Source organism: Drosophila persimilis, unplaced genomic scaffold, assembly GCF_003286085.1.
Source record: "Drosophila persimilis strain 14011-0111.01,24,50 unplaced genomic scaffold, DperRS2 tig00000002-arrow-pilon, whole genome shotgun sequence".
Classification (NCBI taxonomy): Eukaryota; Metazoa; Arthropoda; class Insecta; order Diptera; family Drosophilidae; genus Drosophila; species Drosophila persimilis.
The window spans coordinates 1,408,665-1,480,753 of NW_020825289.1; the positions used below are offsets into that span (position 1 = coordinate 1,408,665).

At 41.7% G+C, this 72,089-nt stretch overlaps 1 protein-coding gene across 1 annotated transcript; it reads left to right on the plus strand.

Annotated features, from left to right (window-relative positions):
- Positions 1–12,099: 12,099 nt before the first annotated feature.
- On the plus strand, positions 12,100–40,902 carry LOC6603520 (UDP-N-acetylglucosamine--peptide N-acetylglucosaminyltransferase 110 kDa subunit). Its single transcript, XM_026985022.1, has 10 exons — positions 12,100–12,115; positions 12,263–12,443; positions 16,266–16,476; positions 31,227–31,410; positions 31,466–31,534; positions 31,606–31,802; positions 37,622–37,817; positions 37,904–39,632; positions 39,715–39,895; positions 40,348–40,902. The coding sequence occupies exons 2-10, from the start codon at positions 12,314–12,316 to the stop codon at positions 40,613–40,615; spliced, it is 3,165 nt and encodes a 1,054-aa protein (XP_026840823.1). The 5' UTR covers positions 12,100–12,115; positions 12,263–12,313; the 3' UTR covers positions 40,616–40,902.
- Positions 40,903–72,089: the final 31,187 nt, after the last annotated feature.

Consider the following 72,089-nt stretch of genomic DNA (forward strand, 5'->3'; position numbering starts at 1 on the left):
CAGGCCTTACTTCTCTTAGGCGGCGTTTTTCTTTGCAAACTCTCTGGGCTGGCTGGGTCCCGTACCCTCCTAGGGGTCTCCCGAGCGTCCGGGTCCATGCTCTGCTCCTGGAGCTGGCGCAACTGCTGGCGATCGGGCGAGCTTGCTGCCGTTCATGAAAGCCAGGTTTTCGTCCTCTTCCATTCCTTTGCTCGATGTTCCAGTTAATTCTGGGTCGATTTTAATTTGAAATTTCAAATTTCGTTTGGCGCGTAACTCTGCTCCGGCACTCCGGCAGCCCTGTTCCGTACGAGGCTGTCCGGCAACACCATCCGAGTTGCCACCCTACGCGATCACCTGGCTGGCAGCTCAGTGATCAGCTGCTGAGTGGGAGGCTCCCGGCAAAAACCGTAAACAGAAAAAGAAAGAAAAATTTGAGTGAGAAAATTTTTTTGCTTCAACTCCACCAACAATGTGTATAACGGAGGGCGCCAAACAAGAGTTCACCCCTCTCCCCCTCCTGCACGGAGCGCACTGGATATGCCCCTGCAACAGAACGGGTGGTCGGCGAGGATGGATTTCATACGCAGTACGTACCGGTGCTTCAGTGACCTGCTCTTAACAGCTTTCCTTTCAGATGCCAGGCGTGGCGCGGATTTTTTTGCCGGAAAACTTGGAGCTCGTAATAAACACAACCGTACTTGGAAAACACTCAAATGATGCGTCCGCTGCTGTTGCTTTTTTTTTATATTCATATACTTATTTATTTGCTCTATAATATATACTATACAATTTATATTTAACGGACAAGAGTATGTTGGGACTAGGGGCCCCGCGGACTGCGGTACTGCCGCAAAGCATTGCTTCGCAGTGGCGTGGACTCCTACTCCGTCTGCTCCTTCCGCCTTCTCTCCAAGGACCTAAGCGTTCGCATCACGCTAGAGGCGAACTCCGCGGCCGCTTCCCACACCTTCGGGTCTGCCAGCATCAGCGGCACCAGAGTCTCGGTGCGGACCCTAGACCCTGCTACTGTCTCCAATGTCTGACGCTCGAGGTCAAACCTGTGGCAGTCGAAGAGGACGTGGCGAGCGTCCTCCTCTATGCCAGTGCCACACTCGGGGCACCAGTCCTCTGTCTCGTGGCCGAAGCGCTTGAGGTAGCCGTGGAAGCAGCCATGTCCGCTCAGTGCCTGGGTAAGGTAGAAATCCACCTTGCCGTGCTTCCTTTCAACCCAGCATGCTATGCTTGGGATGAGGGTGTGGGTCCATCGGCCTTTGGGTGAGTGGTCCCATCGAGTCTGCCATCTGTCTATGCTGGACATTCTGGCGGCGTCCTTAATTTCTGCTTTGGAGCGTGCCTCGGCTGCACTGTCCGTCATGGCATCATGGATCTCCTTCCTCTCCCTTATCAGCTCCCTGAGCGGAACTTGCCCGGCAATGACTAACGCGGATTCGTCTGAGATGGTCCGGGCACGCGGTCCTAATGGCGCACAGTCTGTACGTTGCCTCCACTCCTCGCATGTAGCTACTCACCTTCGCGGCTTCTGCCCACACCGGAGCGGCGTAGAGCATCTGCGACGTCACGAAGCTCGTCAGCAGTTTCCTCGTTGCCTGCTTTGGCCCTCTGGTGTTTAGCAGCATCCTGGATAGCGCTCCCGCGGTCTCACGTATTGGTTCTGGGAGAGACCGCCTGCTGCTTCGATGGCTGCGCTCAGCCTCGCACCGATCACCCTTTCGAAGACTTTTCCCATGTTGTCCAGAAGGCAGATGGGCCTGTAGGAAGAGGCCACCCCTGGCGGCTTGCCCGGCTTGGTTAATAGTAGCAGCCGTTGCCTTTTCCACCTCTCGGGGAACGTCCCCTCCTGGAGGCATTTGTTGAAAAGGCCCGCAACTTCCCTCGGGAGTAGAAGAAGTGCCAGCTTCAACGCGCTGTTGGGGATCGCATCCGGACCCGGAGCCTTCCTAGGTATCAGGTTTCTGCCTGCCTGCAACACCTCGGCTTCCGTAACCTCGCAGATGTCGCTTGGGCTATGCTCGAACCGCAGGGAGCTAGGGATCTGCCGTCCTCGAGGAAACAGTACCCTGACTATACCCTCCAGTGCCTCTGGATCTGTTGGAGCTTTGCTGCTCGAGTTCAGCCTCTTCACCACCATCCTGTACGCGCCTCCCCAGGGGTCCTCTTCGGCGGCATCACACAGCTTAAGGAAGCATTCCCTCTTGCTGTTCCTTATGGCGGTATTCAGATCCTTCCTCGCCGCTTTGTAGGTCTCGCTGCATCGGGCCAAGCGCGGTGTGCCTCTGGCTCGCTGGAGCAGCCTTCTGGCCCGGTGGCAGGTTCTACGGAGAGCCGCAATCGCTTCGCTCCACCAGAAAACTGGATCCTTGTGCTTCCGGAACGTCCTTCTCGGTAGCATGCTCTGGTCGCAGGCGCCTTCAAGTGCGTCCGCCAATTTGGTCGCCATATCGTTGGCTCCGTCTGCATCGTTTGCAGAGTAGCTCTCAAGGGCGCTTGCGAAGACTTGGGCCCTCAGCGTGTCCTGGCGGTACGCCTTCCCATGCCGGAACGGGTTACCTCTCGATCGGGCAAGGGTGCCCAGGGTGCATAGTATGGCCTCGTGGTCGCTGGCAGTGTATACGTCGCTGATCCTCCATCGGGCGTGCCGGGCCAGCATGCTGCTGGCATAGGTGAGATCGATGATCGACCCTACACCTGCTCTGCTGAAGGTTTGTTGGGACCCTTCGTTCAGAAGGACGACGTCCAGAGAGGCAAAAGCCTCCAACACCGTGCGGCATCTGGACGCCTATTCCAGGGCCCAGGCGTTGAAGTCGCCTCCGACTACGACGTTGTTCCGTCCTCGCAGATCGCAGCTCAGCTCGTCCATAATGCGGCTGAAAGTCTCCAGTGAGAGGCTGGGTGCCAGGTAGCAGCTGTAGAACCATATGCCGCCTACATACCCTCGGACGAATCCGTCTGCCGACCTGGTGTCGCTCAATTGCGGCGCGTCGACGCCACAGAGCCACAGGGCCGCTTTGCCAGTAAGGTCCGTGGCCCAATCGCTGCTGCTGCCCACCTTATGTGGTTCGCTGAGGAGTGCCACCTCAGAGCCAAGCTCGCGCACCGTCTGCGTCAGGAGATCCTGTGCGGCCCTGCTGTGATTCAGGTTGAGTTGAATCAACTGCATGTGGTCCTGGTTTTGCCGACCACGCTTCGCGTGGCTGGGCAGTTTTTAGTGCCTGCCTGGTGCGTCCTCCTGCCTCCTTCTTTCCAGCTGCTGAGCAGATGAAGCACGCATGCTGTTGCTTGTATGTGTGTGTGTGTATGGATGTAAATGATAGGTACGGTGCCTTGAGTTAACGCAACCACTGGTACAAAACGGTAACCGTTTTAAATACAAGATGTTTGTATGTATATAGATATGCAAGAATATGCTACTTTAAAAGGAATGCGTACTTATGTATACGTAAAGAAATATGTGCCGGGGGTATGAAATCGTGTATTACGTTATGGACAATATAATTAGTTAAGAAAGGGGCGACGTAGTGACCCGTGTTAGTTTATATATGTATGTAATTATAAAAACAAAAAACTGTGCAGAATATGTATGTTCATATGTATGTACGTTTGTCAGCCGCGAAAGCTCAGCTGGTGTAGCGTGCAGGTGTGGGATAGCTGTCGTTTACCCATACTAGTATGAAGAGATTTCGTGTGCACCGCTACCTATGCTCTGACTAAGCTCGCCGGATTGTCGGGGTTCGTTCTACTCTCTCCTATCACATACTGACACACACTCGCATAATGTTTTAGGTGCACATTTAAAAATGAAAAAAAAAATAAAAAAAAAAGAAGAAACAAACATAAAACTAACAACAGAATCCAGGTTTAACCGGAGCCAGGAATTGGTTATGGGACTAACAAGTTGGTTGTGGAAAGTGTGGACATACTTATCAATTACTCTACTCAAATGATGAGAAACTCCGGTGTTAGTGAGTATCTCTATCTTCTCTACCCTCCCGACCTATGCTATACAGGTAACCTGACCGTATAGACCCTTGAATAACGTTAAACAGTTATCATCCCACCACTTCGATCATGCCTTTCTGAGGGCGGAGTCCTGAATTTAGAACATATTAGGGTTGTACTTCAAAATCAATATCATTATATATATATTTCAATAAATCCCTAATCATATAATTAAATTCTTGGGGGGGTTTTCTTAACTTATAATTAAATCCATTTTTGTTGTGTCTCGATAGCTTAATATATTAGTAAGGAATTGCGAAGAAATATTAAGAAAAATAAAGATTTAAAAATGACCATCATATATGGGTAACAGATTCTAAAGGGGTGAGAGGTACCAATACATTATGGTTACGGATTTATAAAGGTGATATCAATAGGAAATTACATGTAACACGCAGGTTACTTCCCAGCTCAGTGCATATATGTACTTGTTCTTATTTACAAACTCACAGCGCTTTTGGTAGGCTAGTACCGCTTATTCCATCCGTGATCGTTGAGCTCAATGATGACGTTGGTGCATAATTCTAAGGAAAAGAAAAGATATTTAGCACGAGTATATATGCACATGAGCGTACTAGAGTGTACTGCTTTGTAATCTCAAGGAAAATTAATGTTGCTCTCATACCCATTAGTTTCCAAAAACCATTATGTTGGCTGTGTTACATAACTAACTATAAAACTGTATACATCGTGTGACGAAAGAGAATGGTTTTAGCCTGGCACCTGAAATCTAGAGGAAAAAGGGGCGTGTGTTACATCCACGAGTAACTATGGTCCTCTATTGCCGTGATCGAGAGACATGTCAGCCAGGCTGAGTAGGACTGCGCCTCCGGAAGAATCCAACAATAATGCAATCAATTCGAGTTCATTATTGGGTGTCGCTGGCGCAGCTAAATCACTTGAAGATGGGGTAAATTAACTCCTTAGCTGGGCTTCAGGTTGCCGATCCGATTCGACGTCGGTCTGCGGACTACACTTTCATTGGGTGGCGTCAATGACGCCAAAAATAAGGGTCCGGAGGCGCCTCTTGGTTTTCGCCGTGCATCCACACGGTTGTTGAGGCTTTCGACGGACAACGTCAAGCTGCAGGTTTCGCTGCTCGGTGCCTCCCGCGGGTTTACTACTTGTCTTATCAATCCACCGGCAACACACCTCTCATAGACCACACCGTATATGCACTCCTATGCGACTGATGATCGCACGAGCGGTACCGTGGCTACGGGCCGCCGTCCTATAACACAAATTCATATATATATATTTTACCACGAACACTTTCCAAATTAATCACGGACATACCAGCTATGTTTTCTTTTCTTTACACTGCTTTCCTGGTTAATTACTCCTGATTCTGGGTCTTAATTGAAACTCGGTTCACGAGGTATGGCGTAGGTGCCAGAACTGTTCGTTGGCTAAATATATATATATATATATTTATTTATTCCCGAGTATAGCACAAACACGTCCGCTTTAATCAATCGATTCTTTGTCAATACTCCAGCCCAACTTCTGCAAGTTCAGCCAAGCGGTACCGAACCAAAAGCTCGAAGATCGGATGATATTTGGGGAATTTTAACTGCATAATCGGATGATCTTAGGAACTTTAACTGCATAATCGGATGATCTTGGGAACTTTAACTGCATAATCGGATGATCTTTCGCCCATTTGAGCGAACTTTTGGTCAAGCTTTTAATCTATGCTCTCCCTACGCTACGCTACTCTCTTGGGTCAAGGTAAACGTGACGTCTTTCGCTTAAATGCGTGCGCTGCGCGCCGACTCTCTTTAGAAAGCTTTTCGGAAAGCTTGCAGCTTACGATCCACTTTCGGAGTTACTATGGCTCTGCACTTTTAAGCATTACCAAAAGAAAACTATGCTTATCCGTGATGTTCTATACTCGTTCCCTAAATTCGGCCACTACACCACAGTTGAAGACGTAATTGTTCTTACAATGAGACTTAAACTGAAGAAGGCCATTTACTAAGGTTTAAGCTGAATATCTTTCAAGTGATAGACTCCTAAGTTTTTCTTATCTTCGCTAGCTAATTGGTAATACATTGTCCCCACTCGGCGAATAACCTTGGCTGATATAAACACAGGCGCCAGCTTAGCGCTGAACTTTTTTAAAGCGTTGCTCTGACAAAAATTCCGGGCATACACGACGTCTCCGACTTTAAGTTGACGGACCCGGCTACGTAAGTTGTATGTCCTCGCATTCTGCTCGTGTGATTCAGCTACCTTTTGTTGAGCGGCTTGTCGACATACTTGTACTACATCTGGATATTCGACTCTGGTGTCATCCGATAGGAGATTTAGTCGTCTAAGTAGTTCATAATCCTTTCCGTTAAGAATCATATTCTGCCCAAAAGCAAGAAAATATGGCGAATACCCGGTGCTTTTATGGATATTGGCTCTTAACGCTGCACTAATTTCAGGTAACTTGTTGTCCCAATTAGTATGATCTTTGCCGACGTACGCTCTTATAGCCGCTAACACGGATCGGTTTAACCGTTCACTGGCATTGGCTTGCGGTGAGTATATTGCAGTGCAGCGGTGAGTTACCCCGAATCTGGTAAGAAATGACTTGAAATTCCCAGAGACAAACTGCGAACCATTATCGGTAAGTATTGTCTCAGGGACCCCGAAAGTACTAAATAACATGTTTTCTAGGAAGTCACACACCTTACTTGAGGTAAACTTCTTGAGCGGACATAAGAAATGAAATTTGGTGTTGTGATCTACAATTATTAAGATACCAATATTCCCTTGCTTGGAACGCGGATACGGGCCCAACAAATCTAGATAAAGCTTTTGAAAAGGTCTTTCTGAAATCATTGGCTTACCCATTGGTGGTCTTAGCACGACATTAGCACTTTTGGTCTGGCGACAAACGTCGCATTGTGATACATAGGCTCGTATTTGTGTAACCATTTTTGGCCAAAACAAGTACCTTTTCACTTTTTCAACGGTTTTCCTAATACCACTGTGGGAAGCGTCTGGGGGGTCATGAGCCCTGGAAATTATATCGCTGGTAAGGCCTGATGGGATCCAAAGCTTCCAAGTTTGTTTATCTGCTATCGCGTCCCCTGAAGATGGTTCGGTTCTTTTATACACCAAATTATCGTCAATTTTCAAATCGGGTAACTTAAGTTGATTAAGCCTTATGTGTTCTATTAGATCCATGTATTCGTTCGATTTAAACTCTGTAGAAGTAAGGTCGACTATGGGTCCGTTGCCGTTCAGCTCTCTTACCTCGGGCTCATCTTGGCGTGACAACGCGTCGGCCACTACGTTTTCGGACCCTTTACGATGTGATATTTGAAAATTAAATCCCTGTAATTTTATAGCCCAGCGGGCCAAGCGACCTGACAAATCTTTTTGCCTCATAAGCCATTGTAGGGACGCATGGTCCGTTATAACTTGGAAATCCTGTCCTTCTACGTAAGCTCTAAACTTCTTTATTCCTTTAATCACTGCCAAGCACTCGAGTTCAGTGACCGAATAGTTTCGTTGCGCCTTGGAAAGTTTCTCGGACATAAACGCTATAGGTAACTCTATCTCTTCCTCGTTTAATTGAGCTAGTACGCAGCCCAAACCAAAGGTGCTTGCGTCACATATTAACAAAAAGGGTTTCTTAAAATCGGGGGTGGCTAGGATTGGAGCAGATGTTAAGCAGGATTTGAGTTTATTGAAAGCTTCTTCAGCTGATGCGTTCCACTTAAGTGGTTGATGCTTTTTTAGTAGTTCCGTTAAGGGGTAGCTGACGGTGGCATAGTTATCGACAAAGCGTCTGTACCATCCAGCAAGTCCTAGAAATCTCCTTATCTGTTTCACGGTTTTTGGGATCGGGAACTCCATTATGGATTTTATTTTCCCCGGATCTGTCTTTAACTGACCATCACCTATTATGAACCCCAGATATTTAATCTCCCGTATACAAAAGTTTGACTTGGCTATATTAATCGTGAGATTTGCCTTACGCAAATGCATCGCTACCTCTTGTAACAGCACCAAGTGTGAATCAAAGTCATCTGAGAGCACCAGTAAATCGTCCAAATAGACAAAAACCCGATTCCTGAGGTGTGCAGGTATCACCTGATCCATAAGTCGGCACAACGTCTGAGCGGCATTAGTTAAGCCAAACGGCATTACCTTATACTGGTAAAGCGGCCTATTGGGAATGGTAAAAGCTGTATAGTGCCGAGATTTTTCTTCCAAAGGAATCTGCCAGTATGCGTGTTTCATGTCAAGTCCCGTTATGTATTTGGCTGGTGGTAATCTACTAAGAATGCCATCAATATGTGGTAAAGGGTAGGCATCTTTGCGAGTGATCTTATTAATTTCTCGAGAATCTAAACATAATCGATTTTTCGTACCTTTCTTAACTAAAACGCAATTGCTACTCCAGGAGCTATTCGATTCCTCGATCACGTCTAATGCCAGCATTTTCTCCACTTCGTCAAACATTAACTTTTCCTTCGCGGGTGAAATCGGCCAATGGCGTTGTTTGACTGGTCTATCGGGTACCATTTCGATCGTGTGTTGGATTGCTTTCGTACGTCCTAATCCTTCCCTTTCAAACGAAGGAAACGAATGGATCACGGATTCTAGTCTAACCTTTTGGTCTTTGCTTAGATCGTGTACTGGCGGTGATTCCGAAGCCCTGGTTTCATTTCCTACGTCTAATTCTTGTACCACAGATCTATCCGTTAAAAGTCTTGCTACAAGACCGAATTCTATCCAGAAATCAATCCCTAAATACACATTTTGTTTCAAGGCGGGTATTATGAAAAATTCTATCTCCTTAGTATGATCGCGAAAAGTTATGGGAACTGTAATTTTCGCTACTACTTTACAAGATTCATTATTGGCCGTTCGAATATTTCCGGAGCATTTCTTTGCCTTGGCGTGTTGCGCGAACGACTTAGCGGCTTCACTTCCAAGACAGCTTATCGTCGCCCCCGAATCTAGCAAGGCCATGAAGTTTTGTTCTTCTATGCTTAGTTCTATAAATAATCTGTTATCGGAGCTCAAAAGGACCGATTAGACAAGTCTTTTTCGCACCTTCTTTACCTTGGTCCAGAATTGCCTTAATCGTATGGTCGAACGTTTTGGTTGATACTTTAATTCTAGCTTATCTGAGCGGGAACTTTCACCATCTATATCTATCTCCTCCGTCTGGGTTTGTGCCTCTACAAAGGACCTATTTGATCGAATTTTTGTACAATCCGGGTTGGAGGTGTTTTCTTGGAAAGTTTTGCTCTTTCATTCTGTCATCATTGCCGGATGCGTCAGAATGGTGTTGGTTTGCGCATCCCGCTTGCGGTTTTCCGATGGGTTACATTTTTCGCACTTTGGCTTAAAAGTATTTTTCGCCCCGCAGCCATAACAGAAGACTCGGCGTTCTGCTACGCAATCTTCAAACCGATGACCTGTTTTGTCGCAATTCCAGCAAACAAACCGCTTGCGGCGTAGCTCGGAGATACTCTCTTCTTCGAGTTCTTCTTCCTCACTCTGAATTTCTGATACGTGGGGTCGGATGATATTTGGGGAATTTTAACTGCATAATCGGATGATCTTAGGAACTTTAACTGCATAATCGGATGATCTTGGGAACTTTAACTGCATAATCGGATGATCTTTCGCCCATTTGAGCGAACTTTTGGTCAAGCTTTTAATCTATGCTCTCCCTACGCTACGCTACTCTCTTGGGTCAAGGTAAACGTGACGTCTTTCGCTTAAATGCGTGCGCTGCGCGCCGACTCTCTTTAGAAAGCTTTTCGGAAAGCTTGCAGCTTACGATCCACTTTCGGAGTTACTATGGCTCTGCACTTTTAAGCATTACCAAAAGAAAACTATGCTTATCCGTGATGTTCTATACTCGTTCCCTAAATTCGGCCACTACACCTAAAACATTATGCGAGTGTGTGTCAGTATGTGATAGGAGAGAGTAGAACGAACCCCGAAAATCCGGCGAGCTTAGTCAGAGCATAGCTAGAGGTGCACACGAAATCTCTTCATACTAGTATGGGTAAACGACAGCTATCCCACACCTGCACGCTACACTGGTAGCTGGGAGAGGAAGGCAGATGAGTCACCGACAGATATGCATACATATGTGTATGAATGTAAGCGCTGGATCGGAAGCGAATAAAATTGGTTTCGCTGCAGGTGAATTCTTTTTATTTCACTGTGGCACAACTGATTGCACAGACAACGGAACTATAAGCACGACCGTTGTATTGGGTATGTAGATGTGGGTATATACGAGCACTCGAAGAAGCGGAGAGCGCCCGGAATTGCCAAGCATATGGCGCCGTCGATAGAACGGTGAAAGGAAAGACGCGGCACGTATATATATGTATATACATATGTCCAGCCGAATGGGACCAGGTGAGGAGCCACTGGAGATGGGCAGGCGAATATCCGGCTCGAAGGACCAATGTTTGTAGTGGGGCGGACGAAGCTCAAGTCTCCATCGACGATATGGATAATAAAGTGAAACCTCCTGTAGCCTTCGCAAGAAATGAAATGACGTGGTGCTTTGTGGTAAATTTGTAGTATTTATTTCGGGGGTCACGCGGTAGATCGTGCGTTTGAAACGGGGGTTGAAACGTCACTAAGCTAGGCCTTATGATCTATGCTCTGTGATGGCGTGAGCGCCGGGTGGACGTGGGTCGTAAAATCTCCCGAGCGCCCCTCCGAGCGCGCAAGAGCGAGTTGGGACCGGAGCGCACGAAGTTGGCACAGTGCGCGGCACTCATCTGCTGCTGGCCTGAACAAGTATGATGAGAATGATAATGGCACGTTGTGCTGATCTGTTGGGGAAACGCTTAACTTAAATGAAATTCTATCCCTGGCATAAGATAAATTAAACTTCTACCCCTTTATGACGACGTCAGCAACAGCATTAAATGTGCGGTCAGGGGCCCACCGCATGCCTGGTACCTGTGACGGCAAAATTCGGTAGTTCGGGACATCTATTTACTGGTGAGATCGGAGTGGACGGGACAGCTAGTTAGCTTGTGGACGGACACGGACGCTAATAAGATTTCTGGTGAGGTGCTCTCTCAGATGATAAATACAATTGGCATAAAAGGCAGCAGTCGTTGCCCTTGAAGTGGCAAAACTTGGAGTGGCCGGAGGTAGTTTTTCAGCCACGAGTGGCTGAGGGACAGTTGGCACTTGAAGATTCCTTGGAGTTACCCAACGGTCAGCTCCTTTAAGACCATCCGAAAATGTCCTTCTTAACGATACGGCATACCTCAAAACTGTTATGAAAACTATTACATATCGCGGTGGCATCTCCCACGAGGATATCGCAGAACCAACAAGAGACACTCGACTGATCAATCCTTCTTGGAAATTTTTTTTGCCACAGACCGCAGAAAACTTTATTGTAACCGTTTTATTTAAAAAAAAAAAACAACAAAAAATTTCAAGACAAAAAGCTATGAGACCAATGTCCCGGACAAATGCTTAAAGCGTAACTAGTAAAATAGGATACGAGAGCGGTAACAGCGTGAGTAAATAAAACAGATCCCTACTGCTTAGAAAGTTTAGTGGTGGAGAGACGAAGAACAGTTAATTAAATTAGCCGACACACGAAATAAAATATTAAATTATGTTTCGGAGTATAGTTTAAGATTGTAGGCTGATTAGAGAGTTATTTAAAAGATTATTTTGTCAAAACACCGGCTATTCATGCAAAATAAAAGACAACGAGGAGCGCAAAAAAAACACTCATCTGGTCACTACGAAAGTAAACGAACTAAAGGAAAGGAATTAAGATAAATAAAGATAAAGATAAAGATAAATAATGCCGTTTAAGTTAGTTTCTGTGAGAAATATGTTTCCGTTTTGATAAAAAATGATCACCAGTTTTTTTGTGTTTAAAAATTAAATCGGGAATTCTTCGCGATATTTTAAGCTGCAGCCCAAAAACTGTAGCAAAACCAACCACAAATTTGTTTATGTTCTATTTTAATGTTCCTATTGCTTGTTTCCCTCTAAGTAATTTAAATTCTGCCGATGTGGCAACCATTCGTTATCAACACTTAACTGGAGAAGGTCGCGTATAAATTCTCGACAGCTGAGTTACAATTAAATATTTGTAAAGGTGTGATGATTTTTTGAAGTTGGATGTTCTTAGTTGTAACATAATTGCACATTCACAGGTTTTTTGAGATTCAAGCTTTCGTATATAAGTTGTACACTGTAAATTACGTTGCATTAACAATAACTGTGCGTTACTTATTGATTTTAGGCCACATTTTGTCATCGTTGGATATACATATATGTAGAACAAACGGCGAACATGCACTCTCAAGGACAGGGCCCACAATCGCAGTCGTCGGCACATTCCCTATTGCAACAGCAATCAATTGTAACAATCAACAGTGCAGTTGGGAAACAAAATGAACATCAGCAATCCCTATCATCTGTCGGTAAGAATACGGAAAACACAGCTAACACATTAAATGTGTATGTAAACATATGGGCGGTGTGCATAACATACATTCGAATTTGCAAATATAATGATTTTGTTCAGGCATACTTGAATGTATACAGAATAGAATAGAAAATATAAAAAAAATATAAATTAAATAATTATTTAATTTATACTTTCATTTGCTACAAAATCTTATATTTTATAATCCAGCTAACCAGAGGTTGAATCGTTTTATACCAATGGCTACCTAAATCACAAATTTCGTCCATAGTACATATGTAGTAGGTATGTGAATTTGAGACAAAAAAAAGATTGCAGTTTCATACAGAAAGCGGCAAAACTGGGACTTGTTTGCAATGTATTATATTGACTGCCTGTTAATGTTACATAGTCAAGAAAATACATATGTATGTAGAAATGAATGTACATCATAGCTCGCAAACGACGGTCAACACTTTTTTCCTTTGCTGTCTCGTCACTGACAAAACCGAAAAAGACCACGAAGACACGGTCTCTCACTGAGCAGAACACTTTTTGTCTCTTCGCTTGTGTTATGTGTTTCGGGTTTTCGGGTGAGCCCGACACACGATCGTGTCTCACAATAACAACTTAGAGAGATACTTTGGTCAAGCGCTCACAGCAAAAGTGTCTTTAGTTGAGCAGAACCAAAAAAGTGTCTGAGTAAAGTGTTTTTAGTTTTTTTCGTGTATATGTTTAATTATTCATGTTTTCCGCATCTTTTGGGCTATTGTATTGTAATATGTACAGTCAGTCACGAAAGTATTCGTCTCTAGGTATCCTCTATGTTCCAGCTCGTTTTTGGTGGTGAGTTGTTCGAACGAAGTGTTTCGACAATGAAAAGTGCCATTTCTCGACTAAAAGCTCGGAATTCCTTGGAAAGCCCAAAAATATTGACAGACAGAGAAGAGCGAAAAATTCTGGAAGAGAATAGGAAAAACCCACATTTATCGGCTCCGAAAATAAATGGTGCCTTGTCATCATCATTGGGAACCAATGTTTCTAACGAAACCGTCCGCAGGGTCCTCAGAAGCAATGATTTCCATGGAAGATGTCCCTGAAAAAAACCATTGCTGTCTGCTGTAAATGTGTCGGAGCGTCTAAACTTCGCTAAAACGCACGAAACCAAAGACTTTTTATACTGGGAACGCGTCATATTTAGTGATGAAAGTAAATTTAACATATTTGGTTCTGACGGCGAGGGAAAAGTCTGGCGTAAGCCTTGTGGAGCGCTGAAAAAAAAAAAACATCAAACCAACGGATAAGCATGGCGGAGGATCTGTGCTAGTTTGGGGATGCATGTCGGCTCGAGGCGTTGGCAACTTAATATTTATTGAGGGAATAATGAATGCACAGATGCTAAAATGGGTATTCCAAAAGAGGATTTCGTTTTTCAGCAAGACAACGACCCAAAACATACTGCCTGGAACGTAAAAATGTGGCTGTTGTACAATGTAAACAGCTTCATACTCCGCCACAAAGTCCAGATGTGAACCCCATTGAGAATTTGTGGGCCCACCTGAAGCTGAAAGTCCAGGAGCATAAGATTTCTTCCAAAAAGGAGCTCAAGAAGGTGTTGCTAGAGGAATGGTCCCAAATTTCGGAGGAGAGATGCCACAAGCTGATGGAATCGATGCCAAAACGTTTGAAAGCCATAGAAGATAATAACGGCTTCCATACAAAGTACTAGGAATAGTTTTCGTATCTAGATTTAAGAGCAAAACAACAAGAGACGACTACTTTTGTGATATGAAATTTGGTTGATTTTTTTGTTTTTTTATGAAAGTAATATGAAATTATTAAGATTTGAATAAAATTATGTTCAATTATGTTAGATAAATATTTAATTTAGCCCATCCTATGAAAAAACGATTAAATTCATTGTAAAATAACCACCAAAAACGAGCTGGAATATAGAGGATACCTAGAGACGAATACTTCCGTGACTTACTGTATATTTCTTTGCAAAATTGGCAAACGAACATTTTCGTTTTGCTTTTCACGATTAATTTTAAGCTCCAATAGTCAAACCGTATAGAATTCACAAAAATTGATAGTTGCCATAAGCTTCTCACGTACAAGCACGCATACATACGCAAAAGACACTTTGTTCGTTTGCTCGCGGCAAGATGCTCAGTAAAGAACAGGAACAAAAGAGAAGTGAAAAAATCGGTCTTTGCTTGAGCGAAGAGCGAGTTGAGCAAAAACAGATTTGATCGGGTCTTTTCAGTCCATTTTCTCAATGTGTCCGTCAATGAGAGGTCAACAGAAAGTGTCAACAGTTATTTGCGAGCTATGATGTACATACATACATGTGTTTTTGGTCTGAAGATTTTTTCAACTTATGGGTCTAAACAACAATACTCTATTAGGATATAATAACACAGTTATACGGGCTATTATCTAAGCTGTCTAATCAAATTTAATATTTATTATTAACATAAATGAACGAACAATTTAAAAGTTGGAGTAAAGCTTAAGCGCCTTAACAAATAGCTCTGCAGTAAATTTGGCCTAACTGACTTCGTCTGTTCGTCAATGGTTTTGGGCGGCTGAGTTGTTCCTGAATCTTAAAAAAACTACTCAGTCTTTGGTACTGTAGTTTTTGATTCCACACCTAATTTGTCACGACAAACATAAATATTTTTTTTTGTACTAAAAGCGAAACTAGTTGAGAACTTAGAACTCAGAAAAAAACAAGTGTTTGGCTCAAGACGGTTTTGTTCGTCAAATGGCTGTGATTAACTATGAAATGAAATGAAAATAAAGTGATTACAAAATTTAAAATGTTAAATTATGCTGATGCAGATAAATTAGAAAAATCTTTCCAAAACTATACAAATTTCTTCGGAATTCGACTTATTAAGATTATCAGGTAGGCGCCGGGCTGCAATTACTTTGCGGATTACATTTTCAACCAAAACGTTTCGTTTTAAGGTGCTTCCGTTTTCACAAATTTTCGGCATCGATATCTTTCCGTTTCTCATCGATTCTGGCTAACAAAAACAGCTAACCTGGCTGCTTAGAACATATGCAGCGTGATAAAAACGCCTTTATTTTTGCAATTGCTTGTTTTAAGGCAAAACGACGGAAGATAGTTATCCGTTTAAAAAGATCAAGACATCTTAGAAGCAACAACTGTGTATTTAACATATCTGACGAGCTGCGAGTAACAGAATGCATATTGAAAATTAAATTTCTAATAAAAAATTTATTTTTTCCCCCAAATTTTGTATTAAATGTGATAAGAAATAGCTGTCGTTACCTCGCTGTTATGATAACGTGCCAACGTTCCGATAACCAAATCGGACTGCGTCAGCTGTTCTCACGTAAACAAAAAGTTGTTGTTGCCCTGACCAATTATTCCCGACCCAAAATTAAGGTTGCGTTGATTAATAAAAACTATTCATATCGATGAAACAAGCAAATTGGCACTGATAATGATTTTAAATTTATGTTAATGCAGTCATCTATTTTTTTCCCTCTGCAATTAAGATTATTTTTGTTGTATAAAAAGCCATTTACTTTTCATTTCGTTGCGGAAAATTTTTTCGTTTTGAAAACGAAGAAATCTTTCAGAATGTGAAAACGGGAGCACCAATTTATGTGATTCAAGATAAAGACTAAAATTGAGATCAAGATGGCAAAGAAGAAGACGATTATAGCAGCATGTAACCAATGATATTGTGAAACGCCTTGGGCGTAGCGCACGGGTGGCGTTCTCTTAGTTACAGTATATAATTATGTATTTATTCCCCATAATTTCTAAGATGGGATAATTTAATGTGTTATTTTTTAGGTTTACTGGAGTTGGCTCATAGAGAATACCAAGCTGTGGATTATGAAAGTGCAGAAAAACATTGCATGCAATTATGGCGTCAAGATAGTACAAACACTGGAGTGTTGTTATTGTTGTCATCAATTCATTTTCAGTGCAGAAGGCTTGATAAGTCTGCGCAATTTTCTACTTTGGCAATAAAACAAAATCCTGTACTGGCTGAAGCTTATAGGTAAGTGATCAGATAAAATCTTACAGATGTCGTATGAAACTAGTTTCAATTAATTTAAATTATTATAATTATGAATTATATATTATGATTTTAGCCCGATTTTATAATGCCAAGTAGCGCCAATAGGGGCAGCCCGTGTTGACCATGCGGCCGATGACAGAGTGGTAGTGGGTCTACCCAACATCTGAGAGGTGATGTCTACCAATGTTATTCGGAGGTAATTTGTCTCTGGCACTGGCACACTTGTCAGTACCCTTGAAGCCCGAGGTGTCTGTGGGACCCGAGACACACGTGAGTGGGACTCGGTTTGGTTCAGCTCTTCCACTGTCTCAGAGATGAGTGTACTTGTGGTTTTACGGGAAATAAGGGATTTAATAGAAGTCGAATGTCAGGCTTAAAATTATAGTTTCCTCGTAGAGCCGCGTGGCACTTGTCAGATCTACCATGGGATCGAGAGCTACCTGCTTTGTAGATTTCATGAGACCGAGTCATGCTGCTCGCTGGACTTTATGACGATTTGGTATATTGGTGAAATTGTGTGTATGCCGTCTCTCACCTAACTATTAGAATGACACCTTATATCAGAATGCATCCCACAAAAGTGGATGATGGCGATTGTAGTCACTTCCGTCCGAAGCTCTTTCTATAAATGTAGAATGCCCTCATTGCCTTATTCTTCCATTCATCGTTTTTATTTTCCAGAAGAGATTGGAGTTCAGATTTAACCATGTTTGAAATCGAATCGTTCCACTGGTAATTTGAATCTTGTATTTTCTTGAGAACAAAACAAGTGCGGGACTTTGACGATTCACTCCAAATATGTTGTGACGTTCCCATCTTGTTTTCTTGACCTTGTTTTCTAGGATGGGGGACTATAACTACTCCGCGTGGTGAACCGTTACCGCATTTATCGTTCTGCAACTGAGAACATTATCCACCCATCGGGAAATGGCAGGGTGTTTTTAGATTTTTTCCAGTGCATCGTATCGACTCAATCCTCAGTCTCTTTCTTTGGTGAAAAAAAGCAATACTTAATGCTAACTTATGGCGAGTGTCTTTTCAATACGCCCAACGACTTCCTGTAGTGTAGTCTCAACTGATCTACCCCTAGGCCTCGCACGCTAGTCGTCAGCGGATCGAAAAAGGTATAAAAGCTCGATCGGGCATTTTTGTTTTTATCACCTGAAAGTGTGACTCATATCTACTATGGCGGCTATATGATATCTTATAGTGGTCCGAAATGTTGTGGGTTGAGTACATAATTGTAATGTCCTTTATAACTAACAAGATATTTTCAGAAAAACTTTTTATGACTAGCACCTAGCAAATTATTTGCCGCAATATTGTAAGTTATTTCTTTTTCTCCAAACGATGTCATTTGGAAGCATTAATTGAATGCACGAATGATCTTCAGGAACAGGTTTGAATATGAATCCGTGCCGACGAGCAAGAAGTTTAATTATTCTGGTGGCCTCAAAATTTGTATGTTGAAGCTTTTTTTTAATTTGAGCGCATGGCAATGGGGAATTCTTTACCAATAGCATCAAAAAGCTTATTCGGACGAACGAAATATCGAGTCGTACTCGATGGCTTTATCTCCTGTTCTTCTTGTGTCTCTTGTGATTGGGAGTTACGTAATTGCGACATGCCCACACGCTCATTTTCTATATCTTATTGGATTCTTTCTTGTATAGTATTTTACAGTAAAGAACACACACATAAATAGATAGCATACTTGATTATAATTACATATTGTGTGGGATACTTTGAGATTGAAAAATTAGAAGAGTTTTTCTAATCAATTACCGAAAACTTTGGGTGGCTGTAATTTAAATTATTTATTTGGCGGGGCGAAAAACTTGATACGCTCGATCTGATTCAAGGTTGGCGAACAACTATATTTTCTTCACAATTCAAATCTCTTACTCTAGCTATCCTACGGTGGCAAAGCGGGGTGAATTCGCCAAGAGCGAGAGAGCGAGCTTTTATTGCGCTCCCGCTTTGCCCTAGCCTAACTTACACTAGACTCCATAATTCAGATCAATAACTAATAATTGTGGCCCCGTTGAACGCCTGCATCGGCTTCAACACATTGGGAGCGGCGCTAATTTGTGTATGGGCCGCCGAAAAACCGCTCCAGTGCTAGTCCTTATTTCGACGACCCTGACCATGCCGTCCTCTCCTGCGTGCGTGGCGATGACCCTCCCCACGAGCCACTCCTGAGGCGGCAGATTGTCCTCGGCCACGATGACGAGGTCTCCTTCCTCGAGGTTCGGTTGCTGCTGGTGCCATTTGCCCCGAATTTGCAGCCCCAGGACATATTCGCGGGACCATCGCTGCCAAAACGCTTGCCTGACTGACGAGACAACTCGCCATCGCCGCAAGCAACTGAGACTCTCCTGGTCCGGAGTCCGCAGTGCTGGGGGGGCGATGAGCGACCCGCCTGTCAGCAGGTGCCCGGGTGTTAGGGCCTCGCCGTCGCTTGGATCTTGGCTGATGGCTCCCAGCGGCCTCGAGTTCATTATGGCCTCGATGCCGACGAGGACTGTGGTGAGTTCTTCGGCGGTTAGGAGCGCGCTGCCTACCGCCCGTAGGAGTAGGCTCTTAGCAGTTTTTACACCTGCCTCCCATAGCCCTCCCATGTGAGGAGCTCGCGGCGGTATGAACGCAAATTCGCATCCGTTCTTTGACGCGAAGTCGCGAATTGCGTCTCCTTGCTCCTTGAGCCTGATCCGCAGAGCGCTGAGATGGCGGCTCGCTCCGACGAAGTTCGTCCCGTTGTCGCAATGAACGACTTGGGGATATCCTCGGCGCCCGACGAACCTTTGAAAAGCCAACAAAAAACAATCAGTGGTTAGATCGGAAACTATTTCTAGGTGAACCGCCTTGGACGCAAAACAAACAAAAAGCGCAATGTATGACTTGTATGGGGGCCTTCCGCGAATTTTCAATGTCGTGTGCACTGGTCCACAAAAATCAACGCCGCAAATGGAAAATGGGCGGAGAGCACGGAGTCGATCTGCGGGTAAATTCCCCATGAGTTACGTCAGCAATCGAGGCTTGCATTTAAAACAGCGCATACACGATCGAACTGTCTGACGGCAGACCTCCTGAGCGTTCACTATCCACACGCTCTGTCGAAGGATGCTCACAAGTGCTCGTGAGCCGACATGAAAATTCGAATGGTGCAGATGACGAATATAGCTTCGCACGAATTGCGAGCTCTTAGTCAAAAGCAGAGGAAACTTGGCATCGTATGATATAGGAGCTTTGACTAGTCGCCCCCCACTCGCAACAACGAAAAGTTACACCAAGTCCCTGTGTCTTCATGGATGAATGGGTTCAACCGCTGAAGACTAGGACCAATTGTAGATCCTTTCCTAACCTTTTCGATTTCTCCTTGATACTCGTGATGCTGGACGATATCGACAATTTTATAAAAGGCTTCATTGTATTCGGTCGGTGAGATAGTTTTTTCGAATTTTAGGCTTGGGTCTTTACATTTTCTTATAAAGAGGAACACATACACGAACACTCTAAGCAGTTTGAGGTGTGACGAGAATCCCTCGATGACATCTAACAGCTCCGAACTTCTCACAGCCACGGTCAGCCCGACCGCAGTCTTCCTCTTTTCCAGCTGAAGATCATCGGAGTGTTCGAAATGAGCGTTCTTGGGCCAGTTTTCTTCTTCCTCTTTCAGAAATGATTGTCCTTCGAACCAAATTGACTGAACGATTTCGTCGACGTCACAACCTCTTGAGACAATATCTGCTGGGTTGTTTCGTGGGTACATGCCGCCACGTAGCATCATCTGACCACTCTTGAATCTCAGCCACTCTATTTGAAACGAAAGTCGACAACGACGATGGATGAGACCGGATCCAATGGAGAGTTACCTCTGAATCCGACCAATAAACGACTCGTTCAATGGGCACGTTTAATAGGGGCTTGATTCTGTGACAGAGATCTGCGAGAAGGTGAGCGGCACATAACTCAAGCCTTGGGAGCGTTTTGGTCTTGACGCGGCGCTACTTTGGATTTCGAAGTCAACAATGATACTTTTAAACCTTCTGCAGTTCTGCTACGTATATAGACGCACGCTCCATACGCTCTCATGGAGGCGTCAGCAAAGGCATGTATTTGAACCGGTGACATCGGATCGGAATACACAAACCGAGATATGGATATGTCTTCCAATTGAGATAGTGTATTTTTCAACTTATTCCACGCTGTTTCCAAATGCAGCGGGATCGACTCATCCCAATCTAGTTTGTTAAGCCAAAGCTCCTGCAATAGGATCTTGCCTTTTATAACGATAGAACTTAATAAACCTAGGGGGTCAAACAACTTTGATGTCACCGATAGTATGTTCCGTTTTGTCGCTCGGAGACCCATAACTGAATTGTCAATTTTGAACTTAAAGGCATCGTCAGTAGGTAACCATGAGATTCCTAACGCCTTTGTCGACTCTGAATCCGAGATTGTTATGGGTTTGGCTGTGCTCTCAGATGCGGTGATCTCGGGTGAGTTTGAAAACCACTTAGTCAACTCAAACCCTGCGGTCTGAAGAACCTGAGACACTTCGGACTTAATTGCCCTTAGCTCCTCTACGCATGCAGCACCAGTCAACAAGTCATCGACGTAAAAGTCGGACCCAATAACGTTAGCAGCTCTAGGGAATGAGAGCTTCGCAGACTCACTCAACCTTTTCAAACACCGGATAGCTAAGAATGGGGCTGGTCCAGTCCCATAGGTTACAGTGTTGAGCTTGTATAATCTCAAGGATTCAGAAGGGTCTCTTCTCCACACTATGAGCTGAAACTGCCGATCCGCTTCGTTCACCATCACTTGGCGATACATCTTTTTAACATCAGCAGTCAGGGCAAACCTGTGCAGACGGAAACGGAGCAGTGTCGAGTATAATTCCTCTTGAATGGTAGGTCCCACCATCAGAATGTCATTTAAGGCCACCTGTGAGGACGTCTTGGACGAAGCATCGAACACGATTCGGAGCTTGGTAGACGTACTTTGGGGCCTCAGAACACACTGATGAGGGATTACGTAGTGTGGAGTAGAAGGAATCGTATTGTCAGTAGGAGACATATGACCTAAGGAGAGGTACTCTTCCATGAATTCCAAGTACATTTTCTTCAACTCAGGGTCACGATGCAATCGTCTTTCAAGCGACAAAAACAGCCGTTTCGCAACCTCAAAGGAGTTGCCTAAACAATTTGGATCTGATTTAAACGGGAGCCTTACTTCGAACCGACCTGATGATAGTACCTGAGTCGTCTTACGATAGTGTTCTTCACATTGCTTGTACTCAGGTGTGGCAATTTTCTTGGTAGATGGCATTTCTTCCAGTGACCAAAACTTTTTCAACGTCCTATCGATGGATACTAGCAACTCTTCACTGCAACTCAAACTGTTTGTAATTTGAGGAGCAGAACTCCTGGAATCATGTTTTCCCGACACAACCCAACCAAGAAGGGTTTTCTGAAGAGTTGGAAAGTCAGGACCTTGTTTAATTTGACCAACAGCTAATAATTCAAAGAACGATTCTGCTCCAATTAACATATCTATTCTTTGTGGCTTGTAGAAATTAGGGTCTGCCAGTGGTAGGTTCTCTGGGATTCTCCAGTCAGTCACATTCACTGACTGGTCAGGGTGATAACCTGAAATTGATTTCAGGATCCAAAAATCAAAGGAGAACTCACTACCATTTATTCGCGACTTCACCACTGTGTGTATTTTATCCTTTACTTGAGAATTAGATTCACCAATTCCAAGCAAGTTAATACAGGACTCCTCTCTACGGATCTGTAAGCGATTAGCGAGGTCCTCGGTAATGAAATTTGTTTGTGATCCAGAGTCGAGCAGAGCTCTGGCCAGAATGTGTTCACCGCTCTTAGTTCGGACGCTTACGATCGACGTAGCCAGAATTACCTTGTCCAACGCTGTCGCATGCAAAACATGTGACGTGGAAGGTTGATTCTGATTTGATGGAGGAGAAGGACTCTCTTGGGGTGGTGGCAACGCGAGACTATTAGCCGACACTGTGTATCGATGCAATAATGTATGATGTGAGCGGCTGCACACTCGACATTTATTGGCTTTGCATTTTACAACAGCGTGGCCTTTTCGCAGACAATTAATGCATAGGGATGCCGACTTAGCAAACTCAAACCTTTGCATCACCGAGAGACGCGAAAATGAAGGGCAATTTGACACTACATGGTCTCCTGAATTGCAGTAGCTACAAGTTTGCTGAGTTCTACTGTTGGTGGAAGTGGAAGAACAAGCAAATGAACTGCGATTATGTTGCTTGCTTGGCATGACTTTGTCTTGCCTTGGCTTGGTCGATTCTTCAGCAGACAGATGCTGGTATCGACGATTCAAGACTTTCTCAAAGTCGGACCAAAGCGGCAACTTCTCATAAGTAAGCTGTTCATCCCACTTTTGTTTCGTCACTGGGTCGACTCTGTTTAAAACGAGATGAATGAGCATTGCATTCGAAATTGTTGTATCATCTCCGATCGACAGTAACGATCCGTAAATCGACGAAACAGTATCGATTAGAGTTCTTAGAGATGATGCAGATTGATGCGACATTCTCGGCAGATTGAACAATGTGGAAATATTATTCGTGAAAATCAAATAATCGTTGTCATACACTCGTTTTAGGCCAGCCATGGCCTTTTCATAATTTGCCTCGGTGACTTGGAACGCCTTTATTGTTCCTAATGCTTCATCAGAGAGGCACGAAATCAAATGATTAAATTTTTCGATCACCGGTATGCTGTTGTCGCTATGGACTAGTCTCTCAAAAAGGCTAATGAAATTTTTGAATTCCGAGTGTTTACCACTAAATTTGGGTAATGCCAATTTCGGAAGTCTAGCATGAGTTGGGGCTGAAGAAGACACTGGCTTCGTCTCGCTTGCTGCATCAAAGGCGGCGATAAGCGACATTATCTTTCCTTTGGTGACAATTATCAGCTCTTCCAACTCGGCTGCATATGCATCATCACCTGTTATGTCCTCGATTTGCTCCTGCAAATGGTTAGCCTTTTCAATTGAAGCATTCAAACAATCTAATCTACATTGTAATTCCGGTAATTGCAAAGGAATCGACCCTTGATCTAATCGATCCTCTAAGCGGCGAATGCTTTTTACTCTACTTTTGAGCTTAATCTTTAAGTCTTCAAGATTGGGTTTACTTTTTTCTGCCATAATGGTTGTGTTTCTATTTATTTATTTATTATTATTATTTTTTTTTTTTTAATTTTTGAACGAGAACGATAATCGAAAACGAATTTTAATTGAATGTCGAGGCACGAGGTATCAAGGGAAAGAGTTGTTGCAAGTAACAGCCCAAAACAAAATACCCGTTAGATACAGGGTAGCGCGTCACTTGGCAAGTAACAGCCGAAAACAATATACCCGTTAGATACAGGGTAGCGCGTCACTTGGCGCACCGTTAAGCTCAAGAGCGGCAACGAAAATTCTCCCAACAAATACAACGCAAGCAGCAGTGGAGAAGCGAAAGCGAAAACGAAATAATGCACCGGTGCATTTATGAGTGAATTTATGAAATTACAAATAAAATGCATGCAATCAAGCTCTACTATATGTATATCATACGTCTGTGCCTAGAATTGAAGGCGATGTGCAATGTTTTCAGCACAAGACACCTCAAAGAGAGATCTGAATGTCTTTTGCTCAGCCTTCAATTTTCTGCACAAATACCTCTGATTCCTCTTTTGGATCTTTGAATCCAACTGCTACTTTCCTGTCTTTATCGCAGGGCATCCCTCGGCGGTAGCAGAATTTGCACAAAAATTATTGTTGGCGCGACCGACGCGATGATATTTTACAAAAAAATTGATTGCCGATTGCACACACACGACGCGGGCAACGAATATGTTTGCATATGTATACTGCAATTTCTTGTGTCACTGTCACTTATTTTTTGTTGCCTATAATTCACTTTACAGTCCACCCGGGGGCGCCATGAAAAATTAGAAGAGTTTTTCTAATCAATTACCGAAAACTTTGGGTGGCTGTAATTTAAATTATTTATTTGGCGGGGCGAAAAACTTGATACGCTCGATCTGATTCAAGGTTGGCGAACAACTATATTTTCTTCACAATTCAAATCTCTTACTCTAGCTATCCTACGGTGGCAAAGCGGGGAGAATTCGCCAAGAGCGAGAGAGCGAGCTTTTATTGCGCTCCCGCTTTGCCCTGGCCTAACTTACACTAGACTTCATAATTCAGATCAATAACTAATAATTGTGGCGATGGATGGAAGGTCACGCAACAGAGATTGTTTATACAGGTTACAGGTTGGTTCACACAAAGAACCCAGAGCCCTCAGAATTTATGCTTTCTTATTATACCCAGTACTCGAACAGTTTGGGATATATATTAGTTTTGTGGTGAAAGTCGATATGTGTAACACCGAGAACAAAGCGTTTCCGACCCCATAAATTACAGTAGTGGACATTAAAATGTGGACATTCATGCTATCTAACTTTAAATTCAATGGTTTTTCAAAATTTTAAAAGTCAGTTGGGAAACATTTTTATTATATATCTCTATCTCTATATATCTTATTATTATATCTCGCTTCTAGCTCTTGCTTAAGCCGGTTGTGTTTTTTTCTTGCTCCCGCATTCTCCGCCCTTTGCCTAAATATCATACAACATTGTTGTGACTTTGTTTTGATATATTATCGCATCTCTTTAATTTGATTCTACTTTGTGTTAACCACCAGTGTTTTATTAGTAAACAAGTGTTTAATATAAATTCAATATTGCAATCGTAACGCATCGGACTCGTGCAGGCAATTTGTTATTGTTTTTTTGCTCAGTCTGCTTTTCGTTATCGCTTCTTCGGTGTGCACTGTTCTCGCGCATCAGCGTTTGCATCGCCCACACTCTCTCGTGAGCATAAGCGGGCTGCTCGCATTGTTGCTCTCACTCTCTCTGGATTGCTTATACTCTCCCTCTCTGTGGACTTTTCTTTTGTGTCTCTGCTTTGGTGAGTTTACTGCTCGTTTTCTGCACTTCGTTGGATCATCTGCTTTGAATTATTGCTGCTGCAGCTGATTGTCTGGATCGCTCTGCTGTCTGCTCTCCTACTTTACCTGCGATCTAACTCCGCTCTTTTATTATTCGTGCACAGTGATTCTACTGCTGTCAATAATGGCAATCGTTTGTAGTGCAAAGAAATGTGAATTCGGTGGTGTTATCATTGGTGATTCATTTCTTAGCTGCTGGTTGTGCGACAATTTTGCCCACATAAAATGTGCTGGTGGTGGAAATTTTGGCCGGCTGAATGATCTAATCTCGAAACGCATGGGCCTGTCTTGGTCATGTCTGGCTTGTCGGGAGATTGAGGCCGAAATGCGCACATTTATGAGACAGACTCGAACTGGGTTTCTGGATGTCCGGAAACAATTTGTTGCTCTCAACGAGAATTTTCTTGCCCTTGAATCACAGTTTCTTGGGCTCAAACTCTTGAGCGAATCGCCTAGACGGAAAATTCCGCATAATGATACCAATCTCTTGCAATCTAATCCGATTGGTACGCCTGCCTCCCACCTTTATCCATCGGCAGCATTTCCGTGTAGTCATGCCACGCCGTTGTCTGTAAATCCGCCAACGGTGGCTCCGGAGTTCTTTACACCGAGCAATGTGGCCGTCACTTCTGACGCGGTGAGTGCTCCTAGTGCGGGTGTGCTGGTTGCTGACGACGTCTTGCCAACTCCTGCTCCAATTCCTGCTACAACCATTGCTGCCAATTCCTCTGCCCTTGGACCGAGATCTCTTTTAGGAGTGGCTCCACCATCTCGATCTCGCTCGGGACTTCAACTTAGAGCAGTGGTCCCTCGGAAAGCAATATTTGTTTCTCGTCTTATTCCTGAGGCTACAACAGAGGATGTTAAACAACATCTTTCCTCTAAACTTAACACTTCGCCTGTTGATATAGTTGTGACTAAATTTACATTTAAACATAAGCGCAACATATCATCATTTAAAATTCTTCTCCCTGATTCTTTACTATCCAGTTCTCTAGAACCGTCAATATGGCCTGAGCACACAATTGTGCATGAGTTCCTTCTCAAAGATTCGAACTCGAATCCAAGAATAACCGAACATGCTCCAAAAAACTGATGTACTATTTTTCCATGCACTATCAGAACGTTCGCAGTTTGCTGGGAAAATTGCGTCAAATTCATACTAATAGCGCGTCCTTTGATTTCGATGCCATCGCGTTTACCGAAACCTGGCTTAACTCCTCTGTCAATGATCATGAAATTTTCATTGATAGTTACACTATTTATAGAATGGACCGCCCATCTTTTGCAGGTGGGGTTCTGATTGCAGTTAAATCTGTTTTCTCATCTGAGTTATTCCCATTTAATAACATTCACGGAATTGAATTTGTTGCAGTCAAAGTTCGTGTTGGCTCCGCATTTTTCTATTTAACCTGCTCTTACATTCCTCCCAGGTCTGATGCTGAGCTTTACTTACACCACCTCTCAGCAATTAATATTGTTGTTTCTGCATTAGGGTGCCATGATCGAATTATTGTCATGGGGGACTTTAACCTCCCATTTCTTTCTTGGCTGCCTTGTGATGACGCTAACCTGTTGTTTCCCAATTGCCATAATGACTTTATCAATGGGCTAACGGATAGTTCCCTTGTCCAAATTAATGCCGTTAAAAACATGAGGGACAGACTTCTTGACCTCGTTTTTGTTAACGATGGTTCTCTTGCTACGGTATCTAGAGCAAGTCCAATATCTCTCCCTGAAGATCCTTACCATCCAACTTTGTTGATATCACTGGAGTGTACACAATCTGGATGTGTTGACAGTTCCATGGCTCCTTGTCACATAAAGTGTTTTCGCAAAACAAACTTTATCGATTTAGATCTACATCTCTCGCGTGTTGATTGGTCGTTTCTTTATTCATTACCGAACATAGATGCAACTGTTAACTCGTTTTATAGTTCTATTTACTCCGCCCTAAATACGTTTGTTCCAGATATCACTGTACCTATATCGTCCAAGCCTCCTTGGTTCTCCAAGTATTTATCATACTTAAAAAATAATAAATCCCGGCTCTATAAAAAGTACCAGAAGTCGGGCTCCACGTTGGCTTTAGCTCTATACTCCTCCGCTCGCTCTCTGTTCCTTGCCGTCAATAGTCAGTGTTATAATCATTACCTTTCACAATGTAGTAGAAACTTTCGTAGTGATCCTAAAAAATTCTATTCGTTCGTTAACTCTAAGCGCAAGTCAAACGTTTTTCCTCCGTCCCTTCATTACCAGAACAAAACAGAAGCTTCTGCTGTTGGTATTGCTAATTTATTCGCTAACTTTTTCCAAACAACGTACTCGTCTCATATTTACAACGCATCCACTCCGTACCAGCTACCTCAAGCTAACAGCATTTTTCTGCCCTTTTTTGAGGAAAGCGTTGTTCTGGAAGGTTTGTCATCTATGGACATATCGTTTTCTGCGGGTCCCGATAAGGTACCAAGTTGCATCTTAAAACACTGTGCCAAGTCCCTTTGCAAACCCTTGACCTTTCTCTTCAACCTCTCTTTGGAACAGTCTTGTCTCCCAGTAATTTGGAATGAGTCCTATATCATTCCGCTTCACAAAAAAGGTTCAAGATCAAACATTGAAAACTATCGTGGTATCGCAAAGCTTTCCGCCATCCCGAAGCTTCTTGAGTTCCTGGTCACCCGGCAACTGCAACATCTTTGTTGCAGCTTGATATCTCCGTCACAACACGGTTTTTTCAGACATCGTTCAACATCGACTAACCTTCTTGAGTTTTCTAACCTAATCCACCGTGGTTTTCAAATTGGTTCGCAGACGGATGTAGTTTTTACTGACTTCAGCAAGGCATTCGATTCTGTGAACCATGCTCTGCTTATTCACAAGCTCTCTTTATTAGGGTTCCCAACGAATCTTCTAGATTGGATTTCGTCAACGTGTTTTGTTTTCTAATGTGTTGTCAAATATTGTTAATGTTACTCCAGGAGTGCTACAAGCCTATCCGTCTATCCATATGTTAGACCTACATTATGCTGATCATGAACCTGTTAGGGTTTTATGCCATAATTATAACTCCCTCTGTCAAACCCTATCCCCTGAACTGTCTCTTAAACTAATTGCATGCAATATTTATAATCATTTAAATTTAGCTAACTTTTAACTTATCTTTTTCCGCCTTTAGTAACTAAGTACCATTATTAACAGATAATTGTTAATTTAATAAATAAATATATATACATTCATTAGACATTAATTAACGTCTCTTTTTCACATACAAAAAAAAAATTTCACCAAGTGCACCAATACACAGTTGGCGAAATGGTCAATCTACCTACCTCCATTTAATTCAGAATTTCATGGCAGAGTCTGTTGAAACTTTTGTGTGGTATCGGTTCTCAATACCTTACTGAGTATGAAAGTAATTGCCATTTTGTTTTTCTCTCATATTTCGTCAAGCTGGGAAGGGTCAAACCTAACATATGCTGAAAGAGCTGTTATGAACAACTTTTGGCTCCTTTTTTGTTAAGCTGGCAAAAAATTTGTGCAAAAAGTAAAAAGTCAAAGCGTAGCTAAAATTTATTCTGAACTATCAATATATAGACTTGGAAGCTTTTTAATTAATTAATTAATTAATTTAATTTCATGTTTAAAATATCTGTAGAAGTTAACCTTTGGAAAAGTTTTGCTTAAAAAATGTTGCATTGTTTGGTGGAGTTCACCTTGTGAGACGGCTGCAATCTGGTTTCAATTGTTTTTGATACACATTCTAAAATTTATTGTGAATTTGGATGCCCAAAATTATCTGCATATGGGTGTCGAAATTAATAGTAATTTAATTTTTAGAAAATGACCATCCCAAGACGAACCATTATTTTCAGTTGGGTACAACGAAAAGGTCGCTGCCAAAAAGTCTGTTGCGGTTGAAAATTACATATTTTCAAATGAGTTTAATAATAATGATTATTCCCAAGAACAACACAAAGAAATGCAAAGAAGGATACAAATATTTTTAAGCGCGTTGCTGCAAAAATGGTAGAAATGTAATAGAACATTGTCACATTTTGAAAAGTATAACAAGCAGTGGTTAGATGGCGACTGTATATAAAGGGTGCGACCGGAGAAAGATGTACAGTGACGAGCACATGTGGATACATGTTTATCACTTTTCACTTTAAGCGCCTGTAAAATCTTTAAAAATGAATCAATCGTCGTGATTTTTTTTCAATGATTCTTTAATGTAGTGAAAATGAAAAAAGACAATAATTTCAATTCAAAAAGATCCTTTTCCTTGAGAGATTTGTTAAAAAAATTAGCATGTATACACTTTTGCACGTTTTAAATTTTTTTACTTTAATAATTTTTTTAAATTATTTGTTCCCAAGGGCTTTTATCATATTCTGAATAAGTATTGGCATACTCGCGACTAAATTTAGTAGGTGCTGGCAAGGTATCATGCGCCACTCCGACTTCATGCGCTCCCAAAGACTAACCCAATCCCTTTGGTGCAAACTCGTACTTTTCCAATGTTTTTTAAACAGAGCCCATCGATTTTCAATGGGATTTAGATCTGGGCTATTGAGCAGTCCACTGGATTAAGTGAAAACTCGAATTATTGGGACGATTTTTCACGAATTTAGCCGTGTGCGTCGGGCTACCGTCTTGCTGGATAGTGATCTCAGATATGGGGAAGACACATTTGTCTATAAAATTTGACAAAATGGGTTCCTAAATATCAAGATAATGTTCTTTCTTCATTATTCCATAGATTTTAACAAATTTCTTATTAAAAATTTGTTTATTAAAAAAAAAATTAAACAAAGCTTAATCTCTTGCAAACAAATCATCGAAGGAGGAGCCCATGTTGGCGGCACTTTAAGCTTGTACAAAGGTGGGGAGGAAATGCTTCTAAAGTTATATCATTGCTCAATTCAGATGAAGAGGTCGTGGCAAAAACAATAAAATGTGCTAGCAGTGATCCCAAACTTCCTATTAAATTCAGTCCTGAGGAAGCTTTGGCGATTAATGTAGAAAAAAAAATCACGAAAAATTCATACGAGCTAGTAAAAACGAAAACTAAATTTCACAACGCAAATATTTTTCCAAGCAACGATTTATTGAGAAACGCAAAAGTAAAGTGCTCTAACCCGAAAGTTTTCACTTAAAAATACGATGGAAGATTTAATGCATAAAGACTTTTTAGTTTCCAAAATTTTAGATTAAATAAATTTAAAATTACATAAGTTACACTGGCAAACTATGTTTGGAATGGTATTTTAAATTCTTTAAATATTTTGAAGGATCGGAACTATCGATATTCGATATAGTTGACCGATTCTACTGAAATTTTGTACAGTCATCCGGCTATTAACAATCATGTTAAACTAAAAATTTCATTAAGATATATCTTAAATTACGCTTGTTACTAATTTAATGTCACTAGATTGGCCGTTTCGCCCACTGTGCAATGGTCCAAACTCAACGTAACATGGACTTACTTAGTTTAAAGAGCAGTGCCTTTGGCTGGACTCACAACATTCTCACTCGTTTTAGTTCTAGATTGATATGATTCTTCAAAACATAAACATATCGAAAATTCGATTATTAATGTTTAGATTTTGAACTGTATTCAAAAATTGGTTTTATAAATATCTAAACATATTTGAATTTGTTTTAGTAACTTAGGAAACGTTTACAAGGAACGAGGGCAACTGCAGGAAGCTTTAGATAACTATCGCCGAGCCGTACGTCTTAAGCCTGACTTTATAGACGGATACATTAATTTAGCTGCTGCATTAGTGGCTGCTCGAGATATGGAATCTGCAGTACAAGCGTATATAACAGCATTACAATATAACCCAGCAAGTTTTTACTGATATTATTTATTATTTTTAACTCTAACAGAATTTTTTGTAGGAATTGTATTGTGTGCGCAGTGATCTGGGAAATCTTCTCAAGGCTCTTGGTCGCTTGGAAGAAGCTAAAGTATGTATTAACATCAAATCTAATTATGTGTAATATGTATATGTAATTTGTAATGTATTATTTCATGATAGGCTTGCTACTTAAAGGCAATTGAAACCTGCCCTGGATTCGCAGTTGCATGGAGTAATTTGGGCTGTGTTTTTAATGCACAAGGAGAGATTTGGTTAGCTATACATCACTTTGAAAAGGCGGTAACACTCGATCCAAACTTTTTAGACGCATATATAAATTTGGGAAACGTTCTTAAGGAGGCCAGGATATTTGATAGGTTAGTATGCTCTTGATAATAGTAAATAGTCATAGGATAAGAATTTTTAATTAGTGTATTGGTATGTACAACCAAACTAAACTGCGATAAAAAAAACAGAATACATATAGCTATTTTGTACACCCTAGTATTTTTAGTGAGTTTTTTTTACTAACATTCCCACCCAAGTGAATACAAGAAGGTTAGGAACATTCTACTAAAACGTGCAAAGATCATTAGAATTGACTAACGCAATACGATCCATAAAACTCCCCGCTTGTAAATTCTAAAAAAAATGGAATTTCAATTAAAGAGCTTTAATGACAACGCTGACACATGCACCATTTCATTTAATTTTGTATACCCGATACTCAAAATGAGTATTGGGTATATTAGATTTGTGGTGAAAACGGTGTCTAACGTCCAGAAGGAATCGTTTCCGACCCTATAAAGTATATATATTCTTGATCAGCATCAACAGCCGAGTCGATTCGCCATGTCTGTCTGTCCGTCCGTCCGTCTGTCCGTCCCCTTCAGCGCCTAGTGCTCAAAGACTATAAGAGCTAGAGCAACGATGTTTTGGATCCAGACCTCTGTGATATGTCACTGCTACAAAAATATTTCAAAACTTTGCCCCGCCCACTTCCGCCCCCACAAAGGACGAACATCTGTGGCATCCACAATTTTAAAGATATGAGAAAACCAAAAAAGGAAAAATAATAGAGAATGACCGTATCTATGAGATTGCTGAATCTAGATCAGATCGGATAATTTGTAAAGTCATTATAGCCATTTTTATATAACTTGCAGTGGCTACACATGTTCTACGACATGTTCAGACACGTTTTCTGTCTCTCCCGCACGCACAAATTGTCGCTCAATGTAGCCATACTGACTATTTATCGGGTATAAATGTAGAGTTGCGGTCTCCGCAGCAACTCAAAACGTTCCCCCTCGTTTATATTTTAAATCGAGAAAAAAAACTTTACGACACTAGGAAAAGATACATTAAAAATAGACATAAGACGACCGGAGATGTAAGATACTTAAGTAATTTGAAAAAAAAAAATAATCACAATCTGATTAAACCGTGAACAAAAATAACCAATCATTAGTGTTATTGAATGTGAAGCACCTGTATCCAAAGTCAATCATTCGATTCCATTCATTACCCCTGTGATAGTGAGATTTTCAAATCTCGAGTCCATGGTTTTCTCCGGGGAATCTGGTACCGTTTTGTCGATAGCTACATTTCCTTGCAAAGGTTATACTGAGTTTTCCACTGTACAGCACATTTGTGCGCTTAAACCCATTATTCTTTTTCGTTTCCACAAATTACCACGACCTCGAGAATTGTTTTTTTTTTAGACACGTTTATCTGTTCGTCAACTTCTTTGGAGAGGCAACCAACTGGCATTTTAATTCGAAATTGAGAAACCGGCTCTTAATCAATCTCGCGGAAAAACAACTAACTTAAAATAAGCAGTCAATTAACTTAGCTGATTTTTGTTTTGTTACCTAGGGGTGGCAGAAAGTTGACTTATGGTTACGTTTTAGTTTCGTTTGTTAAATTGTTCAAATATTTCAACCATATTCTCGTTATCGTTCACACGATAACAACAAAAGCAAGCATTTAATAAAACCAAATAATGAATGAATGAAAATAATTAAATATACATATAACGCTTACAAAAATACTTCAAACTAATTTTATAATTAGATCAACCATTTTAATAATTTTCTTGATTTATAAAATCTTTTTGGAAACATTCACGTATTAGCTATTCAACTCAATAAATGAACTTTGAGAAATTTTAAAAAGCAATTCTCCATTATTGAGTTTACTCAACCATCCATAGGTAACTCATGTCAGCGCGCTGACACGTATAGAAGAGTGTTGGAGATTGAAAAACTTTGTGTTTCTTTTTTAACTAGGGTATTCCCCAATATGTTTAATACAAAAATAATACACATCAATGCCTACAAATTTTGTAAAGTGGATTTGTAATCACAGTGCATTGAAACACTTCAATGATTTGTGGCTTCAGCTATTGCTGTATTTTCGGTGACATTTATTAGGAAATGGGTACGTTTGTGACGTGTAAGTATACATTTATATGCAATGTGACGACTATTATCAACTCCTAATCAACTCGAAATTATTTTGAGTGGCAGTATGCATGCATCTATATGAATTCATACGAGTCGATATAGCCAATCTGTCTGTCTGTCCGTCCCGATGAGATGTCAAAGACTATAAGAGCTAGAAACTAAATTTTTTAACCAATCTCCTGTGATATCCCACTGTTACAAGTGTATTTCCAAATTTCGGCATACAAAATTTTCAAGATACGAGAAAACTAAAAACGCAGCATTATAGAGAATAACCATATCTACCAGATTGACGTGGTAGTCCCAGTGGTACCAGTGACTACGCAACCCCAGCCAAGCGCTTACTCATTCTCTCACTCTCAATGCGCAGTGTGCGCCATCTATCGGAGAGGAGCCATATTGCCTGACTACCGGACATAAAGTAGAACCGCAGTCTTTGCCGCGTCTCACAACGTTTCCCCTTGCATTGCTGCATTGACACCAATGCAACCTAAATATACAAATGAATACCTTTTAATAATGCAGCTTAGCATAAAATACAGCAGCATAAAAAGATTATTCTCACTGGAATTGTGCCTACAATGGAATCCGTTACTGAGAGAGAACTCATTTTTCAGGTCGATTCTGCACCTTGAAATTGGGAGCGCTCTGTAAATGCTTATTTGATTTTTTTTACCCGATACTCAAAATGAGTATTGGTAAATTAGATTTGTGGTAAATTAGATGTGTGTAACGTCCAGAAGGAATCGTTTCCGACCCCATAGAGTATATACTTGATCAGCATCAATAGCCGAGTCGATTGAGCCCTGTATGTCTGTCCGTCCGGCCGTCTGTCCGTCACTATCAGCGCCTAGTGCTCAAAGACTATAAGAGCTAGAGCAACGATGTTTTGGATCCAGACTTCTGTGATATGTCACTGTTACAAGTGTATTTCAAAACTTCGCCCCGCCCCGCCTTCGAGTAAAAACGCAGAATATATTGCCTTTCGCAAAAAGTGAGTTCCTAGATCTCAAAGACTATAAGAGCTAGAGCAACCAAATTTGGTATCCACACTCCTGTGATATCGAACCTTGACAAGTATATTTCAAAATTTCAGCCCACCCCTTTCCGCCCCCGCAAAGGACGAAAATCTTTGGCATCCACAGATCGCAAAGACTATTAGAGCTGGAGTAACCAAATTTTGAATCCATACTCCTGTTCGATCTGTTATAGCCAAAAGTAACAAATCAATTTGCAGTGGCTATGCAGCGCCCGACGTCAGAAGCTCATAAGCCACCCTAATATACTGGCGAGGCGTCTTGCGAGATCCAGATAACGGCGTAAGCTGGCCAGAATACACCCAGTCGACCTGTCCAATAGGGCGATCTAAGAGGACCTCTGAATCTAGACAGATAATTGAACCAAATAATCATCATCCAAAATCTTTGATCTTGATGACACGCATTTTTTTATTTCTGTTTTTTTTTAAATCATCGTAATATGACTGTTGTATAAGTTCCTCTAACAGTAACAGCAAACAACATAATTTGTATCAGTGATATTATTTTATAATTAAAAATACAAAACACAATCCTAATTATAAAAAAAGTTGGTTTGTTATATTTTGACACATTACTGTATACAAAAAAATTATAAAACTTACAAAAAAAAAAAAATATTCACCAAAAAAATTTTTAAAAAATACGGAAAATATATGAAATGTCAAATTATTTTTTCCATGGCTATAACTAAGATATAAAAACAAATTAATACGTACATTTGTTTGAAATTAATTTAGCGATAACAAAAATTAACAATTAGACGAATAAGATAACATTGCATAAACCGCCGACTAAAAAAGTCACAAATGCATGAAATTTCAGAATGCGGATTTTTTTTGGTCGCTGGGTGCACTTATAAACTTTAGACCGCCTAATTTTTATACCCGATACTCAAAATGAGTATTGGGGTATATTAGATTTGTGGTAAAAGTGGATGTGTGTAACGTCCAGAAGGAATCGTTTCCGACCCCATAAAGTATATATATTCTTGATCAGCATCAATAGCCGAGTCGATTGAGCCATGTCTGTCTGTCCGTCTGTCCGTCCGTCCGTCTGTCCGTCCGTCCCCTTCAGCGCCTAATGCTCAAAGACTATAAGAGCTAGAGCAACGATGTTTTGGATCCAGACTTCTGTGATATGTCACTGCTACAAAAATATTTCAAAACTTTGCCCCGCCCACTTCGGCCGGCCGAAAATCTGTGGCATCCACAATTTTAAAGATACGAGAAAACAAAAAACGCAGAATCGTAGAGAATGACCATATCTTTTAGACTGCAGAATCTGAATTGGATCGTATTACTATTATAGCCAGCATCTAGAAAACAATTTCATTTTTTCTCGCCCTGTCTCTCTCTAACACACAGGTAGCATAGGCGGCTTTGCTTAGAGTAAAACATTAGCGCCTAGATCTCAGAGACTATAAAAGCTAGAGCAACCAAATTTGGTATCCACACTCCTAATATATCAGACCGAGACGAGTTTGTTTCAAAATTTCGCCACACCCCCTTCCGCCCCCGCAAAGGATGCAAATCTGGGGATATTCACAAATCTCAAAGACTATTAACGCTAGAGTAACCAAATTTGGAATCCGCACTTCTCTTAGATCTCACTATAAAACGTGTATCTCAAAATTTCGCCCCACCCCCTTCCGCCCACACAAAGGACGAAAATCTGTTGCATCCACAATATTGCAGATTCGAGAAAACTAAAAACGCAGAATCATAGATAACGACCATATCTATCAGATTGCTGAATCTGGATCAGATCAGATAATTTTTGTAGCCAAAAGGAACAAATCAATTTGCAGTGGCTACGCAGCGCCCGACGTCACGCTCAAACTGATTTTCTGTCTCTCTCGCACGCACTCTTTGTCGTGTCGTTTAATATTAGCGGCGCTGCCGGAGGAGAGCCATACTGACTTAGTATCGGGTATAACTGTAGAGTTGCGGTGTCCGCAGCAACTCACAACGTTCCCCCTCGTTTTTTCTGGGTCTGTGTTCTCTATTTATTGCTCCCTTTAAACTATATATACTCGTTGTATGTATGTGGGCAACAAACATTTAATTTCTACATATCTCCAACTATATAAAAAAGATTGGTTGAAAATAACACTTAATATCTAAAACCCATCTATGTAAGAGCTGACGTGCCATATTCTCAGTTCCATGTCGTATATATTAATGTGAAGATTTTTTGGTATACTCATGCATACAAACACATACATATATATCCATATACACAAATATATGCACGTTTGCGTTTATTTACGTCATTGAAGGTGATGAGTATGTGTACACATGCTCGGTTGAAGAGCACACAAAAAGCAAAGTAAAAAATCCACCAAAAAAACCCGAATCCTAATTTGTAAATTTATGTATTTACACGAAATACTTAATATTAAATGTGCTTGAAAACCAAATTGTATATCCTAGTTCATAAAACATAAGGATAATGGATTGTCAGTGCGTTGTTATTTATACAATAGTCCCAATAACCTGCCAAAATCAAAGCAAGAACAAGAAGTACTTAAACCCAAAAAAAAAATGTTTCCGTACAATTTTTTTACAATTGCTGTTTTTTTGGAGACGGTAAATATTATATAATTTTCACTCTCAATTTTTTAAATTTTAATTCTAAATATACTGTAGAGAATTGTATACTGAACATACATATCGATAATTATTTCAGAGCTGTAGCTGCTTATTTGCGTGCTTTAAACCTATCGCCGAATAATGCTGTAGTCCATGGAAATTTGGCATGTGTTTATTATGAACAAGGCCTTATTGATTTGGCCATCGACACGTATAGGCGCGCAATAGAATTGCAGCCAAATTTCCCCGATGCATATTGTAATCTTGCAAACGCTCTCAAAGAGAAAGGACAGGTATATTCCGTATATATTTTGATTTTTTCGTTAAATTATTTATTTTGATTCAATTACTTTGTATATTTATATTTTCTGTACTTTAGGTCAAAGAAGCTGAAGATTGCTATAACACTGCCCTAAGATTATGCTCAAATCATGCAGATTCTCTAAACAATTTGGCGAACATAAAACGAGAACAAGGATTTATTGAAGAGGCTACACGCCTTTACCTGAAAGCGTTGGAAGTTTTTCCAGATTTTGCTGCTGCCCATTCAAACCTAGCATCTGTTTTGCAACAACAAGGGAAACTAAAGGAAGCATTAATGCATTACAAAGAGGCTATTCGAATCCAGCCCACTTTTGCTGATGCATATTCAAATATGGGAAACACACTTAAGGAATTACAAGACGTTAGTGGGGCACTGCAATGCTACACTCGAGCCATTCAAATTAACCCGGCCTTTGCTGATGCCCACAGTAATTTGGCGAGCATCCATAAAGATTCAGGAAATATTCCAGAAGCAATTCAATCCTACCGTACAGCCCTTAAATTAAAACCCGACTTTCCCGATGCATATTGTAATTTGGCACATTGCTTGCAGATTGTTTGTGACTGGACTGACTATGACGTACGAATGAAAAAGTTAGTTAGCATCGTTGCTGAACAGCTCGAAAAGAACCGATTACCATCTGTACATCCACACCATTCTATGCTTTACCCCTTGACGCATGAGTTTCGGAAAGCCATTGCAGCACGGCACGCTAATTTGTGTTTGGAAAAAGTTCACGTACTGCATAAACAACAGTATAATTTTGTAAGAAATTTGCCAATCAATGGAAGGTTACGTATTGGCTACTTAAGTTCTGATTTTGGAAATCATCCCACCTCTCATCTAATGCAGTCTGTACCAGGACTACATGATCGTTCAAAAGTCGAAATTTTCTGCTATGCCCTAAGCTCTGATGATGGAACAACTTTTCGTTACAAAATAAGCCGTGAAGCTGAGCACTTTGTCGATCTTTCACAAATTCCTTGCAATGGAAAAGCAGCTGATAAAATATATAATGATGGAATACATATTTTGGTAAATATGAATGGTTACACAAAAGGAGCAAGAAACGAAATATTTGCCCTTCGACCTGCTCCAATTCAAGTTATGTGGTTAGGGTATCCAGGCACTAGTGGTGCCAGTTTCATGGATTATATTATTACTGATGCTATAACTAGCCCACTGGATTTGGCGTACCAATACAGTGAAAAGTTGTCATATATGCCTTTTACATATTTTATTGGCGATCATAAGCAAATGTTCCCTCATTTAAAGGAACGTATTATTGTGTGTGACAAACAACAATCTTCTGTTGCAGATAACGTTGCTGTTATTAATGCAACTGACTTATCGCCTCTGGTGGAAAATACAGGTGTAAAAGTGATAAAAGAAGTAGTTAATGCGCAAAAGCCCGTCGAAATAACGCATAAGGTCGCTGAACTGCCAAGTTCCACCCAAATAGTATCCATGATTGCTTCTGGGCAAGTTCAAACATCTCTAAATGGTGTGGTTGTTCAAAACGGCTTAGCGACTACACAAACAAACAATAAAGCCGCAACCGGAGAAGAAGTGCCGCAAAATATTGTTATAACAACACGTCGGCAGTATATGTTACCCGATGACGCTATTGTTTACTGCAATTTTAACCAACTTTATAAAATAGACCCACAAACGCTTGAGTCTTGGGTAGAAATTTTAAAAAATGTGCCTAAATCGGTTTTATGGCTATTAAGGTTTCCTGCAGTTGGCGAACAAAATATAAAAAAAACTGTCAGTGACTTAGGTAAGCTTTCTGTTTTATACCTACATACATATGTTCATGTTTAGAAATGTCACTGACCAATTTTAACTATACAAAATTTCAGGAATATCTCCTGATAGAGTAATTTTTTCAAATGTAGCTGCTAAAGAAGAACATGTACGGCGAGGGCAATTAGCTGACATATGTCTCGACACTCCATTATGTAATGGTCATACTACATCAATGGATGTATTGTGGACAGGAACTCCGGTTGTCACTTTACCAGGAGAAACACTAGCTTCAAGGTGAGTCTATTGTCGGTACTAAAGTAAATAAATATAAATAAATCTATTTTGAAAATGTTTTTAAGTTCAATATTGTCTAAAATATAGTGTAACAGAAAGTTGGTGTCAGATTTGTAGTCTTTGGTGGAAAATTTAAGAATCAGTAACCCTCAAGGTTATGCCCATAATTTTTCGGTATTGAAGAGTGGATGCTGAAGACATTCATTCGAAAATAAATAAATTCAATAATAATCAGGGACCGTAATCATTTTAAGTTATAGTATAATAAAAATGCCTTGGTTGATTTTAGCGTTTTTCTTCAATTATAATCGATGATTATAATCATAATCGTAATTATCAACAATTTATAAATCATGGCGGCAATGTAGAGATTGTACAAAACATTTAAACATTAAACATGCAACATTACGTTCCGATTTGTTAAAATAAAATTTTTGTTTATATAATTGCAGAGTGGCTGCCTCTCAACTGGTAACACTTGGATGTCCCGAGTTAATAGCACGTACTAGGGACGAATATCAAGATATTGCTATTCGTCTAGGAACACAAAGAGAATATTTAAAAGCTCAACGGGCAAAAGTATGGAAAGCACGCGTTGATAGTCCATTATTTGATTGCACGCAGTATGCCAAAGGCTTAGAACAATTGTTTTCTCGAATGTGGGAAAAATTTGCGAACAGTGAACTTCCTGATCACATCTCGGCAGTGGAAGAAAAGTGAAATCCATCCTGTCAACTTGAAATTTGACAAGAATTTTCATGCATGCTTCGGAACATCAATTTTGTGCGGCATATATGTTACATGTATACCTAATTTTTCTGTATAAGAAAAGAAAGTAAAGTTTAACTATTTACATACTTATTTTTGGTCCATTAAACCGGCTCTTATATAAAATTTTATCCTTTAAGCTTAAGACGTTACTTTGTATTAGAAATAAATATAGTCCTACGGGATACAACTAGACTTGTGCGGTAAATAAAAAAAGTGCTTGCGATTAATAAAACTAACGTTCATGCAAAAAAAAGTTTTTTATACGTTACGGTTAGGATTGAGGGAGAGAGATCAGAAATGCGATAAAATGTTCGACTATAGGTATATCACCGGCGAAGACACCAACGCCAACACCAGTACGCTAACTAAGGCTACAGCCCACTTGGGAAGCATGTTTACTCGTTCGTTGTAAATTGGTACAGCAACATACAGAATTACAGAATACAGAACTGTAAAATTTGAGTTTGCAAAGTGGTTATGCCATGAGTTCACTATAACTAGGAAATAATACGTTATATCCCTGACAAACTTGATAAATGTCGACATCGCCAGTTGAAGCCTCAATGGTTCTGCATTAGGGATGCGCACCGTTTGGGTGTTTACTGGTAATTATTTATTGAATTGGTTAAAAATTATCCTATAACTTCTAATTATTAGTTAGTAGCTAGTTGTTAAGAATTAATGCCAATAAAAAAATAATTTCTTAATATAGAATCATACCATACAACAAAATTGTTTGAAAATTTCAAAGTTGAAGAAACACTAAAACTGGTATAAAACTTCAATTTTGGTTCGTTATATCTCCAGGTATACCCATATATATATATATCTTTAGGTTTATCGACACGAATCAAAAATCCTGTGAAACGTCGTCCATTTCGTTTGTCGGGTCAAGCAGCTTAAATATTTTAAATTATTGCCAGTGGTGCGGCCCAAAGGAAATGCATTTTGGTGTTGTCGTTTCCAATGCCCCCACTACAAAGATCATTTGCTACCGCATATGCGCATGCAGCGGAATTCTTTCGTCTCCTTATGTCGCAATCTCTCGGACTCGGCTTAACAGCATCCCCGAGCAGCTCTAACGCTCTCGGGCTATCATACGCGCTCGCTCGCGTCTAAGCTTGCTGGATAGGGCCCGGCAGATTGGCCCGTCAGCCCTTGCATGGGCAGTCTTGAGCTAATCGTCGCAGCTATTAGATTAACATCCTCGCATCAATCGTTCGCCCAATCATCCCCATATGTACATACGCGATAAGTTGGTTTACATATGCAAATAAATTGTGAATTATAAACAGCCTCTCGACTTTCATTAACTTCAAATTGCAACAGTTATTAAAAACGCTTAATAGCTTAACATTTGGTGACCCCGACGTGGTGCAATCACAAACTAATATAGCATTCAAAGATCTAAACTATTTGCCATCTCAACCAGTGTCATCGACCACATAAGTTATCTATTCATATATACACCGGCCTCCTGCATATTCGGTAGTGCACGTAGCTGTTGGCTTGCGCTTCTCTTTTCGGTCATCTTCCCGCAAGAAACGTTTCTTACACCGGTCGCCTTTGTATATACAGTTCGTACATAGCTGTTCGCTTGCTGGGCTCGGTTCTTGTCGTCTATTGCTCGTGTTACTCTTTGCGATCATCTTCCCGCTAGTGACGTTGGTCTTTCTGCTAACGCTGCCGCTATGTTTATTTCATGCATTATCCTAGCGCTACAAGTTTACACTTATGTTTAATGCGCTAGTCACCTTACGCATCCTTGTGGAAAGTTATTTACTTAAATCTAATAGATACATTTAACATTTTTGAAAAGCTTACACTTATAATTGTTTTTACAAAATTTTGATTACTTTTTAAATTTTAATTATTTATTATACTATTTTATTTGTTTTTCTATTATTTTTATTTATTTTTTTTTTTTTTTTAATGAATATGTTAATTTAATTTTATTGATTACCGAAATGTTTTTTGACTTTAAAGTAAAATTGAGTTGCGCTCCTAATGGTTTTAATGCTATGGGGAAGATTGTTCCCTAAGCGAATAGCATTAATGAAGAACTGCCTCTTCGAGCAAAGCGTTTGAATTCGAGGACAAATGTAATTGTTAGTTCTTTGTGATGTAGCGGGGGTTAAGTTTGCAGTAAAGGTAAATCGGTTCTTGGGTGGTCACAATTTTATGAAAGTATACTAAGGTTCTAAAATCTATCCATGGGGTCAAGTTGAGGTCAAGTATTTTACGAGTCAGGTGGGAAACATGGTCAAAACGACTTAAATTAAAAGCATAACGGACAATTGAATTAAAGCATACTACTAATGTGTGCAAGTCACGAGCGTCACAATGACCAAAAATCTCTACACCATAAAAGAGAGTGGGGATGAGAATGACTTTAGCAATTAATACTCTTATTTCTTCTGGCAAAAAAGTTTTAGATTCTGAGAGCTGACGCAACAGACCATATGTACGTCCAGTTGCCTTTGAAATATGTTTACTCCATGATATAGTGCTACTGAATGTTATCCCCAGATTAACTGCACAATCTTCGTAGGAAATAGGTGTATTGCCTATGTGTACATTTACGAGATTTTTTGTATCAATCCGTTTTTTGGCAATTACAATACATTTTGATTTTCTTGGATTTATTCCCAGGCCATTCTCTTTTGCCCGTTTCTCAATTAGGGAAAGCATTTTGTTGGACATGTTGACACATAGATTTATTTCATTAACGGGACTACTAACATAAATTTGGACGTGCTGATGACGTCACAGTACTTCACAGTCAGACAAGACACTGGGTAGATCATTAACATATATGGAAAACAGTAAGGGGCCTAGTACTGATCCCTGAGGGACTCCCCGTGTAAGAACCCTAAAAGTGGAAGCATATGTACCGGATACAACTGTCTGCAATCTATTTGTTAGGTACGATTTTACAAAATTGACCGCAGTCCCTGAGAAGTTGAATAATTTGGTCAGTTTTGTGCAGAGAATATTATGGTTGACTGAGTCGAACGCCTTACTGCGGTCGAGAAGTGTTAAAAACGTAACCCAGTTCTTATCGAGTTGCTGAATATCTTCGACGATATCCGTTACAGCGCTTATACAACTTCTTTTTTTTTCGAAAACCTGACTGCTTGTTGTTTAATAACGAGTAGTTAGTCAGGTAGTGTTCAATCTGTAAGGACATGAGATTTTCTAGAGCTTTTGACAGGAACGGAAGTATTGAAATGGGCCTAAAGTCGTTGTTGGGTTTTCGGATCGGTAAAATTTTCGCTTTTTTCCATTCCGTTGGAAACGAGGACGTAGTTATAGCCGTGTTGAAGATATAAGTGATGTGAGACAAAATCTTAGGAAGTAAGATTTTCACAAATTTCGGGCTGATGTTATCGAGACCTTCGGCGTTAGACTTCACCTTAAGTATGCTCTCGAGGACATCACATTGATTGACACACACAAAGCTAAAACTATTATCACCAAGTGGAACGCTATTCAGGTACGTGTTACTTGTCGCTTCAGGTACATCAATTATCGAGAACTTTTTGTTAAGTTCTTCGACATTTATGTCCAGCTCAGTCTTCTGTTTACATTTGCCTATCCTATACTATTCTTTCTTTCCATCTTTGCTTAATGGTAGAGCAATTTTGGAACTTAGATTTATAGTAACTACGCTTAGCAGATCTTATACTTTTGTTAGCATTTGCTCTTAACTCTTTGTACCTTAAACGGAAGTAGTCCGTTTTATACCGCTTCCATTTACTGTAGGCAACATCTCGCTGATGCGTTATTTTTTTTATGTCGTTGTTAAACCATGGATTTTGTCTTGGTTTGGTGACTTTGGTTTTTAATGGTATAAATTTGTTGAACAAGTACTGAATATTGTTGTTCAAAACACTCAATTGACAGTCAACAAAGGGAGAAAGGTAAATGGAAGCCCAGTCACACGCAGTAAATTCTAGGTAAAGTTCATTATAGTCAATATTTTTAAAATCTCTATAAGTAAAGGAATCCAAAGTCAAGTCATATGTCAGGAAGATAAGGTCATGTTTAGAGAATGCTGGTATTGATACCTGGTCATATAATAGGGTCTTGATATGGTCATTAGTGAAGAAAATGTCAAGAAGTGTATCACAGGTATTGCTGAAATGTGTAGGCAATGTTGTATTAACAGCGTACAAGCCCAGGGAGGCAAAGTTATCCAATAGATGACTCTCTTTCAAGAGATTGCTATTGAGATCACCTGCAAGTATAATGTCAGTGTATAACACCGAGATGTCCGAGATAATATTTAAAAGTGGCTCATAGTCGATTGTACAATTGGGTCGATAAATACAGCCTAATAAAATTTTCTTGTTCATTTTGCTCGCGATTTCCAAGAAGAGATATTCAATAGGACATTCAGTAGGTTGTGTACACTTAACATTACATTTTAATTTTGTATTAACATATATAGCAACGCCACCTGCATGCCCAATACGTTCCGAACGAAAAACAACATAACCATCACACACAATTGACAAATCACATAGATCAGAGTTAAACCACGTCTCAGATACACATATAACATCTACATTTGACTGAGTAAAGAGAAATCTAAACTCATCGATTTTCCTTAACAAACTTTGTGCATTTATGTGTACAACTTTGAGACCATTTCTATGGTTACTAATTATTTTAATCATACTACCTATCTCACCATTCATTATTAAAGTGAGAACTTATTAGGGGCGCAACTCGATATTTGAAAAACAATAAACTAACTGTGTGTAAGAACTGTGAAAAAAAAATAATAAAAACAATAACCTAACTGATAAGATTAAGAGAGCAGTATGTAAGTTATTAAGAGCGAAAGCTATTTGCTGCTGCTTCTTCCGATCCAACCGAGGCGCGAGTGGGGGAGGCAGTCGAAGAGAGGGGGAGAGACTGTGCGGGCTCATTAGATGGTGCGAGCGACAAAAGCTCATCCATACGCTCAATGCATTGAACGCTCTCTGTATCATAGGATCGTACATGCACGAGGCCGCGCCGAGTAAAGACAGCTGCTAGAATTTTGTGCTTCTTCATTCGCATGGCCTCTTTGAATATTATATAGTTCTCTCTTAAAAACTGCTCGTTGACGTAGACAGCAGCTTCTGAGCCGAAACCAAAGAACTGTAAGCCCAGTTGTCTCTTACTCTCGCGGCGGTAAATCCCAATCTTACTGAGGAGATTGATCTTCTCGCGGACGTTTTCCATTTTAACAATTATAACGGGATCGACATTTGAGTGTTGTGTTTGTCTGGCCCTGAATACGTCTCGGATTCTTGGTGGTGGGGTCAGCTGTAGATTGAAGCAGAGCTTGTTGAAGAGAGCTCTCACATTTTCTCCCTCCACAAAGGGAACGCCGTGGATTCGCAGCTCACACGCGCTCGTTGCCATGTGTTCGGCTGCCAATCTCGCTTCGATGCCACCCACTCTCCCACCCAGTGTGCGAAGATCAGCCACTTCCCGGTCCAGCCGCTCAACCCGTTCATCCAGCCGATCCCTCTGGGAGCGGGTGACTCTGGCACCCATCTGTTTTACCTCACCAGCGATCGAATCCAAGCGCTCCATGAGACTGCTGAGGATGCGCTGCTCTGCCTTTCGGACATGGGACGCAATTTGGTTGGTCTGCTCCTGGAAACGGTCTTTGAGCATCTCCAGCAATTGAGGCGAGAGGGCGTCGGAGAGGCGCTCACTCGCTGTCCCAGCATTGTTGCGGGTGCGCTTTGTTGGCGGTGCAGTAGATGATGACATTTTTGTATGTCTGTGTGTATGCTTTTCACGTATCTTTTGTGATTTGGTTTGTTTTTGTGCAGTTCAGGTATCTCGCGTATAAGTGTTTATGTTTCTGTGTAAATGTGAGTGTGCTGCTGTTCGAAGATTATGTTCGATGCTCGATTTGAGTTGTAAACACTAACAAAATCGAAGAGCACAGTGTTTGTTTGCCAAATAAATAAAAAGCTTTTTTTTCACTTTAATATGTTTATTATTTGCGGCTTCAAGTCTGCCACAGGGAGGTTTAGTGTCTATTTGGTGATTTCAGACGAAATTCCCTTTTTTTAGACAATTACCATGGAAATTAATGCTGCTAACGAAATTCCAATGACCAGTGAGCAAAACAGGGTGTCTGTTTTGAAGCTTAAGTCAACGGAATTATGCGAGAAAATGAAAAGGTTAGCTACCGCTTGGCAGAATGAGTCGTCGGACTACTACATGCTCGTGGTAAAGCAAGAGCAAGTCGAGAAGTTGATCGGCAAATTTAAGATGTTTCACGGCGAGCTTGAGGAATGGGATCGAAGTGAAATTCACAGTGGTTTGTGTGACATTTTTGAGTCACTTGCAAGATCGCTGAAGGCGGCGATTATAAGGGAAATGGCTAAGAGTAGCGGCCGCATGCCGTTTCATTCTACCTTGGCTGGAGGAATCACTACGGTTGAGTTTGCCGGCTCGCAATTTCTACCTCACCGTAGACAAGTAGCGGCGGCTATGCGAACTGGACGGACTTTTATTCAATGTTTGCCACCATCATCGACAGCCATCCGGACTTAAAAAACATAGAAAAGCTCCAGCATTTGCGTTCCTGTCTGCGGGATTCGGTCGCTGGAAATCTCAGATGGCAATTATGCTGTGGCATTAGATTTGTTGGAAAACAGATTCAATAATCGGCGATTGTCAGCACTGTCAGAAGTTTAAAGCGCTGTCCCCCACAAATCGCCATAAAGAAGCCAAGCGGCTTTCGTTATGTATAAATTGTCTCAGAACAGGGCATCGATTACTTCAGTGCACCTCGAGCAACTGTCGTACCTGCGGCGGTAGACACCATACCCTCCTTCATTTTGGTAGCCCTGAAGATACCGCAGTCCAAGGGAAATCAGCGTCGTATACTCCATCTCACTCTGCGCTGTCTGAGTCTACGCCGTCTGAGCATACCACTGAGCCCTCTACTTCAGCGGCTACCTCGTCTGCCCTTATTGCCCAAGATCTCAGTAATGGTGTTGTTCTACTTGCCACGGTCACGGTCTTAGTCAAAAATCGTTCCGGAGTTTTAGTTCCCTACCGAGCGTTGCTGGATTCCGGCTCCCAGTTGCATCTAATAACTTCTCGATTTGCGAATCAGCTTCAGCTTCGAAAAATTAAATCATCGACTGCAGTCTCGGGAATTGGCGCAAGTCTTTTTTTCGAGCTCCTGTGTGTTGGTCAGGTCAAACTACTGCCAGGATTGCCTTCAATTCAGAAAACGCGCTTGGGATGGGTCGTGTCTGGAAGTTGTTCGCGTTTAAAAGGTTGCTCGTTGATGGTCTCTCACGCTCGGACCGTAGCTGCTGAGGATAATAGTCCAGAGGATCGGCTTGAGGTGCTTCTTCGGAGGTTTTGGGAGGTAGAAAATTGCATCGAACCAATAATAAAGTCTACCAAAGAAGAGCTAGATTGTGAAGCACACTTTGTGCAGCATTTCCGTCGACTACATAAAGGCGATTATTGTGTTCGGCTGCCAGCAAAATATAATTTGGATCTCCTTGGAGAATCTTACAATCAAGCGCTTCGTAGATTCCTGACCCTTGAGAGAAAGATAGATCGTCGCCCTGATGTTAAATCTCAGTATGCAGCATTTATAAAGGAGTACCTTGATTTAGGCCATATGTCACAGGTTCCTACCCAGTCAATCAGCAACTGCCGATATTTTTTGCCTCATCATTGCGTCATGAAGAAAGATAGTTCTACGACCAAGCTTCGCGTCGTTTTTGATGGATCCGCTTCAACCCAAACTGTTTCATATTCTTGCTCGATTTCGGTCATACGCCGTTGCGATTACGGGAGATATCTGTAAGATGTATCGTTGTGTAAGAGTCTCGACCGAGGATAGTAACTTGCAGTGTATTCTGTGGAGAAACTCCAGGGAAGAAGACTTGCGTGTGTTTAAATTGGACACCGTTACTTATGGGACGAAGCCTGCTTACTATCTATCTGTGCGAGCGATGCATCAGTTGGCAATGGACGAGCAGATGGCGTTTCCAGTTGGAGCTGAAATCCTTCGCCGTGACTTCTACGTGGATGACTTGATATCTGGAGCCAGCTCGCAGGAGGAGGCTATCCGAATTCGGGAGCAAACTACTGGAATTTTGTCTAGAGGTCAGTTCAGATTGAGGAAATGGTGTTCGAACGTCCCTGCTGTGCAGGATGGAGTTCCGGAAGAGGACAAGGAAACATTTTTGAAGCTCGACGATGGCAGCCATGTGACTAAAACTTTAGGACTTGCGTGGGATCCGGTTTCTGATCTACTATTATTTTCGTTCTCGGCCCTTCAATCGTCTTTGAATTCCTGCAGGCGCTCTGTTTTGTCATCCATAGCGCGATTCTACGATCCTCTCGGACTAGCAGGTCCCGTAATTACTAAATCCAAAATCTTTCTCCAGCGTTTGTGCCAATAGAAGTTGTCCTGGGATGAAAGCCTTCCAGTCGCACTGAACACCGAGAGGCAGGAAATATGCACCAGGTTTGGTCAGATTCGTCGACTTGAATTTCCTCGGCTTGTACTCCTTCCAGACTCTACGCTGGAAATTCACGGATTTTGCGATGCCAGCATCGAGGCTTATGGTGCATGCATTTATGTCGTGTCCAAGGGTCAGCATTCCAGCAGTCACTTACTTTGTGCCAAATCTCGTGTGGCTCCTTTGAAGACACTTACAGTACCAAAGTTGGAGCTTTGTGGAGCGGAGTTGCTGGCTAGGCTCATATCTGAGATAGCTGGAATGAATGTCTTCAAGGGAAGGTGTTACTGTTGGTGTGATTCTGCCGTTGCACTCTCTTGGATTCGGGACGAGCCGTCAAGATTTAATATTTTTTTGCAAATAGAGTGTCAACTATTCAGGAAATGACCGAAAAAATGGATTGGCGCTATGCTATGCTGCGCTATGCACAGCTTTAAACCCAGCCGACATTCTGTCTCGAGAGGCTCATCCGACTGAGCTGAATGAGTCACCTCTTTGGGCTCATGGTCCTCCATTTCTTTGCGGCTCCTCAGATGACTGGCCACCCACTGTGCTACCTGATAAGCCAGCCCTTGAACTTCGTCGGAAGGCTCTTCTGGTCAAATCACCCTACATGGACATTATTGCTGATTCCAAATATGCGAATTCATTTGCTTCTTTGCAACGCGTTTTCGGATACATTCACAAGTTTTGCAACTGAATTCGGCGCCCCGGACTCACTGTCTCAGACATTGAACATGGAACCCAGGTATTGCTACGACTAGTCCAGCGTACTCAGCTATGGGAGGACATGAAGTCACTGCGGGCAAGGGGAGCAGTCTCCTCATCGAGCTCAATCGCATCGTTATCGCCATTCATGGATCAGTTTGGACTTCTCAGGGTAGATGGTCGACTGAAAAACTCTTCGTTGGATTTTGATGGCCGTCATCCAATCATCTTGCCCAGCAGTCATCCACTGTCTCTTGCAATAATCTCCCATTTTCATGAGCGGAATCTGCACGCTGGTCCTCGAGCTTTGCTTGGACTAATTCGATCCCAATATTGGCCTTTTGGGGGGAGGAAGACGGTAAACAAGGCAGTAAACAAGTGCGTAAGATGATTTCGACTGAAGCCCAGGGTATTGGAGCATATTATGGCGGATCTTCCAAAGGAGCGGCTCGATGGTTCTCATGCCTTTGAGATCACAGGCGTGGACTTCTGTGGGCCGTTCTTCTACAAACCGGAGGCACGCAACAAGGCGACGCTGTTGTGCCACATCACGGCAGTGATTAATTCAAGACCTTTCGTTTCAATTTCAGAGAGCCCTGCCGATCTAGATGTTCTAACTTTTGGTCCCGGTGGAAGGAGGAGTACATAACGTCACTGCAGCAGCGCATAAAGTGGCGCACTGCGAAGCCTAGTTTAGCTGTCGCAGATTTGGTTCTTGTCAAGGATGAGAATCTTTCTCCCATGAAGTGGCCACTGGCGAGAGTGGTCGAGCCTTTGCCTGGACGAGATGGCGTTTCCCGAGTTGCTGTGCTGAAGACGTCATCTGGAATCACCAAGCGCGCCGTCAAAAAGCTGTGCCTGCTGCCCCTTAAAGATGCTGTTGGAAGTCAGGCTTCCAACGGGGGGAGTATGTCGGGTCAAGCAGCTTAAATATTTTTAATTATTGCCAGTGGTGCGGCCAAAGGAAATGCATTTTGGTGTTGTCGTTTCCAATGCCCCCACTACAAAGATCATTTGCTACCGCATATGCGCATGCAGCGGAATTCTTTCGTCTCCTTATGTCGCAATCTCTCGGACTCGGCTTAACAGCATCCCCGAGCAGCTCTAACGCTCTCGGGCTATCATACGCTCTCGCTCGCGTCTATGCTTGCTGCATAGGGCCCGGCAGATTGGCCCGTCAGCCCTTGCATGGGCAGTCTTGAACTAATCGTCGCAGCTATTAGATTAACATCCTCGCATCAATCGTTCGCCCAATCATCCCCATATGTACATACGCGATAAGTTGGTTTACATATGCAAATAAATTGTGAATTATAAACAGCCTCTCGACTTTCATTAACTTCAAATTGCAACAGTTATTAAAAACGCTTAATAGCTTAACATTTGGTGACCCCGACGTGGTGCAATCACAAACTAATATAGCATTCAAAGATCTAAACTATTTGCCATCTCAACCAGTGTCATCGACCACATAAGTTATCTATTCATATATACACCGGCCTCCTGCATATTCGGTAGTGCACGTAGCTGTTGGCTTGCGCTTCTCTTTTCGGTCATCTTCCCGCAAGAAACGTTTCTTACACCGGTCGCCTTTGTATATACAGTTCGTACATAGCTGTTCGCTTGCTGGGCTCGGTTCTTGTCGTCTATTGCTCGTGTTACTCTTTGCGATCATCTTCCCGCTAGTGACGTTGGTCTTTCTGCTAACGCTGCCGCTATGTTTATTTCATGCATTATCCTAGCGCTACAAGTTTACACTTATGTTTAATGCGCTAGTCACCTTACGCATCCTTGTGGAAAGTTATTTACTTAAATCTAATAGATACATTTAACATTTTTGAAAAGCTTACACTTATAATTGTTTTTACAAAATTTTGATTACTTTTTAAATTTTAATTATTTATTATACTATTTTATTTGTTTTTCTATTATTTTTATTTATTTTTTTTTTTTTTTAATGAATATGTTAATTTAATTTTATTGATTACCGAAATGTTTTTTGACTTTAAAGTAAAATTGAGTTGCGCTCCTAATGGTTTTAATGCTATGGGGAAGATTGTTCCATAAGCGAATAGCATTAATGAAGAACTGCCTCTTCGAGCAAAGCGTTTGAATTCGAGGACAAATGTAATTGTTAGTTCTTTGTGATGTAGCGGGGGTTAAGTTTGCAGTAAAGGTAAATCGGTTCTTGGGTGGTCACAATTTTATGAAAGTATACTAAGGTTCTAAAATCTATCCATGGGGTCAAGTTGAGGTCAAGTATTTTACGAGTCAGGTGGGAAACATGGTCAAAACGACTTAAATTAAAAGCATAACGGACAATTGAATTAAAGCATACTACTAATGTGTGCAAGTCACGAGCGTCACAATGACCAAAAATCTCTACACCATAAAAGAGAGTGGGGATGAGAATGACTTTAGCAATTAATACTCTTATTTCTTCTGGCAAAAAAGTTTTAGATTCTGAGAGCTGACGCAACAGACCATATGTACGTCCAGTTGCCTTTGAAATATGTTTACTCCATGATATAGTGCTACTGAATGTTATCCCCAGATTAACTGCACAATCTTCGTAGGAAATAGGTGTATTGCCTATGTGTACATTTACGAGATTTTTTGTATCAATCCGTTTTTTGGCAATTACAATACATTTTGATTTTCTTGGATTTATTCCCAGGCCATTCTCTTTTGCCCGTTTCTCAATTAGGGAAAGCATTTTGTTGGACATGTTGACACATAGATTTATTTCATTAACGGGACTACTAACATAAATTTGGACGTGCTGATGACGTCACAGTACTTCACAGTCAGACAAGACACTGGGTAGATCATTAACATATATGGAAAACAGTAAGGGGCCTAGTACTGATCCCTGAGGGACTCCCCGTGTAAGAACCCTAAAAGTGGAAGCATATGTACCGGATACAACTGTCTGCAATCTATTTGTTAGGTACGATTTTACAAAATTGACCGCAGTCCCTGAGAAGTTGAATAATTTGGTCAGTTTTGTGCAGAGAATATTATGGTTGACTGAGTCGAACGCCTTACTGCGGTCGAGAAGTGTTAAAAACGTAACCCAGTTCTTATCGAGTTGCTGAATATCTTCGACGATATCCGTTACAGCGCTTATACAACTTCTTTTTTTTTCGAAAACCTGACTGCTTGTTGTTTAATAACGAGTAGTTAGTCAGGTAGTGTTCAATCTGTAAGGACATGAGATTTTCTAGAGCTTTTGACAGGAACGGAAGTATTGAAATGGGCCTAAAGTCGTTGTTGGGTTTTCGGATCGGTAAAATTTTCGCTTTTTTCCATTCCGTTGGAAACGAGGACGTAGTTATAGCCGTGTTGAAGATATAAGTGATGTGAGACAAAATCTTAGGAAGTAAGATTTTCACAAATTTCGGGCTGATGTTATCGAGACCTTCGGCGTTAGACTTCACCTTAAGTATGCTCTCGAGGACATCACATTGATTGACACACACAAAGCTAAAACTATTATCACCAAGTGGAACGCTATTCAGGTACGTGTTACTTGTCGCTTCAGGTACATCAATTATCGAGAACTTTTTGTTAAGTTCTTCGACATTTATGTCCAGCTCAGTCTTCTGTTTACATTTGCCTATCCTATACTATTCTTTCTTTCCATCTTTGCTTAATGGTAGAGCAATTTTGGAACTTAGATTTATAGTAACTACGCTTAGCAGATCTTATACTTTTGTTAGCATTTGCTCTTAACTCTTTGTACCTTAAACGGAAGTAGTCCGTTTTATACCGCTTCCATTTACTGTAGGCAACATCTCGCTGATGCGTTATTTTTTTTATCTCGTTGTTAAACCATGGATTTTGTCTTGGTTTGGTGACTTTGGTTTTTAATGGTATAAATTTGTTGAACAAGTACTGAATATTGTTGTTCAAAACACTCAATTGACAGTCAACAAAGGGAGAAAGGTAAATGGAAGCCCAGTCACACGCAGTAAATTCTAGGTAAAGTTCATTATAGTCAATATTTTTAAAATCTCTATAAGTAAAGGAATCCAAAGTCAAGTCATATGTCAGGAAGATAAGGTCATGTTTAGAGAATGCTGGTATTGATACCTGGTCATATAATAGGGTCTTGATATGGTCATTAGTGAAGAAAATGTCAAGAAGTGTATCACAGGTATTGCTGAAATGTGTAGGCAATGTTGTATTAACAGCGTACAAGCCCAGGGAGGCAAAGTTATCCAATAGATGACTCTCTTTCAAGAGATTGCTATTGAGATCACCTGCAAGTATAATGTCAGTGTATAACACCGAGATGTCCGAGATAATATTTAAAAGTGGCTCATAGTCGATTGTACAATTGGGTCGATAAATACAGCCTAATAAAATTTTCTTGTTCATTTTGCTCGCGATTTCCAAGAAGAGATATTCAATAGGACATTCAGTAGGTTGTGTACACTTAACATTACATTTTAATTTTGTATTAACATATATAGCAACGCCACCTGCATGCCCAATACGTTCCGAACGAAAAACAACATAACCATCACACACAATTGACAAATCACATAGATCAGAGTTAAACCACGTCTCAGATACACATATAACATCTACATTTGACTGAGTAAAGAGAAATCTAAACTCATCGATTTTCCTTAACAAACTTTGTGCATTTATGTGTACAACTTTGAGACCATTTCTATGGTTACTAATTATTTTAATCATACTACCTATCTCACCATTCATTATTAAAGTGAGAACTTATTAGGGGCGCAACTCGATATTTGAAAAACAATAAACTAACTGTGTGTAAGAACTGTGAAAAAAAAATAATAAAAACAATAACCTAACTGATAAGATTAAGAGAGCAGTATGTAAGTTATTAAGAGCGAAAGCTATTTGCTGCTGCTTCTTCCGATCCAACCGAGGCGCGAGTGGGGGAGGCAGTCGAAGAGAGGGGGAGAGACTGTGCGGGCTCATTAGATGGTGCGAGCGACAAAAGCTCATCCATACGCTCAATGCATTGAACGCTCTCTGTATCATAGGATCGTACATGCACGAGGCCGCGCCGAGTAAAGACAGCTGCTAGAATTTTGTGCTTCTTCATTCGCATGGCCTCTTTGAATATTATATAGTTCTCTCTTAAAAACTGCTCGTTGACGTAGACAGCAGCTTCTGAGCCGAAACCAAAGAACTGTAAGCCCAGTTGTCTCTTACTCTCGCGGCGGTAAATCCCAATCTTACTGAGGAGATTGATCTTCTCGCGGACGTTTTCCATTTTAACAATTATAACGGGATCGACATTTGAGTGTTGTGTTTGTCTGGCCCTGAATACGTCTCGGATTCTTGGTGGTGGGGTCAGCTGTAGATTGAAGCAGAGCTTGTTGAAGAGAGCTCTCACATTTTCTCCCTCCACAAAGGGAACGCCGTGGATTCGCAGCTCACACGCGCTCGTTGCCATGTGTTCGGCTGCCAATCTCGCTTCGATGCCACCCACTCTCCCACCCAGTGTGCGAAGATCAGCCACTTCCCGGTCCAGCCGCTCAACCCGTTCATCCAGCCGATCCCTCTGGGAGCGGGTGACTCTGGCACCCATCTGTTTTACCTCACCAGCGATCGAATCCAAGCGCTCCATGAGACTGCTGAGGATGCGCTGCTCTGCCTTTCGGACATGGGACGCAATTTGGTTGGTCTGCTCCTGGAAACGGTCTTTGAGCATCTCCAGCAATTGAGGCGAGAGGGCGTCGGAGAGGCGCTCACTCGCTGTCCCAGCATTGTTGCGGGTGCGCTTTGTTGGCGGTGCAGTAGATGATGACATTTTTGTATGTCTGTGTGTATGCTTTTCACGTATCTTTTGTGATTTGGTTTGTTTTTGTGCAGTTCAGGTATCTCGCGTATAAGTGTTTATGTTTCTGTGTAAATGTGAGTGTTCTGCTGTTCGAAGATTATGTTCGATGCTCGATTTGAGTTGTAAACACTAACAAAATCGAAGAGCACAGTGTTTGTTTGCCAAATAAATAAAAAGCTTTTTTTTCACTTTAATATGTTTATTATTTGCGGCTTCAAGTCTGCCACAGGGAGGTTTAGTGTCTATTTGGTGATTTCAGACGAAATTCCCTTTTTTTAGACAATTACCATGGAAATTAATGCTGCTAACGAAATTCCAATGACCAGTGAGCAAAACAGGGTGTCTGTTTTGAAGCTTAAGTCAACGGAATTATGCGAGAAAATGAAAAGGTTAGCTACCGCTTGGCAGAATGAGTCGTCGGACTACTACATGCTCGTGGTAAAGCAAGAGCAAGTCGAGAAGTTGATCGGCAAATTTAAGATGTTTCACGGCGAGCTTGAGGAATGGGATCGAAGTGAAATTCACAGTGGTTTGTGTGACATTTTTGAGTCACTTGCAAGATCGCTGAAGGCGGCGATTATAAGGGAAATGGCTAAGAGTAGCGGCCGCATGCCGTTTCATTCTACCTTGGCTGGAGGAATCACTACGGTTGAGTTTGCCGGCTCGCAATTTCTACCTCACCGTAGACAAGTAGCGGCGGCTATGCGAACTGGACGGACTTTTATTCAATGTTTGCCACCATCATCGACAGCCATCCGGACTTAAAAAACATAGAAAAGCTCCAGCATTTGCGTTCCTGTCTGCGGGATTCGGTCGCTGGAAATCTCAGATGGCAATTATGCTGTGGCATTAGATTTGTTGGAAAACAGATTCAATAATCGGCGATTGTCAGCACTGTCAGAAGTTTAAAGCGCTGTCCCCCACAAATCGCCATAAAGAAGCCAAGCGGCTTTCGTTATGTATAAATTGTCTCAGAACAGGGCATCGATTACTTCAGTGCACCTCGAGCAACTGTCGTACCTGCGGCGGTAGACACCATACCCTCCTTCATTTTGGTAGCCCTGAAGATACCGCAGTCCAAGGGAAATCAGCGTCGTATACTCCATCTCACTCTGCGCTGTCTGAGTCTACGCCGTCTGAGCATACCACTGAGCCCTCTACTTCAGCGGCTACCTCGTCTGCCCTTATTGCCCAAGATCTCAGTAATGGTGTTGTTCTACTTGCCACGGTCACGGTCTTAGTCAAAAATCGTTCCGGAGTTTTAGTTCCCTACCGAGCGTTGCTGGATTCCGGCTCCCAGTTGCATCTAATAACTTCTCGATTTGCGAATCAGCTTCAGCTTCGAAAAATTAAATCATCGACTGCAGTCTCGGGAATTGGCGCAAGTCTTTTTTTCGAGCTCCTGTGTGTTGGTCAGGTCAAACTACTGCCAGGATTGCCTTCAATTCAGAAAACGCGCTTGGGATGGGTCGTGTCTGGAAGTTGTTCGCGTTTAAAAGGTTGCTCGTTGATGGTCTCTCACGCTCGGACCGTAGCTGCTGAGGATAATAGTCCAGAGGATCGGCTTGAGGTGCTTCTTCGGAGGTTTTGGGAGGTAGAAAATTGCATCGAACCAATAATAAAGTCTACCAAAGAAGAGCTAGATTGTGAAGCACACTTTGTGCAGCATTTCCGTCGACTACATAAAGGCGATTATTGTGTTCGGCTGCCAGCAAAATATAATTTGGATCTCCTTGGAGAATCTTACAATCAAGCGCTTCGTAGATTCCTGACCCTTGAGAGAAAGATAGATCGTCGCCCTGATGTTAAATCTCAGTATGCAGCATTTATAAAGGAGTACCTTGATTTAGGCCATATGTCACAGGTTCCTACCCAGTCAATCAGCAACTGCCGATATTTTTTGCCTCATCATTGCGTCATGAAGAAAGATAGTTCTACGACCAAGCTTCGCGTCGTTTTTGATGGATCCGCTTCAACCCAAACTGTTTCATATTCTTGCTCGATTTCGGTCATACGCCGTTGCGATTACGGGAGATATCTGTAAGATGTATCGTTGTGTAAGAGTCTCGACCGAGGATAGTAACTTGCAGTGTATTCTGTGGAGAAACTCCAGGGAAGAAGACTTGCGTGTGTTTAAATTGGACACCGTTACTTATGGGACGAAGCCTGCTTACTATCTATCTGTGCGAGCGATGCATCAGTTGGCAATGGACGAGCAGATGGCGTTTCCAGTTGGAGCTGAAATCCTTCGCCGTGACTTCTACGTGGATGACTTGATATCTGGAGCCAGCTCGCAGGAGGAGGCTATCCGAATTCGGGAGCAAACTACTGGAATTTTGTCTAGAGGTCAGTTCAGATTGAGGAAATGGTGTTCGAACGTCCCTGCTGTGCAGGATGGAGTTCCGGAAGAGGACAAGGAAACATTTTTGAAGCTCGACGATGGCAGCCATGTGACTAAAACTTTAGGACTTGCGTGGGATCCGGTTTCTGATCTACTATTATTTTCGTTCTCGGCCCTTCAATCGTCTTTGAATTCCTGCAGGCGCTCTGTTTTGTCATCCATAGCGCGATTCTACGATCCTCTCGGACTAGCAGGTCCCGTAATTACTAAATCCAAAATCTTTCTCCAGCGTTTGTGCCAATAGAAGTTGTCCTGGGATGAAAGCCTTCCAGTCGCACTGAACACCGAGAGGCAGGAAATATGCACCAGGTTTGGTCAGATTCGTCGACTTGAATTTCCTCGGCTTGTACTCCTTCCAGACTCTACGCTGGAAATTCACGGATTTTGCGATGCCAGCATCGAGGCTTATGGTGCATGCATTTATGTCGTGTCCAAGGGTCAGCATTCCAGCAGTCACTTACTTTGTGCCAAATCTCGTGTGGCTCCTTTGAAGACACTTACAGTACCAAAGTTGGAGCTTTGTGGAGCGGAGTTGCTGGCTAGGCTCATATCTGAGATAGCTGGAATGAATGTCTTCAAGGGAAGGTGTTACTGTTGGTGTGATTCTGCCGTTGCACTCTCTTGGATTCGGGACGAGCCGTCAAGATTTAATATTTTTTTGCAAATAGAGTGTCAACTATTCAGGAAATGACCGAAAAAATGGATTGGCGCTATGCTATGCTGCGCTATGCACAGCTTTAAACCCAGCCGACATTCTGTCTCGAGAGGCTCATCCGACTGAGCTGAATGAGTCACCTCTTTGGGCTCATGGTCCTCCATTTCTTTGCGGCTCCTCAGATGACTGGCCACCCACTGTGCTACCTGATAAGCCAGCCCTTGAACTTCGTCGGAAGGCTCTTCTGGTCAAATCACCCTACATGGACATTATTGCTGATTCCAAATATGCGAATTCATTTGCTTCTTTGCAACGCGTTTTCGGATACATTCACAAGTTTTGCAACTGAATTCGGCGCCCCGGACTCACTGTCTCAGACATTGAACATGGAACCCAGGTATTGCTACGACTAGTCCAGCGTACTCAGCTATGGGAGGACATGAAGTCACTGCGGGCAAGGGGAGCAGTCTCCTCATCGAGCTCAATCGCATCGTTATCGCCATTCATGGATCAGTTTGGACTTCTCAGGGTAGATGGTCGACTGAAAAACTCTTCGTTGGATTTTGATGGCCGTCATCCAATCATCTTGCCCAGCAGTCATCCACTGTCTCTTGCAATAATCTCCCATTTTCATGAGCGGAATCTGCACGCTGGTCCTCGAGCTTTGCTTGGACTAATTCGATCCCAATATTGGCCTTTTGGGGGGAGGAAGACGGTAAACAAGGCAGTAAACAAGTGCGTAAGATGATTTCGACTGAAGCCCAGGGTATTGGAGCATATTATGGCGGATCTTCCAAAGGAGCGGCTCGATGGTTCTCATGCCTTTGAGATCACAGGCGTGGACTTCTGTGGGCCGTTCTTCTACAAACCGGAGGCACGCAACAAGGCGACGCTGTTGTGCCACATCACGGCAGTGATTAATTCAAGACCTTTCGTTTCAATTTCAGAGAGCCCTGCCGATCTAGATGTTCTAACTTTTGGTCCCGGTGGAAGGAGGAGTACATAACGTCACTGCAGCAGCGCATAAAGTGGCGCACTGCGAAGCCTAGTTTAGCTGTCGCAGATTTGGTTCTTGTCAAGGATGAGAATCTTTCTCCCATGAAGTGGCCACTGGCGAGAGTGGTCGAGCCTTTGCCTGGACGAGATGGCGTTTCCCGAGTTGCTGTGCTGAAGACGTCATCTGGAATCACCAAGCGCGCCGTCAAAAAGCTGTGCCTGCTGCCCCTTAAAGATGCTGTTGGAAGTCAGGCTTCCAACGGGGGGAGTATGTCGGGTCAAGCAGCTTAAATATTTTTAATTATTGCCAGTGGTGCGGCCAAAGGAAATGCATTTTGGTGTTGTCGTTTCCAATGCCCCCACTACAAAGATCATTTGCTACCGCATATGCGCATGCAGCGGAATTCTTTCGTCTCCTTATGTCGCAATCTCTCGGACTCGGCTTAACAGCATCCCCGAGCAGCTCTAACGCTCTCGGGCTATCATACGCTCTCGCTCGCGTCTATGCTTGCTGCATAGGGCCCGGCAGATTGGCCCGTCAGCCCTTGCATGGGCAGTCTTGAACTAATCGTCGCAGCTATTAGATTAACATCCTCGCATCAATCGTTCGCCCAATCATCCCCATATGTACATACGCGATAAGTTGGTTTACATATGCAAATAAATTGTGAATTATAAACAGCCTCTCGACTTTCATTAACTTCAAATTGCAACAGTTATTAAAAACGCTTAATAGCTTAACATTTGGTGACCCCGACGTGGTGCAATCACAAACTAATATAGCATTCAAAGATCTAAACTATTTGCCATCTCAACCAGTGTCATCGACCACATAAGTTATCTATTCATATATACACCGGCCTCCTGCATATTCGGTAGTGCACGTAGCTGTTGGCTTGCGCTTCTCTTTTCGGTCATCTTCCCGCAAGAAACGTTTCTTACACCGGTCGCCTTTGTATATACAGTTCGTACATAGCTGTTCGCTTGCTGGGCTCGGTTCTTGTCGTCTATTGCTCGTGTTACTCTTTGCGATCATCTTCCCGCTAGTGACGTTGGTCTTTCTGCTAACGCTGCCGCTATGTTTATTTCATGCATTATCCTAGCGCTACAAGTTTACACTTATGTTTAATGCGCTAGTCACCTTACGCATCCTTGTGGAAAGTTATTTACTTAAATCTAATAGATACATTTAACATTTTTGAAAAGCTTACACTTATAATTGTTTTTACAAAATTTTGATTACTTTTTAAATTTTAATTATTTATTATACTATTTTATTTGTTTTTCTATTATTTTTATTTATTTTTTTTTTTTTTTAATGAATATGTTAATTTAATTTTATTGATTACCGAAATGTTTTTTGACTTTAAAGTAAAATTGAGTTGCGCTCCTAATGGTTTTAATGCTATGGGGAAGATTGTTCCATAAGCGAATAGCATTAATGAAGAACTGCCTCTTCGAGCAAAGCGTTTGAATTCGAGGACAAATGTAATTGTTAGTTCTTTGTGATGTAGCGGGGGTTAAGTTTGCAGTAAAGGTAAATCGGTTCTTGGGTGGTCACAATTTTATGAAAGTATACTAAGGTTCTAAAATCTATCCATGGGGTCAAGTTGAGGTCAAGTATTTTACGAGTCAGGTGGGAAACATGGTCAAAACGACTTAAATTAAAAGCATAACGGACAATTGAATTAAAGCATACTACTAATGTGTGCAAGTCACGAGCGTCACAATGACCAAAAATCTCTACACCATAAAAGAGAGTGGGGATGAGAATGACTTTAGCAATTAATACTCTTATTTCTTCTGGCAAAAAAGTTTTAGATTCTGAGAGCTGACGCAACAGACCATATGTACGTCCAGTTGCCTTTGAAATATGTTTACTCCATGATATAGTGCTACTGAATGTTATCCCCAGATTAACTGCACAATCTTCGTAGGAAATAGGTGTATTGCCTATGTGTACATTTACGAGATTTTTTGTATCAATCCGTTTTTTGGCAATTACAATACATTTTGATTTTCTTGGATTTATTCCCAGGCCATTCTCTTTTGCCCGTTTCTCAATTAGGGAAAGCATTTTGTTGGACATGTTGACACATAGATTTATTTCATTAACGGGACTACTAACATAAATTTGGACGTGCTGATGACGTCACAGTACTTCACAGTCAGACAAGACACTGGGTAGATCATTAACATATATGGAAAACAGTAAGGGGCCTAGTACTGATCCCTGAGGGACTCCCCGTGTAAGAACCCTAAAAGTGGAAGCATATGTACCGGATACAACTGTCTGCAATCTATTTGTTAGGTACGATTTTACAAAATTGACCGCAGTCCCTGAGAAGTTGAATAATTTGGTCAGTTTTGTGCAGAGAATATTATGGTTGACTGAGTCGAACGCCTTACTGCGGTCGAGAAGTGTTAAAAACGTAACCCAGTTCTTATCGAGTTGCTGAATATCTTCGACGATATCCGTTACAGCGCTTATACAACTTCTTTTTTTTTCGAAAACCTGACTGCTTGTTGTTTAATAACGAGTAGTTAGTCAGGTAGTGTTCAATCTGTAAGGACATGAGATTTTCTAGAGCTTTTGACAGGAACGGAAGTATTGAAATGGGCCTAAAGTCGTTGTTGGGTTTTCGGATCGGTAAAATTTTCGCTTTTTTCCATTCCGTTGGAAACGAGGACGTAGTTATAGCCGTGTTGAAGATATAAGTGATGTGAGACAAAATCTTAGGAAGTAAGATTTTCACAAATTTCGGGCTGATGTTATCGAGACCTTCGGCGTTAGACTTCACCTTAAGTATGCTCTCGAGGACATCACATTGATTGACACACACAAAGCTAAAACTATTATCACCAAGTGGAACGCTATTCAGGTACGTGTTACTTGTCGCTTCAGGTACATCAATTATCGAGAACTTTTTGTTAAGTTCTTCGACATTTATGTCCAGCTCAGTCTTCTGTTTACATTTGCCTATCCTATACTATTCTTTCTTTCCATCTTTGCTTAATGGTAGAGCAATTTTGGAACTTAGATTTATAGTAACTACGCTTAGCAGATCTTATACTTTTGTTAGCATTTGCTCTTAACTCTTTGTACCTTAAACGGAAGTAGTCCGTTTTATACCGCTTCCATTTACTGTAGGCAACATCTCGCTGATGCGTTATTTTTTTTATCTCGTTGTTAAACCATGGATTTTGTCTTGGTTTGGTGACTTTGGTTTTTAATGGTATAAATTTGTTGAACAAGTACTGAATATTGTTGTTCAAAACACTCAATTGACAGTCAACAAAGGGAGAAAGGTAAATGGAAGCCCAGTCACACGCAGTAAATTCTAGGTAAAGTTCATTATAGTCAATATTTTTAAAATCTCTATAAGTAAAGGAATCCAAAGTCAAGTCATATGTCAGGAAGATAAGGTCATGTTTAGAGAATGCTGGTATTGATACCTGGTCATATAATAGGGTCTTGATATGGTCATTAGTGAAGAAAATGTCAAGAAGTGTATCACAGGTATTGCTGAAATGTGTAGGCAATGTTGTATTAACAGCGTACAAGCCCAGGGAGGCAAAGTTATCCAATAGATGACTCTCTTTCAAGAGATTGCTATTGAGATCACCTGCAAGTATAATGTCAGTGTATAACACCGAGATGTCCGAGATAATATTTAAAAGTGGCTCATAGTCGATTGTACAATTGGGTCGATAAATACAGCCTAATAAAATTTTCTTGTTCATTTTGCTCGCGATTTCCAAGAAGAGATATTCAATAGGACATTCAGTAGGTTGTGTACACTTAACATTACATTTTAATTTTGTATTAACATATATAGCAACGCCACCTGCATGCCCAATACGTTCCGAACGAAAAACAACATAACCATCACACACAATTGACAAATCACATAGATCAGAGTTAAACCACGTCTCAGATACACATATAACATCTACATTTGACTGAGTAAAGAGAAATCTAAACTCATCGATTTTCCTTAACAAACTTTGTGCATTTATGTGTACAACTTTGAGACCATTTCTATGGTTACTAATTATTTTAATCATACTACCTATCTCACCATTCATTATTAAAGTGAGAACTTATTAGGGGCGCAACTCGATATTTGAAAAACAATAAACTAACTGTGTGTAAGAACTGTGAAAAAAAAATAATAAAAACAATAACCTAACTGATAAGATTAAGAGAGCAGTATGTAAGTTATTAAGAGCGAAAGCTATTTGCTGCTGCTTCTTCCGATCCAACCGAGGCGCGAGTGGGGGAGGCAGTCGAAGAGAGGGGGAGAGACTGTGCGGGCTCATTAGATGGTGCGAGCGACAAAAGCTCATCCATACGCTCAATGCATTGAACGCTCTCTGTATCATAGGATCGTACATGCACGAGGCCGCGCCGAGTAAAGACAGCTGCTAGAATTTTGTGCTTCTTCATTCGCATGGCCTCTTTGAATATTATATAGTTCTCTCTTAAAAACTGCTCGTTGACGTAGACAGCAGCTTCTGAGCCGAAACCAAAGAACTGTAAGCCCAGTTGTCTCTTACTCTCGCGGCGGTAAATCCCAATCTTACTGAGGAGATTGATCTTCTCGCGGACGTTTTCCATTTTAACAATTATAACGGGATCGACATTTGAGTGTTGTGTTTGTCTGGCCCTGAATACGTCTCGGATTCTTGGTGGTGGGGTCAGCTGTAGATTGAAGCAGAGCTTGTTGAAGAGAGCTCTCACATTTTCTCCCTCCACAAAGGGAACGCCGTGGATTCGCAGCTCACACGCGCTCGTTGCCATGTGTTCGGCTGCCAATCTCGCTTCGATGCCACCCACTCTCCCACCCAGTGTGCGAAGATCAGCCACTTCCCGGTCCAGCCGCTCAACCCGTTCATCCAGCCGATCCCTCTGGGAGCGGGTGACTCTGGCACCCATCTGTTTTACCTCACCAGCGATCGAATCCAAGCGCTCCATGAGACTGCTGAGGATGCGCTGCTCTGCCTTTCGGACATGGGACGCAATTTGGTTGGTCTGCTCCTGGAAACGGTCTTTGAGCATCTCCAGCAATTGAGGCGAGAGGGCGTCGGAGAGGCGCTCACTCGCTGTCCCAGCATTGTTGCGGGTGCGCTTTGTTGGCGGTGCAGTAGATGATGACATTTTTGTATGTCTGTGTGTATGCTTTTCACGTATCTTTTGTGATTTGGTTTGTTTTTGTGCAGTTCAGGTATCTCGCGTATAAGTGTTTATGTTTCTGTGTAAATGTGAGTGTGCTGCTGTTCGAAGATTATGTTCGATGCTCGATTTGAGTTGTAAACACTAACAAAATCGAAGAGCACAGTGTTTGTTTGCCAAATAAATAAAAAGCTTTTTTTTCACTTTAATATGTTTATTATTTGCGGCTTCAAGTCTGCCACAGGGAGGTTTAGTGTCTATTTGGTGATTTCAGACGAAATTCCCTTTTTTTAGACAATTACCATGGAAATTAATGCTGCTAACGAAATTCCAATGACCAGTGAGCAAAACAGGGTGTCTGTTTTGAAGCTTAAGTCAACGGAATTATGCGAGAAAATGAAAAGGTTAGCTACCGCTTGGCAGAATGAGTCGTCGGACTACTACATGCTCGTGGTAAAGCAAGAGCAAGTCGAGAAGTTGATCGGCAAATTTAAGATGTTTCACGGCGAGCTTGAGGAATGGGATCGAAGTGAAATTCACAGTGGTTTGTGTGACATTTTTGAGTCACTTGCAAGATCGCTGAAGGCGGCGATTATAAGGGAAATGGCTAAGAGTAGCGGCCGCATGCCGTTTCATTCTACCTTGGCTGGAGGAATCACTACGGTTGAGTTTGCCGGCTCGCAATTTCTACCTCACCGTAGACAAGTAGCGGCGGCTATGCGAACTGGACGGACTTTTATTCAATGTTTGCCACCATCATCGACAGCCATCCGGACTTAAAAAACATAGAAAAGCTCCAGCATTTGCGTTCCTGTCTGCGGGATTCGGTCGCTGGAAATCTCAGATGGCAATTATGCTGTGGCATTAGATTTGTTGGAAAACAGATTCAATAATCGGCGATTGTCAGCACTGTCAGAAGTTTAAAGCGCTGTCCCCCACAAATCGCCATAAAGAAGCCAAGCGGCTTTCGTTATGTATAAATTGTCTCAGAACAGGGCATCGATTACTTCAGTGCACCTCGAGCAACTGTCGTACCTGCGGCGGTAGACACCATACCCTCCTTCATTTTGGTAGCCCTGAAGATACCGCAGTCCAAGGGAAATCAGCGTCGTATACTCCATCTCACTCTGCGCTGTCTGAGTCTACGCCGTCTGAGCATACCACTGAGCCCTCTACTTCAGCGGCTACCTCGTCTGCCCTTATTGCCCAAGATCTCAGTAATGGTGTTGTTCTACTTGCCACGGTCACGGTCTTAGTCAAAAATCGTTCCGGAGTTTTAGTTCCCTACCGAGCGTTGCTGGATTCCGGCTCCCAGTTGCATCTAATAACTTCTCGATTTGCGAATCAGCTTCAGCTTCGAAAAATTAAATCATCGACTGCAGTCTCGGGAATTGGCGCAAGTCTTTTTTTCGAGCTCCTGTGTGTTGGTCAGGTCAAACTACTGCCAGGATTGCCTTCAATTCAGAAAACGCGCTTGGGATGGGTCGTGTCTGGAAGTTGTTCGCGTTTAAAAGGTTGCTCGTTGATGGTCTCTCACGCTCGGACCGTAGCTGCTGAGGATAATAGTCCAGAGGATCGGCTTGAGGTGCTTCTTCGGAGGTTTTGGGAGGTAGAAAATTGCATCGAACCAATAATAAAGTCTACCAAAGAAGAGCTAGATTGTGAAGCACACTTTGTGCAGCATTTCCGTCGACTACATAAAGGCGATTATTGTGTTCGGCTGCCAGCAAAATATAATTTGGATCTCCTTGGAGAATCTTACAATCAAGCGCTTCGTAGATTCCTGACCCTTGAGAGAAAGATAGATCGTCGCCCTGATGTTAAATCTCAGTATGCAGCATTTATAAAGGAGTACCTTGATTTAGGCCATATGTCACAGGTTCCTACCCAGTCAATCAGCAACTGCCGATATTTTTTGCCTCATCATTGCGTCATGAAGAAAGATAGTTCTACGACCAAGCTTCGCGTCGTTTTTGATGGATCCGCTTCAACCCAAACTGTTTCATATTCTTGCTCGATTTCGGTCATACGCCGTTGCGATTACGGGAGATATCTGTAAGATGTATCGTTGTGTAAGAGTCTGGACCGAGGATAGTAACTTGCAGTGTATTCTGTGGAGAAACTCCAGGGAAGAAGACTTGCGTGTGTTTAAATTGGACACCGTTACTTATGGGACGAAGCCTGCTTACTATCTATCTGTGCGAGCGATGCATCAGTTGGCAATGGACGAGCAGATGGCGTTTCCAGTTGGAGCTGAAATCCTTCGCCGTGACTTCTACGTGGATGACTTGATATCTGGAGCCAGCTCGCAGGAGGAGGCTATCCGAATTCGGGAGCAAACTACTGGAATTTTGTCTAGAGGTCAGTTCAGATTGAGGAAATGGTGTTCGAACGTCCCTGCTGTGCAGGATGGAGTTCCGGAAGAGGACAAGGAAACATTTTTGAAGCTCGACGATGGCAGCCATGTGACTAAAACTTTAGGACTTGCGTGGGATCCGGTTTCTGATCTACTATTATTTTCGTTCTCGGCCCTTCAATCGTCTTTGAATTCCTGCAGGCGCTCTGTTTTGTCATCCATAGCGCGATTCTACGATCCTCTCGGACTAGCAGGTCCCGTAATTACTAAATCCAAAATCTTTCTCCAGCGTTTGTGCCAATAGAAGTTGTCCTGGGATGAAAGCCTTCCAGTCGCACTGAACACCGAGAGGCAGGAAATATGCACCAGGTTTGGTCAGATTCGTCGACTTGAATTTCCTCGGCTTGTACTCCTTCCAGACTCTACGCTGGAAATTCACGGATTTTGCGATGCCAGCATCGAGGCTTATGGTGCATGCATTTATGTCGTGTCCAAGGGTCAGCATTCCAGCAGTCACTTACTTTGTGCCAAATCTCGTGTGGCTCCTTTGAAGACACTTACAGTACCAAAGTTGGAGCTTTGTGGAGCGGAGTTGCTGGCTAGGCTCATATCTGAGATAGCTGGAATGAATGTCTTCAAGGGAAGGTGTTACTGTTGGTGTGATTCTGCCGTTGCACTCTCTTGGATTCGGGACGAGCCGTCAAGATTTAATATTTTTTTGCAAATAGAGTGTCAACTATTCAGGAAATGACCGAAAAAATGGATTGGCGCTATGCTATGCTGCGCTATGCACAGCTTTAAACCCAGCCGACATTCTGTCTCGAGAGGCTCATCCGACTGAGCTGAATGAGTCACCTCTTTGGGCTCATGGTCCTCCATTTCTTTGCGGCTCCTCAGATGACTGGCCACCCACTGTGCTACCTGATAAGCCAGCCCTTGAACTTCGTCGGAAGGCTCTTCTGGTCAAATCACCCTACATGGACATTATTGCTGATTCCAAATATGCGAATTCATTTGCTTCTTTGCAACGCGTTTTCGGATACATTCACAAGTTTTGCAACTGAATTCGGCGCCCCGGACTCACTGTCTCAGACATTGAACATGGAACCCAGGTATTGCTACGACTAGTCCAGCGTACTCAGCTATGGGAGGACATGAAGTCACTGCGGGCAAGGGGAGCAGTCTCCTCATCGAGCTCAATCGCATCGTTATCGCCATTCATGGATCAGTTTGGACTTCTCAGGGTAGATGGTCGACTGAAAAACTCTTCGTTGGATTTTGATGGCCGTCATCCAATCATCTTGCCCAGCAGTCATCCACTGTCTCTTGCAATAATCTCCCATTTTCATGAGCGGAATCTGCACGCTGGTCCTCGAGCTTTGCTTGGACTAATTCGATCCCAATATTGGCCTTTTGGGGGGAGGAAGACGGTAAACAAGGCAGTAAACAAGTGCGTAAGATGATTTCGACTGAAGCCCAGGGTATTGGAGCATATTATGGCGGATCTTCCAAAGGAGCGGCTCGATGGTTCTCATGCCTTTGAGATCACAGGCGTGGACTTCTGTGGGCCGTTCTTCTACAAACCGGAGGCACGCAACAAGGCGACGCTGTTGTGCCACATCACGGCAGTGATTAATTCAAGACCTTTCGTTTCAATTTCAGAGAGCCCTGCCGATCTAGATGTTCTAACTTTTGGTCCCGGTGGAAGGAGGAGTACATAACGTCACTGCAGCAGCGCATAAAGTGGCGCACTGCGAAGCCTAGTTTAGCTGTCGCAGATTTGGTTCTTGTCAAGGATGAGAATCTTTCTCCCATGAAGTGGCCACTGGCGAGAGTGGTCGAGCCTTTGCCTGGACGAGATGGCGTTTCCCGAGTTGCTGTGCTGAAGACGTCATCTGGAATCACCAAGCGCGCCGTCAAAAAGCTGTGCCTGCTGCCCCTTAAAGATGCTGTTGGAAGTCAGGCTTCCAACGGGGGGAGTATGTCGGGTCAAGCAGCTTAAATATTTTTAATTATTGCCAGTGGTGCGGCCAAAGGAAATGCATTTTGGTGTTGTCGTTTCCAATGCCCCCACTACAAAGATCATTTGCTACCGCATATGCGCATGCAGCGGAATTCTTTCGTCTCCTTATGTCGCAATCTCTCGGACTCGGCTTAACAGCATCCCCGAGCAGCTCTAACGCTCTCGGGCTATCATACGCTCTCGCTCGCGTCTATGCTTGCTGCATAGGGCCCGGCAGATTGGCCCGTCAGCCCTTGCATGGGCAGTCTTGAACTAATCGTCGCAGCTATTAGATTAACATCCTCGCATCAATCGTTCGCCCAATCATCCCCATATGTACATACGCGATAAGTTGGTTTACATATGAAAATAAATTGTGAATTATAAACAGCCTCTCGACTTTCATTAACTTCAAATTGCAACAGTTATTTAAAACGCTTAATAGCTTAACATCGTTTTTTAGTCATACATTTTGTGGATGTCGGTGCTGCAGATGCCGAGATAAAATTATAATTTTATTTTAATCATCCATAATAATTATTTTTGACCAAAACAAGAAAAAATTCAAAAATAATGATTTTGATCATTTTTATTTGCAATAAATTTATAAATAAACGTATCTGTATCATTTTTTTGATTAGTTAGGATATATGTACATTTCTTCACAGCTTGAAGCTTGTCTCGCTTGTCTCCAGGAAAAATGATGGTGAATTTTTCCTGGAGACAAGCGAGAATTAACCCGATAAAACTCCCAATCGGGCCAAAAAATACATAGATCATATGTACCTTAGTAAAATGGCTATATGTGCAAAAATTATTTTCAATTTTTCTTTAAAAGTAATAGCTGCTTGTTTGGTTTGACTATGCAGTTCTTATCTCTTATTGTTGTGCTCAGTTATGACAAATTTTCGTCTTCTTTGAACTCTATTTGTGGTACCGTTAGCTTAGATAAGAGATCAAGCTCGCGCTCTAAGTAGAAAATAGATATATGTGCAATCATGTTTATTCATGTTGTGAGAGTCGCAGTGTTAGCATATTTTTAGTAAAAGTGACAAGCTGATTGATTCTGTACGTAAAAGCTCATTATTGCATCAAACCGATAAGAATTATAAAGAAAATTGAATTTTTAGCTAAAAATGCCTCGTGGTTCAGAATTGTCTGAGGAAGAACAGGGAAAGATCAAGGGAATGAAGTTAGCCGGCATGAAAACTGGTCGCATCGCTTCTCTAATGAGTCGACATCGTAATACGATTTCGAACTTTTTAAAAGATCCAGACGGTTACCGCATTAATCGTCGGCTTGGCCCGGTATCAACCATTACCGAACGCACAAAACGGCACATGCGCAAGCTGGCAACTGAAGACATGATGAGCTGCAACAAAATTAAGGCAGAACTGGGTTTAAAAATCACCAGGCAACGTGTGTGCCAAATTTTACACGAAAATTTGAACCTCACATATCAAAACAAAGTTGGCAAACCTCGCTTAAGTAAACGGCATAAAGATGCGCGCATGGCCTTTTATGAAAAACACAAGTTCTGGGACCTCGAATTCGAAAATATAATTTTTAGTGACGAAAAAAAATTTAATTTAGATGGTCCAGACGGCCATCATAAGTATTGGAGAGATCCACGTCATCCACGGGCAACTTGCTACAAGCGGAACCATGGCGGTGGATCGCTTATGGTTTGGGCTGCATTTAGTGCTAAAGGAAAGTCCCCAATTTGTTTTGTATCCGGCCGAATGAATGCTCAAGCTTATATAGAATTGGTAGATAGTGAGCTAATTCCATTTGCTGAGCATTTCCATGGGGATGAATGGACCTTTCAACAGGACAATGCGCCAATTCACGTTGCCCGTGCTACAATAGGCTATTTTGAGACCCACCAGATACCTTTGATGAAGTGGCCGGCCATGAGTCCGGACTTAAATCCAATTGAGGATCTGTGGGGAATACTTGCAGCGAAAGTCTATGCCTGTACAAAGCAGTACGACACATTGAAGCAACTGAAACAAGCGATAGTCACAGAATGGGACAGGATAGAGTTATCAACTCTACAAAACTTGGCAAATTCAATGCCCAGTAGGCTGCAAAAGCTTCAGGAGCATAAATTTAACTCTATTAATTATTAAAAGATTTTATATTCCCTTAAACTTGTTCCTTGGAAATTTTGTTCATAAAAAATATTTTTTGCTGTTATACCCATTTTCTATGTAAAAAATGAAAAATTATTTTTTTTTGTTATTAAAAAAATTGATATTGAATTTTGTTGTGCCTTTTTGTTTTTTACTTATTAACAGCTAACCAAATAAAAATATAAAATAAATTAAGAAAATACGTGTTGAAAAAAAACGTCATTCAAAGCAGTGCACATATAGCCATTTTACTAAGGTAGTTCAGTCTGATATAATTAAAGTTTTGTTTACGGTAGTCACAAGAAATACCTTAGTAAAATGGCTATATGTGCATTGCTTTGAATGACGTTTTTTTTCAACACGTGTTTTCTTGATTTATTTTATATTTTTATTTGGGTAGCTGTTAATAAGTACAAAACAAAAAGGCATAAAGAAATTCAATATCAATTTTTTTAATAACAAAAAAAAATAATTGTACATTTTTCACATAGAAAATGGGTATAACAGCAAAAAATATTTTGTATGAAAAAAATTTCCAAGGAACAAGTTTATGGGAATATGTACTCTTTTAATAATTAATGGAGTTAAACTTATGCTCCTGAAGCTTTTGCAGCCTACTGGGCATTGAGTTCGGAAAGTTTTTTAGTGTTGTTA

What these genes read in the sequence shown, in the direction of transcription:
- LOC6603520 (XM_026985022.1), top strand. Translation starts at nt 12,314, where the DNA reads ATGCACTCTCAAGGACAGGGCCCACAATCGCAGTCGTCGGCACATTCC. An exon ending in CTCTCAAAGAGAAAGGACAG is followed by an intron (nt 37,818 to 37,903) that starts GTATATTCCGTA and finishes TCTGTACTTTAG; the next exon opens with GTCAAAGAAGCTGAAGATTG. An exon ending in AAAAACTGTCAGTGACTTAG is followed by an intron (nt 39,633 to 39,714) that starts GTAAGCTTTCTG and finishes ACAAAATTTCAG; the next exon opens with GAATATCTCCTGATAGAGTA.